The 60,579-nt window shown below is 35.8% G+C and overlaps 3 protein-coding genes and 1 pseudogene across 3 annotated transcripts in view; all 4 read left to right on the top strand.

Annotated features, from left to right (window-relative positions):
* The window catches only part of LOC141343716 (tripartite motif-containing protein 16-like), a 12,421-nt gene extending 5,406 nt beyond the window's left edge, over positions 1 to 7,015 (top strand). Inside the window, exons 2-7 of the mRNA XM_073848343.1 lie at positions 3,444 to 3,891; positions 4,085 to 4,184; positions 4,344 to 4,580; positions 4,695 to 4,854; positions 5,010 to 5,069; positions 6,058 to 7,015. Coding sequence (XP_073704444.1) covers positions 3,444 to 3,891; positions 4,085 to 4,184; positions 4,344 to 4,580; positions 4,695 to 4,854; positions 5,010 to 5,069; positions 6,058 to 6,638 — 1,586 coding nt within the window. The 3' untranslated portion in view covers positions 6,639 to 7,015. The remainder of the gene's footprint in view (positions 1 to 3,443; positions 3,892 to 4,084; positions 4,185 to 4,343; positions 4,581 to 4,694; positions 4,855 to 5,009; positions 5,070 to 6,057) is intronic.
* A 2,264-nt stretch (positions 7,016 to 9,279) lies between these two features.
* On the top strand, positions 9,280 to 17,731 carry LOC141344470 (E3 ubiquitin/ISG15 ligase TRIM25-like). Its single transcript, XM_073849363.1, has 12 exons — positions 9,280 to 9,914; positions 10,106 to 10,201; positions 10,347 to 10,580; positions 10,703 to 10,862; positions 11,020 to 11,079; positions 12,230 to 12,781; positions 14,564 to 14,589; positions 14,787 to 14,882; positions 15,086 to 15,319; positions 15,439 to 15,598; positions 15,750 to 15,806; positions 16,259 to 17,731. The coding sequence occupies exons 1-12, from the start codon at positions 9,324 to 9,326 to the stop codon at positions 16,801 to 16,803; spliced, it is 2,811 nt and encodes a 936-aa protein (XP_073705464.1). The 5' UTR covers positions 9,280 to 9,323; the 3' UTR covers positions 16,804 to 17,731.
* LOC141343715 (E3 ubiquitin/ISG15 ligase TRIM25-like) lies at positions 13,724 to 14,262 on the top strand (annotated as a pseudogene).
* A 637-nt stretch (positions 17,732 to 18,368) lies between the features above and the next one.
* basp1 (brain abundant, membrane attached signal protein 1) lies at positions 18,369 to 40,386 on the top strand. Its single transcript, XM_073848342.1, has 2 exons — positions 18,369 to 18,528; positions 38,197 to 40,386. The coding sequence occupies exon 2, from the start codon at positions 38,209 to 38,211 to the stop codon at positions 38,803 to 38,805; it is 597 nt and encodes a 198-aa protein (XP_073704443.1). The 5' UTR covers positions 18,369 to 18,528; positions 38,197 to 38,208; the 3' UTR covers positions 38,806 to 40,386.
* Positions 40,387 to 60,579: the final 20,193 nt, after the last annotated feature.

The following is a 60,579-nucleotide window of genomic DNA, read 5'->3' as shown; positions in this document are numbered from 1 at the left end:
CACTTTTCCGTTCTGTGAAAACTTTCACAGTTCAGTACGGGTCGGCTGACCCTTTTCTGGGCAAGTACATCACTATTCTGATCTGTGAAAACTTTCACAGTTAAGTACGGGTCAGCTGACCCGTACTGAACTGTGAAAGTTTTCACAGATCAGAATAGTGATGTTAGTGACCCAGGTAAGGGTCAGCTGACCCCTACTGAACTGTGAAAGTTTTCACAGATCAGAATAGTGATGTTAGTGACCTAGAAAAGGGTCAGCTGACCCGTACTGAACTGTGAAAGTTTTCACAAATCGGAATAGTGATGTTAGTTACCCAGAAAAGGTTTAGCTGACCCTTACTTACCTGTGAAAGTTTTTACAGATCATAATAGTGATGTTAGTGACCCAGAAACGGGTCAGCTCACACGAACTTACCTGTGAAAGTTTTCACAGATCAGAATAGTGATGTTAGTGACCTAGAAAAAGGGTCAGCTGACCCGTACTGAACTGTGAAAGTTTTCACAGATCAGAATAGTGATGTTAGTGACCCAGGTAAGGGTCAGCTGACCCGTACTGAACTGTAAAAGTTTTCACAGATCAGAATAGTGATGTACTTGACCCAGAAAAGGGTCAGCTGACCCGTACTGAACTGTGAAAGTTTTCACAGATCAGAATAGTGATGTACTTGACCCAGAGAAGGGTCAGCTGACCCATTCATAACTGTGAAAGTTTTCACAGATCAGAATAGTGATGTACTTGACCCAGAGAAGGGTCAGCTGACCCATTCATAACTGTGATAGTTTTCACAGATCAGAATAGTGATGTACTTGACCCAGAGAAGGGTCAGCTGACCCGTACTTAACTGTGAAAGTTTTCACAGATCAGAATAGGGATGTTAGTGACCCAGAAAAGGGTCAGCTGACCCGTACTGAACTGTGAAAGTTTTCACAGATCAGAATAGTGATGTACTTGACCCAGAGAAGGGTCAGCTGACCCGTACTTAACTGTGAAAGTTTTCACAGATCAGAATAGGGATGTTAGTGACCCAGAAAAGGGTCAGCTGACCCGTACTGAACTGTGAAAGTTTTCACAGATCAGAATAGTGATGTTAGTGACCCAGGTAAGGGTCAGCTGACCCCTACTGAACTGTGAAAGTTTTCACAGATCAGAATAGTGATGTTAGTGACCCAGGTAAGGGTCAGCTGACCCGTACTGAACTGTGAAAGTTTTCACAGATCAGAATAGTGATGTACTTGACCCAAAGAAGGGTCAGCTGACCCATTCATAACTTTGATAGTTTTCACAGATCAGAATAGTGATGTACTTGCCCAGAAAAGGATCAGCTGACCCGTACTGAACTGTGAAAGTTTTCACAGATCGGAATAGTGATGTTAGTGACCTAGAAAAGGGTCAGCTGACCCGTACTAAACTGTGAAAGTTTTCACAGATCAGAATAGTGATGTACTTGACCCAGAGAAGGGTCAGCTGACCCGTACTTAACTGTGAAAGTTTTCACAGATCAGAATAGGGATGTTAGTGACCCAGAAACGGGTCAGCTGACCTCTACTGAACTGTGAAAGTTTTCACAGATCAGAATTGTGATATACATGAATCAGGAAAGGGTTATCTGAACAGAACTGCACTGTCAAATTTATCACAATGCAGAGTAGTCAAGTTAAGGGTTCAGGGAAACCTTCAACTGCGAAATATCTTATATTCTATATTAATATTCTATATTAAAAATCAATATTCTTTTACAAATCAGAATTTGAAGCCCAGTAACCAGGGAAAGGTACAACAATCAAAACTTTGAAATAAAGTTTACAACTGTATAAGCTCATTACCTAATAATATAAACTTTTATTCACTGGAACAGCACTGTGTGACATTATAATAAAAGAAAGAGGGAGCAGAGCAAAAAGAAACACTGACACGTGATAAATTGCAATTGTGAACGTTTTCACAAATCGACTTTGACCTAAAAACAGTGTTTTTGTATTCGAGCAGTCTGCGTGTTTATTGGTAAAGGACGTTAAACATGAAGAGCGCCTATCTTTCACATTCCTTATAGCGGACTACAAAGGGGTTTACGGACAAGAACTTTGCTGTGAAAAAATTCACAGATCATGTTGGTTTAGTTGACACCGGTTTCAGTCTTCTAAGTGTCCAACTTTCGGAGCTATAAGAATTATAAAATGAAAAGTCGATTTGAAAAAAAATCCTGATTTCGTCCAAAAGAACACCGTCACCATAATTCACACATCATGGAGAACGAAATTCGGCATTATTTGCATGTTTATGACAGCGCACTGTGTTTTTACAGCCAAAAGAAATTTGAATATCAAACCGCAAACTATCTTTACTGCGTTATTCCAAGCGATTTATATACTTTCTTCTTTTTCTTGCGCTTTGCGCTGTGGGCTGTACCATTATTGCCGGGTGAGGGGGGGGGGGACTTAAGCCGACTACAGTACGTTCACCGCGTCCTCGTTCCAAGGAAGGACTTATTGTTACATTCTTTTTGTGTTCACGCTATATTTGGCGTTTATATTGTTGCTTAGAGAAAGTGTTGAAAACTGCCAATAAAAACCGAATATAAGCAAGCACCACCTATAGCCCCACACAACTTTATTCAATCTTATTCTTTTCTTGCTTTGTCTCAACTATGTCATAGTATAGCCTATAATAATCAGTTAAAACGTTATTATACCATCTGATACTGCTTACAGCCATATGATTGCGCTGCCGTGCAGTGCGGGCGCCCATATTGATGGAAACGCATGCACATATGTATGTGCATAAGAAGGTTTTTCTCAAGCAGATCCCGACTGTTTATTACTTGCACCGTTATATGCACAATATGCTATATTGAGGTTTATGGAGGTTTGGGTGTCTTGGAGCAGCAAGCGCTCGAGCGTGCGCATGCGTCTTCTTTTCAATGAATTACATTGGACATTTGTTTATGTTCTATCTATCTATCTATCTATCTATCTATCTATCTATCTATCTATCTATCAGCGATTTTATTTTTGCTTAGAGAAAGTGTTGAAAACCGCCAGTTAAAACACTAAACTGGCTCATTTGACAAAGCACATCACCCACCAATGCATTCTTTCTAAATATGTCATTAATAGATACAGAAATTAATATATATATATGGTAATATGGTAGGCTATATGGCAAACGTACTGTAGTCGGCTTAAGTCCCCCCCTCACCCGGCAATAATGGTACAGCCCACAGCTCAAAGCGCAAGAAAAAGAAGAAAGTATATAAATCGCTTGGAATTCATTTATTCATTTATCATTTAAAAAGTCACAGTTTAGCAAAAGTAAAGTTGAAAAAAAGAAGAGAAATTTTAAATAATCGATCCTTCATGTAACTGCAAAAATTGAAAAATGGGCGTTTGGTTTCATTTTTCTGTTTTTCCATTTTTTAATTGAAAATTGAAAATTGAATTGTGAAGCGTTACACGGACCCTACAGCTGCCCTCAGTGCAGACAGACCTTCACTCCAAGACCGGTTTTAGGTAAAAACACCATGCTGGCTGAAGTGGTGGAGAAACTCAAGAAGACAAAACTACAAGCTGCTCGTCCTGATCAATGTTACTCTGAACCTGGAGATGTGGAGTGTGACGTCTGTACTGGGAGAAAATACAAAGCTGTCAAGTCCTGTCTGGTGTGTCTGAACTCATATTGTCAAAGTCATTTTGAACGTCATGAGGAATTTCACCCAGGAAAGCGACATAAAATGATAAATGCCACTAGAAGACTTCAGGAGGTCATCTGCCCTCAACATGATAAACTGCTGGAGATTTTCTGTCGTACTGATGAGCAGTGTATATGTTATCTGTGTACAATGGATGAACACAAAAACCACGACACTGTATCCGCTGCAGCAGAGAGGACTGAGAGGTATGAACTCAGAAGTTCGACTTCATAATAAATGTATTTTCATAATTGAAAAACAGCGTCAAAAACATTTTAAAACAAAAACAATAAGGGTCAGATAATATCATTTTTTCCACATATTTGCTCTTTTAAAGCTGTTGCTTGTACTTCTCTCAAACAGAGACATGTAACGAGTTGTATATTGATTGTGTACTCTACAGAAACAGTTAAAGGAAACCCAGGGAAAATTCCAGAAAAGAATCCTGGAGAGAAAGAAGGAGCTTGAGGAGCTGAGAGAGGCTGTAGAGTCTCACAAGGTGAGTTTTGAGCAGAAGAACAACTGGCTGCTGAAGAGCTGGTTAAAAGCTCTTTCAGTCCCACTGAAGCCCACTGTGAGGAACAGGCTGTGTGAGGGAGCAGTAAGAGCTGAGTGAATGGACTGATTCTAATGCTTCTCTCTCTGTGTGTCCTAACAGCGCTCTGCACAGGCAGCAGTGAAGGACAGTGAGAGGATCTTTACTTGTTTGTTGATCCGCTCTATTGAGAGAAGTCGCTCTGAGGTGACACAGCTGATCAGAGATCAGGAAAAGGCTGCAGTGAGTCAAGCTGAAAGACGACTGAAGCAACTGGAACAGGAGGTTGAAGATCTGAAGAGTAGAGACTCTGAGCTGGAGCAGCTTTCACACACAGATGATCACATTCATTTTCTCCAGGTAACAGAGATCTGACAAACAAGAGAGTGGTCTTGAGGAGTTTGTTGTACAGAGTTTGTGTTTCGATCAAATCTTTCTTTGTTCTTAGCTGGTATTTCCTGTGTGTCTTTATAGAGTTTCCAGTCTCTCTCTGTTCCTCCTGGATCTACAGACGTACCCAACATAACTGTAATTTTTCGTCTCTCTTTTGATGATGTTGGTAAATCTGTGTCTCAAATGAGAGAAAAACTGGTGCATTTCAGCAGAGGGGAGATAGAAAAGATATCTGGTAGAGGTAAGCTTTAAATTTCCTGACATGTTTCATATGATGTCATGTAGAAAAATAGAAAATGGATATTAAAATAAATGTTTAAGATATAATTTCAATTTAATTTGTAATTATTTGATATTATGTTACAATATTGACAATAAAAATATTTGTTGCTTTAGTTAAAGGCATTAGGATCATCCCCTCTGATGAACCCAAGACCCATGAGGACTTCCTCCAATGTAAGTCTTTATAATCATACATGTACATAAAGAAAGAGACAGACTTTAGTTCTTATTACATTTCACCAGTCAGACTGAACTGTCCTGAACTCTACACAACACTCTTGATTAACGTTTACATTACATTTAGTCATTTAGCAGACGCTTTTATCTAAAGCAACTTATAAGTGAGGACAATAGAAGCAATCAAAATCAACAAAAGAGCAATAATATAAGGGTTAAGTCTCAGATAGTCTAACCAGTACATGTAGCAAGGTGTTTTTTGTAATAAATAAAAAGAAAGCAAGTAGATAGAATAGAAAAACAATAGAGAAGGCTAGTGTTGGAAATATTTTTTTTAAATAAATAAATGAAAAGTGGAGAGAATAGAAAAACAATAAAGAGTGCTAGTGTGAGAGGGTGAAATGAAGATGGAAGAGATCTAAAGTAAGTCTAATGTACTGAATTTAGGTAAAGGGGTGCAGAGCCAGTGGTTGTTTGGTAGGCAAATGTCAATGCCTTGATTTACATGAGACACATTTATACTGTTCATATTCAAAGATTCAACACTAAAACAATACCTGGTAATTAAGTACCACAAATTACTGTAGTTAATATTAACCAATAAAATATTCATAAATTAATATATTAAGCATTTTTGTCTATGATCGAGTTGCTTAAACATTTTTTAAACATTTACACACGACTAAAAAATAAATAAAAAATGTGATTTGACTTTTCAATTATACTATATTATATTATATTCACCTAACTATAATTAGTACTATAATTAGTCAACTCCAAACACACACAGACACATCAACATAATACAGTTATGGTGGTCATAACAACGAGGCAGATATTTTTTTGTTTTTTTGTAAAGTATCTAACATCACTGGTACTTTCCATGCATAAGTAAAAACCTCAATATAATAAATGTTTTTATGTTTTGATGATTGAAAGTCATGTTTTTCTTAATAGATACATATTATGTGTTTATCTTCATTAGATTCCTGTCAACTCACTTTGGATCCAAACACTGTGGAAAAAAACCTGGTATTGTCTGAAGGAAACAAAGTGATTGAATACACTGGTTATAAACAGCCGTATCCTGATCATCCAGACAGATTTGACTATTGGTCACAGGTGTTGTGTAGAGAGAGTGTGTGTGGACGCTGTTACTGGGAGGTTAAGTGGAGTGGTGAGGTGAGTATATCAGTGTCATATAAGAGCATCAGCAGGAAGGGACAGGGAAATGAGTGTAGATTTGGTTGTAATGATCAGTCCTGGAGTTTGTACTGCTCTGACTCCAGCTGTTCATTCTGGCACAGTAACATTCAAACTAAACTCCCTGTAGTCTCCAGCTCCTCTAGAATAGGAGTGTATGTGGATCACAGTGCAGGAACTCTGTCCTTCTACAGCGTCTCTGACACAATGACCCTCATTCACACAGTCCACACCACATTCACTCAGCCTCTCTGTGCTGGGTTTTGGGCTAGTTTATATTATGATGGTGATGTTGATGATGTTGATGTTATTGATGATGTTGATTTATGTTCAACCATTACACTTTGTTACTTAAAAATATAGATGGTACAAACATTCAGCAAATATTGTGAGAGATATTTTTTTATCTTTTCAAGAGATTATGTTTTGGATTTTGCCTCTTATTTTACTGTTTAACTTAAACATTAGCAACACAGTTTTTATCATTAGCATTCACTGGCTTTATTTACAAGTTACAATGATGCACATTATTTGTTATGCCTGACATTGCTTATAAATAGAAATCCACTACATTTTCTTCACCTCACCAAACTAAAGAACTGAATGTGATTTTTGTCATTATTAAGTGCTGACAGCTCTGTATCTATAAAGAGTGTTCCTACATGCAGTTCTAGCAGGTCACATTGAATGAACCACTAAATAAATAAATGCATGTAATAAACTAACTTGTGTTAAACCTATTCACTCTAGTGTGTTAACTGATGGAATCTACACCACATTCACTCAATGGAAATAAAACCAAAACATGATTTGTAACATTACTTTTATTTTTTTTATTTTTAGAAAATAACTGAATGGTAGACAAATGACCACTTGTCCAGTTTTGACTTGGTTTTACATCTCAGTGTTGACATTTAAAGGTCACATATTGTACACATTTTAGTTGTTGATGTCCTTAAGAATATATATTATATTTCGGTATAAGTGCCAAAATCCATCTCAATATATTTTTACAGATCCTTTCTTAGGAGCTCTGTCAAGAACAGGTCGATTTTGGCCCGTCTAATTAATATTCATGAGCCTCTCTTCCGATTGGCCTGTTGTTTTCTGAGTTATTGCACGGCCAGGCCAACCACAAGTAACTACGGTCATGTATGCTGCAGTGATTTAGTGATACCAAGCGGCAATCTCCCGCTCGAAACCAACACGGAAGTGACTTAAACTGGCTTCAAAAGGGTGTCAATCCCATTGACTCTCCATGTTAGAAATGCCCAACTTTATAGCAGAAAAAAATATGTTTACAACCTGGTACAAACCATTAAGCCTTAAAGTTCTGCATAATTAAGGGCGCGGCCACTTAAGTGACAGGTGGATTGCCGCTGCTGTCACCACTGTCGCGCTAGGCGGGCGTGGTTTCAGCAACTAGCTCCACCCACGTCCCACCTTATTGTCCATTTTCAATTATCACGCGTTGAGGTGATTCCAAGATGGCGATGGCTGACTCCCGCCCACTATGAGCTTCAAAAACGCTCTTAAGAAACCTATGGGTGACGTCACGGTCACTAGGTCCATATTTATTACAGTCTAGGTGATACTCAACAGGATGTTTTAGAATGGTAATAATGTTTTTTTTTTCTCCAAACAATGAATGCAGTAAGCAACGTAACTGTTGCTTTAGTAAAGCCCCTTTCACACTGTGCGCTGATTCCGGAAAATTTCGGGGACCTAGTAACATTGCTGGGCTCAGTCTCGGACGAGCGCTTTGTGAACAAAAGCCAGAACCAATGCCATACAGGCAGTGTTGTAGTGATGATGCACGTTATCGTGCGACTCTTCACGACGAAAAAAATATGTGAAAACTGGAATGAAGCAGCGATCAGGGAGTTTCTCACTATCAGGGCTGAAGCGCAGACTGTTCACCAGTTTAGTTTAAGTTTAGTAAAACGTACTATGCTGGGTTTTGGGCTAACAAATTTTTCACAGGACTAATCTTTTCTATTCAAAAGCGACACTCTGTGATCTAACAATATAGGTGATATAGACTTTCTACAAATAATACAGTGAGAGATATTCTCAAGATATCATTGACTTGTTTTGAATTTTGATATTTATTCTTATGTTTACTTCAAATATTATCAATATAGCATTAACTGATTTATTCACTGATTTTATTAATCACTTGCAATGGATGCTTATTATTTGTTATGTATGAAAGTGTCTTTTAAATGGAAATAAATGCATTTAAATGAACTGTGATAAATAACATTACACCCATTTGTGGCTGTCATAATCTTATTCGTTTGGTTTTAGCAATTTCCGGAAATCCCTTACATAAACAACTGACCTCTGATTATCATTATTAAAACAGAAGGAGTGCACATCATTTTTACTCAATGGAATTACAATTTAAAGATGATTTGTAACATTATTTTATGAAGTGAGAATGAGGATCTGTAAGGACAATCTTATTCTGTAAGCACTGGCCTACATCATACAAACCCTAAGCACTACAGAACCTTAAACACTCAACAACTTATTTGTATATCTATGTCAAACTGAGAGAAAATGAACACAAAGAACACTGAGCAACAGCTTTCTTGTAGCTGTAACAGCAGAGATGGCGCTATCAACACAAAGGCCCTGGGTTTGATTCGCAGGGAGTGAATGAACAGATATAATGTATGCATGAATGCAGTGCAAATCGGTTTTTGCTAAAGTGTATGCCAAATGCATAAACATAAATGTAACTCACACTTAACTTAGAAGGCTTCAGATATTTAATAATCCTGACGGAAAAGAAGAGGATGATCGTTACAATCAGCATAAACAACATTTTTATTTTAATACATATAAAATTACCGTATATCAATGTATCACTAACTGTTTATAGTGAGTTTCGTGTAAGACTGCCATCTAGTGGTCGTGTTCATTCTATGGCTCATTTGCACTTGCTTCAGAATCAGGAAGTGTTTCAGTTCAGAGAAATCGAAACTAAACTGCTGTCGAACTGTTGTGAATGTCTCTAGACCTGTGAGTGCGTTCAGTAAAATGGCAGAATCCAGTGTTTCTTTGGCTCAGGATCAGTTCAGCTGTTCAATCTGTCTGGATCTACTGAAGGATCCAGTGGCCATTCCCTGTGGACACAGTTACTGTATGAGCTGTATTACAGGATGCTGGGATCAGGAAGATCAGAAGGGAGTCTACAGCTGCCCTCAGTGCAGACAGACCTTCACTCCAAGACCGGTTTTAGGTAAAAACACCATGCTGGCTGAAGTGGTGGAGAAACTCAAGAAGACAAAACTACAAGCTGCTCGTCCTGATCAGTGTTACTCTGGATCTGGAGATGTGGAGTGTGACGTCTGTACTGGGAGAAAATATAAAGCTGTCAAGTCCTGTCTGACGTGTCTGAACTCATATTGTCAAAATCATTTTGAACGTCATGAGGAATTTCACCCAGGAAAGCGACATAAAATGATACATGCCACTAGAAGACTTCAGGAGGTCATCTGCCCTCTACATGACAAACTGCTGGAGATTTTCTGTCGCACTGATCGACAGTGTATATGTTACCTGTGCATGTTGGATGAACACAAAAACCACGACACTGTATCCGCTGCAGCAGAGAGGACTGAGATACAGGTATGACCTGAGAAGTTCGACTGCATAATAAATGTATTTTCATAATTGAATAACAGCATAAAAAAACATTTTAAAACAAAAACAATAAGGGTCAAATAATATAATTTTTCCACATATTTTTGAAGCTGTTGCTTGTAATTCTCTCAAACAGAGACATGTAACGAGTTGTATATTGATTGTGTACTCTACAGAAACAGTTGGAGGAAACCCAAGGAAAAACCTTGAAGAGAATCCTGGAGAGAAAGAAGGATCTTGAGGAGCTGAGAGAGGCTGTAGAGTCTCACAAGGTGAGTTTTGAGCAGAAGATCAACTGGCTGCTGAAGAGCTGGTTAAAAGCTATTTGAGTCCCACTGAAGCCCGCTGTGTGAGGGAGCAGTAAGAGCTGAGTGAATGAACTGATTCTAATGCTTCTCTCTCTGTGTGTCCTAACAGCGCTCTGCACAGACAGCAGTGGAGGACAGTGAGAGGATCTTTACTGAGCTGATCTCCTCTATTGAGAGAAGTCGCTCTGAGGTGATACAGCTGATCAGAGATCAGGAAAAGGCTGCAGTGAGTCAAGCTGAAGAACAACTGAAGCAACTGGAACAGGAGGTTGAAGATCTGAAGAGGAGAGACACTGAGCTGGAGCAGCTTTCACACACAGATGATCACATCCATTTCCTCCAGGTAACAGAGATCTGACAAACAGGACAGTGGTCTTGAGAAGTTTGTTGTACAGATTTTGTGTTTCTATCAAACATTTCTTTGTTCTTAGCTAGTGTTTCTCTTGTGTCTTTGTGTCTGTGTAGAGTTTCCAGTCTCTCTCTGTTCGTCCTGGATCTACAGATGTACCCAAAACCACTTTCATTTCTCGTTTCTCTTTTGATAATGTTGGTAAATCCGTGTCTCAAATGAGAGAAAAACTAGTGCATTTCAGCAGAGAGGAGATAGAAAAGATATCTGGTAGAGGTAAGCTTAAAATTTCCTGACGTTTCATATGATGTCATGTAGAAAAATAGAAAATGGGTTTTAAAATAAATGTTTTAGATCAAATTTCAATTTAATTTCTAATCATTTAATATTATGTTACAATATTGACAATGAAAATATTTGTTGCTTTACATAGTAAAAGGCATTAAGATCATCACCTCTGATGAACCCAAGACCCATGAGGACTTCCTCCAGTGTAAGTCTCTATAATATACATGTACATAAAGAAAGAGACAGACTTCAGTTCTTATTACATGTCATCAGTCAGACTGAATTGTCCTGAACTCCACACAACACTCTTGATTTACATTTTCATTACATTTTTGTAATTTAGCAGATACTTTTATCTAAAGCAACGTTTAAGTGAGGACAATAGAAGCAATCAAAATCAACAAAGGAGCAATAGTATAAGTGTTAAGTCCCAGTAGATAGCAATTAGATATAATAGAAAAAACAGGGCTAGTGTTAAAATGTTTTTTTTAAATAAATACAAAGAAAAGTGGAGAAAATAGAAAAAGTGTAAAGAACGGTAATGTAACAGGGTCATTTTTTAATAATAAATGAAAAGAAAACAAGTAGATAGAATAGAAAAAGAATAGAGAGTGCTAGTGTGAGAGGGTCAAATGAAGATGGAAGAGATGTGTTTTTAGCCATTTCTTGAAGATGGCTAAGGACTCAGTTGCTCGGATTGAATTGGGTAGGTAATTCCACCAGGAGGAAACAATTAAGATATAAGTCAGTGAAAGTGATTTTGTGCCTCTTTGGGATGCCACTGCAATGCACCATTCACTTGCAGAACACAAGCTTCTGGAGGGCACTTAAGTCTTAAGTAGTGAATTTCGGTAAAGGGGTGCAGAGCCAGTGGTTGTTTGGTAGGCAAATGTCAATGTCTTGATTTGCATGAGACACATTTATACTGTTCATATTTAAAGATTCAACACTAAACAATACCTGTTAATTAAGTACCACAAATTACTGTAGTTAATATTAACCAATAAAATATTCATAAATTAATATATTAAGTATTTTAACTCAACTGTGTATGATCAAGTTGCTATATCTCTAAACATTTAAATAGGACTAAAAAATAAATAGTAAATGTGAATTAGCTTTTAAAATATTCATATTCACCAAACTATAATTTGTACTGGTCAATTCCAAACACACACAGACAAGTTATGATGGTCATAAAAGCGAGGCAGATGTTGTTGTTTTTTTCGTAAAGTATCTAACATCACTGGTACTTTCCATACATAAGCAAAAATCTCAGTATAATACATTTTGTTGTGTTTTGATGATTGAAAGTCATTTATTTCTTGATGCAGATTGTGTTTTATCTTCATCAGATTCCCGTCAGCTCACTTTGGATCCGAATACAATGAATAAAAACCTGGTACTGTCTAAAAAGAACAGAGTGATTGAATACACTGATTATAAACAGCCGTATCCTGATCATCCAGACAGATTTGACTTTTGGTCACAGGTGTTGTGTAGAGAGAGTGTGTGTGGACGCTGTTACTGGGAGGTTAAGTGGAGTGGTGAGGTGAGTATATCAGTGTCATATAAGAGCATCAGCAGGAAGGGACAGGGAAATGAGTGTAGATTTGGTTGTAATGATCAGTCCTGGAGTTTGTACTGCTCTGACTCCAGCTGCTCATTCTGGCATAATAACAAACAGGCTAAACTCCCTAGAGTCTCCAGGTCCTCTAGAATAGGAGTGTATGTGGATCACAGTGCAGGAACTCTGTCCTTCTACAGCGTCTCTGACACAATGACCCTCATTCACAGAGTCCACACCACATTCACTCAGCCTCTCTATGCTGGGTTTAGGACTTGTTTATATTATGATGATTTTGAAATACATAGTTGTTGTTCAACAATGACACTATGTGACCTAAAAATATAGATTTTCTATATTCTATAGAAATTCTACAAATATTGTGAGCGATATATTCAAGGTAAAATTGTCATGTTTTGGATTTTGCCTCTTATTCTGGTGTTTACTTTAGCAACACAATTGTAGTCATTAGCCTTCCCTGGCTTTATTAACAAGTTAGCAATGATGTGTATTATTTGATATGCCTGACATTGTTTATAAATAGAAATCCATTGCATTTTCTTCACCTTACAAAGATAAAATACTGAATGGGATTTTTGTCATTATTTAGTGCTGACAGCTCTGTATCTTTAAATAGTGTTTCTTAATGCAATTCTAGTAGATCACATTCAGTGAACCACTAAATAAATTCATGTAATAAACTAACTTGTGTTATACTTATTCACTCTAGTGTGTTAAGTGATGGAATCGACACCACATTCACTCAATGGAAATAAAACCTAAATAGAAGATGAATTGTAACATTCTCATCATGAGAGGATGAGGATCAGTCTTATTCTGCAAACGCTTTATAAAACAGCAGTCATTTCAGATTATTGATTGAATGTTCAGTCTGTTATTCTAATAGCTGTCAACAAACAAATACAAGGAAAACAGAAAATAACCAAATGGTAAACAAATAACCACCTGTCCAGTTTTGACTTGTTTAAAACTGCCAGCACGGCGATAAAATTATTGAAATTCTGCCCTTCACCATAAAAACCCTGAAAGGCTTCAGATATTTAATAATCCTGTGGGAAAAGAAGAGGGTGAGCGTGACATCAACATAAACAACATATATTTATTTTAACATAGTATTAAATTAAATCAATGTATACTGTTGTAGTGAGTTTCTGTTTAAGACTGCCATCTACTGGTCGTGTTCATTATACGACGGGCACATTTGAACGCGTTTAATAACCAGGAAATGTTTCGATTCAGAGAAATCGAAACTAAACTGCTGTCGAACGGTTGTGAATGTCTGTCTACCTGTGAGTGTGTTCAGTAAAATGGCAGAATCCAGTGTTTCTTTGGCTCAGGATCAGTTCAGCTGTTCAATCTGTCTGGATCTACTGAAGGATCCAGTGGCCATTCCCTGTGGACACAGTTACTGTATGAGCTGTATTACAGGCTGCTGGGATCAGGATGATCAGAAGGGAGTCTACAGCTGCCCTCAGTGCAGACAGACCTTCACTCCAAGACCGGTTTTAGGTAAAAACACCATGCTGGCTGAAGTGGTGGAGAAACTCAAGAAGACAAAACTACAAGCTGCTCGCCCTGCTCAATGTTTCGATAAACCTGGAGATGTGGAGTGTGACGTCTGTACTGGGGACAAAAACAAAGCCATCAAGTCCTGTCTGGTGTGCCTGAACTCTTACTGTCAAAATCATCTTGAACAACATGAAAGTTTTTTCAAAAGTAAAAAAACACAAATTAATGGACGCCACTGGACGACTGCAGGAGATGATTTGCCCTCAACATGAGAAAATGCTGGAGATTTTCTGTCGCACTGATGAGCAGTGTATATGTTATCTGTGTATGTTGGATGAACACAAAAACCATGACACTGTATCAGCTGCTACGGTGCCCGCCAGGGGACACCTTCGGTTCACTTATGTTTGTCGTGGCCACGAGATATTAATTCGTGGGAACGTGATATTATGTCGTGGCCACGAGATATTAATTCGTGGGAACGTCATATTATGTCGTGGCCACGACATAATATTACGTTCCCACGAATTAATATCTCGTGGCCACGACAAACATAAGTGAACCGAAGGTGTCCCCTGGCGGGCACCGTAAGCTGCAGCAGAGAGGACTGAAAAACAGGTATGATCTCAGCAGTTGCGTGGCATAATAAAAATGTTTAATCCTATACCATCTACATAATTATAGAAAGATAATAAAAAAAAAAAAGAAAAAGAAAAGTTACATACTGGGATCTCACAATGATCTATTTTTTTCCTTGATGCAATGTATAATACAGTATTATTTATCAGATTCATGACTATTTGTTATTACTACAGAAACAATTGGGCGAGATGCAAAGACAATTCCAGCAGAAAAAAAAGGAGAGAGAGAAGGAGCTTGAGGAGCTGAGAGAGGCTGTAGAGTCTCACAAGGTGAGTTTTGACCAGAAGAAAAACTGGCTGCTGAAGAGCTGAAGAGTTTCAGACTCAGGATTCTCCTCCAGTCAGTCAGTGAGGAGCCAGTGCTGGAGCTCTTTCAGTCCCACTGAAGCCCACTGTGGGGAACAGGCTGTGTGAGGTATAAAGAGCTGAGTGAATGGACTGATTCTAATGCTTCTCTCTGTGTGTCCTAACAGCGCTCTGCACAGGCAGCAGTGAAGGACAGTGAGAGGATCTTTACTGAGCTGATCCGCTCCATTGAGAGAAGCCGCTCTGAGGTGACACAGCTGATCAGAGATCAGGAAAAGGCTGCAGTGAGTCAAGCTGAAGAACGACTGAAGCAACTGGAGCAGGAGATTGAAGATCTGAAGAGGAGAGACGCTGAGCTGGAGCAACTTTCATACACAGATGATCACATCCATTTTCTCCAGGTAACAGAGATCTGACAAACAACCAGTGATCTTTAGGAAGGAAAGAGCTTGTTGTACAGAGATTGTGTTTCTATCAAATGTTTCTGTGTCTTTAGCTGGTGTTTCTTTTGTATCTGTAGAGTTTCCAGTCTCTCTCTGTTCCTTCTGGATCTATAGACACACCCACAATCTTTGTCAGTTCTCGTCTCTATTTTGATGATGTTGGTAAATCTTTGTCTCAAATGAGAGAAAAACTAGAGCATTTCTGCAGAGAAGAGATAGAAGTGACATCTTGTAGAGGTAAGCTTTAAATTTGCTGACATGTATCATACAACAATGTCATGGTGAAAGAAAAGAAACGGATATTAAAATGAATGTTTTAGTTATAATTTAAATTCACAATTATTTTACTTTACTATGTTTACATTAAAACTTGTGTTGGTTTACACAGTAAAAAACAATAAGATCATCACCTCTGAACCTGAGACCCGTGAAGACTTCCTGCACTGTAAGTCTCTATAATCATACATGTAAAGGGACTTTAGTTCTTATTACATTTCATCAATTAGATTGGACTGTGCCGAACTCCATTCAGTAACACATTTAGCCTGTATATATTTAAATGATCACCACTAATATACAACATCTGTTAATTAAATATGATTGACTAAATCAAATCAGGAATAATCACTTACTGGGTTAGTTTAAATTCCTGATCTGGTCACTTCTGTCAATCACTTACTGCTGCTGGGTCCTGTTTTTTGCAGAGACATTTTACTGTAGATAAAATTAAACAAAAAATATTCAGAACTGAGTCTAAAATCGAGCTGCTAAGAGTACTAAAATAGATAGAAAATGTGAATTGCCTTATTAATTAGTTATAGAAGTTAACAAATTGTGTTGTGTTTTGATGATTGACAGTCACTTGTTGATAGACATATTATGTTTTATACTCATCAGATTCCCGTCGGCTCACTTTGGATCCAGATACAGTGAATAAAAAACTGATACTTTCTGAAGAAAACAGAGTGGTTGAATACAGTCTTGAAGAACAGCCGTATCCTGATCATCCAGACAGATTTGACTATTGGTCACAGGTGTTGTGTAGAGAGAGTGTGTGTGGACGCTGTTACTGGGAGGTTGAGTGGAGTACAGGGGTGTGTATATCATTGTCATATAAGAGCATCAGCAGGAAGGGACGGGGAAAGGAGTGTAGATTTGGATGCAATGATCAGTCCTGGTGTTTGTACTGCTCTGACTCTTGTTGCTCATTCTGGCATAATAACAAACAAACTAAACTCCCTGTAGTCTCCAGCTCCTCTAGAATAGGAGTGTATGTGGATCACAGTGCAGGAACTCTGTCCTTCTACAGCGTCTCTGACACAATGACCCTCATTCACAGAGTCCACACCACATTCACTCAGCCTCTCGATCCTGGGGTGTGTCTTAATGCATATTATAGAAGAAATGAACTATCTTGTTCAAAAGTGACATTCTGTAATTAACAATATAGTACAGAGATTTTTGATCATTATTTAGCGCTGACAGTGCTGTAACATAAGAGTGTATGTAAATGCAGTTTTAGCTGGTCACATTTAGTACACTACTAAAAAATAAAAAAAAACATGTAGGTTTTTTTAAAATTATGATTTTATTTAAAATGCATGTTATTTTTTTAACTCTTTATTTATTTATTTTTTTTATTAAACAATATTAGTTTATTGTACACTACCAATCACAAGTTTTTGAACAGTAAGATTTGAATGTTTTTCAAAAGAAGTCTCTTATGCTCTTAAGTCTACATTTATTTGATTCAAAGTAGAGCAAAACAACTCTTTTCTATTTGAATACATTTTAAAATGCAATTTATTCCTGTGATTAATATATATTTAGTATAAAATTTATACTGACTTTAAGCTTGTAAATGGTATAGTGTATTATGTTACAATTATTATTTTTTTTTTTTTCAGATAAATATTGATCTTTGGATCTTTCTATTTATCAAAGAATCCTGAAAAAAATACTCAACTGTTTTAAATATTATTAATAATAATATGTTTCTTAAACAGCAAATCAGCATATTAAAATGATTTCTAAAGGTTCATGTGACACTGACGACTGGAGTTATGGTGCAGAAAATTTAGCTTTGATCACAGGAGTATTTGTTAAAATAATTTCAAATAGAACACAGTTATTTTAAATAGTAAAAATATTGAAACATTTTACAGTTGTCACTGTACTTTGGATCAAATAAATACAGGCTCAGTGAGCAGAAAAGACTTCTTAAAAAAAAAACATTAAAAATCGTACTGTTCAAAAAATGTTTGACTGGTAGTGTAGATGTGAGGTTTATGTAATTGATTACATTTTACGTTCAAAATGAGTAATATTCTTTACTATTCTCCTGTATGTTTATTCTGTCAATAATGTAAAAGTTCAATAAACAGGAAAAATGCTCAATCTGAAATGCTGTTCTCATGTAAAATGTATTGCAAAATGTATTTTTATAGTTGATCAATTAAAATATGAACAAAACAACCATTTTCTACTTAAACATGTTACCTTTTCCATTTCTATTTCATATTAGGGTTTTTTAATAGACTGTATTTTTAATTATTATTTATTTATAGTTTTAGTATTTTCCACAACTATGTACTATTGGGGCATATTTTCAGTGTGTACACTGCATTATCAAACGAGGTCGCCAGAGGGCGCACAAGGACGACAAATATTTACTGAGCATTTTATTCTTCCATTCGCACGAGTGCGAACGTGAACATCTTATACCTTTATATTATCTTGTATAAGTTAATAATGAAACATTCCGAATTCCTCACGAATTGACCAGAAGTACAACTACCAGACAAAAAGGTCCACTACATTAAATATCTCCCTAAACCACTAATTAAAAAAAAAAACTTTCAACGTTTTCAACTTTTAGGCATTTTTTTTATTGACAAGTCATAAAACACAATCTTTTTTTCTTTGCTCGACTTGATCGCGGTGCGGCGCGCTGCCGTGTCTCGTCCTCAGTGGCTCGCAGCGCGACGCGCGCCCCCCGCCCCCCCAAACCGAATACGAGAGTGCGCGAGAAATGCAGCGCGAGACACACACCGAAGAGCCCCGATAAACCCCGCCGAATCCACGCGCACGGGAAAAAAGACACTGGGAGAAAAAAAAAAAACAGCAGACGCCTGAGAAAGGAGTGACAGGAAAGTCCACCGCCGACGGTAAGAGTCTTTTTACTCTATTTTAGTAGATTAAATAAACACTCTGCCTCACTTAGAAGAAGAATTTGTCTAGTTGGAGCGCCTCTGAGAAATAAGAGCAGCTCCCATTTGGAGAGACGGAGCGCACGGTTGTGAACTGGGGAAATGTCGAAATCAAGTGCACTTTCAGTCATTCAGCGAGTGAATGGAGTAATAATGTATCTGAGCTTATTTGATTTCTGAGATGCACATAAAGATTTCAATAAATCAGCCACGGAATTCCCGCGGATGAACTGAGTGGAGAGGAGAGGGGCGTGTTCTCAACAGACAAGAGCTGTCTCTGCGCGTTCATGCCGTCGCGTTCGCACTGTTTATTTTTATTTTTTATTCAAAAATTGAATGGAAATTGCTCATAAGATGAAATGGGGAGGTTTTAATGGATTTTAATGGATAAAGCGTGTTTTCTCAGCCACACATGTATGTTTATTATAGATTTTCAGAGAAGTCGTGTGAAATAGTAAAGGTTTTCAAAGTAAATGCTGATTTTTACTATTTACACAGACGGGGATTTATATCCACCGTCCTCTTTTGTCAGAGCTGGCACTCATTTTGCAGCGCTGTCTAACTGGTGCACACGCGTGCGCGCACACGCACCCACCCACCCACACACGCACGCACACACACACACACACACACACACACACACACACACACACACACACACAGATATTACGGAGCCGAAGCTTATAAATAATATACACATACATCCTTATAAGTAATTAATACTGTTTGTACACATTTTTTACTCTTTGTGATGCTACACAATTACTAAACAAAGAGACAGTTTCTTAACTCTGTCACTCACTAATGTAACATTAACAGGGTTTCGTTTTTTTCTCTCTTTAGGCTATCAACGCGCCTTTTATGGTAGTATTTTGCTTTTTTTTTTGGTTTATTTGTTATTTCAAGCTACAACCATAATTGCCCGATCCTTTGTCTCTGCAGAGCACATGCGCATTGCGCGTAGGGTGTGGATGGACAACTGATGCTTTTACCTCATATATTTCTCACATTGTCTGCTAATGTACTGTTTTTAATGCGCAGTTGTATTTATGATTGAAATATACATTTTCCGAAGCTGTGTTTGTCAATATCACGTTTGTGGAGGAGTCTATTTAACGTTTCACGTCGATGCCGCAGACAATGAGGCGGAAAAAAACTAGCGCACATTGAAATCACACAGTGCATAACGTCTCCGCCCAAATGTCGTCTTATTTTTTTTTTTACACTGGATATTATAGGACGGAGGTGAGTTTGAGAAGAGTGGCGGCCGGTGTGATGAGTGCAAGGCTTCATAATCCTCACGTTCACACGGACCAATAAACCGCTGTTTGAATGAGTCACCAAACTGAACTGAGCGCTGATTTAGCCTGAAAATGGAGGTATCCTTTGGCAAATTGTCAGAAGACCACCGAAAGAAATAGTTAGGTGTTACCTAAATTAAAACATATTGGCTAAAACATAATGGTTTCTACACTTTGGAAATAGCATCTCTCCTTCTCTTTGTGCAAGCTAGAGAGAGAGAGAGAGAGAGAGAGAGAGAGATGGAGATAAATATCAACATCAGGTCTAGTTTATTTGTCCAGTGCTTTTGTGTAATGCAGAAGAGCCTGAAGGCAACTCATGCAGGAGCCACTCACCCACCAAAAACATTATTAACCCCACATGAGTGAGTGGCAACATTTATGGATCTGCATCTTTGGTTGGTTCTGAGCACTCGTGAGTTGAATTAGCAGCAGTCTTAATTAAATATGTGTTTTAGATTGTGAGATTTTCTGTACTAGGTCACCCACGGAAACAAGAAGAGCAGTCAGGTGATTCATGTCAGTGCGAGACGCCCAGTTTCAAGCCCAGCTGGAGTTTTGTGTTGCAATAGCAGAGGAGAGAGCAGGAAGCAGTGAGAGTGAGAAAGACCTGTATTGTCTGTTGGGTAGTTCATGATTGCAGATGCGTGTAAACGGAATTTTTAAAGTCTGAATCATTGCACATTAGTCTAGTTTCAGCCAAAGAGCTGAGAAAGAATGGATTTTTATTTTGGAGTATATTTTGCATTTAGAGTAGAAGTAAACAGGCATATGATCAGTAAAAAAAATTTTTTTTGCATTATTAAGTGCTACTGTTATTCATAAATACAATATTTTGTATTATTTATAAATAAATATTATATGATAATATTAAATATTAAATATATAAATATTAAATTAATAAAGAATTACTACTATTAAGGCTAATACAATAATACTTTGTACTGTAACATAAAAATAACAATATAATAATACTAATAATTGTAAAATTATTTATTATTATTATTATTGATAATAATTCTATTAATAATAATGTGTTGTGTTGTTGTTATTATTAAATAAAATAATTTATTTTATTATTTTATAAAAATTAAAAAAGGAACATTACTTAATACAATAACACTTTGTACTGTAAAATAAAAAATATATATCAAAATAATTAAAAAAGTATGTATTGTATTATTATTATTAGTAGTAGTATTGATGATAATAATAATAAAATAATGTGTTATTGTAATTAATAAATACAACAATTTTATTTTATTTTATAAAAATTAAATCAATAAAGAAATACTAAGAATAATACAATATTTTATACTGTAAAATAAAATATAATAATATTAAAATAATAATAATAATAAATATTTATTATTATTATTATTATTATTGTTGATAATAATAATAACAATAACAATAATGTATTAATAATTATAAATGCAATAATTGTATTTGATTATTTTATTTAAAAAATAATTAATGAAGAATACTACTAAGAATAATACAATAATACTTTGTACTGTAAAATAAAAAATAATAGTAAAATAATTTAAAAATATTAGTATTATTGATAATAATACTACTAATAATATATTAATATTATTTTTTAAATTAAATCAATAAAGAATACTACTATTAAGAATAATACAATAATACTTCGTACGGTACTATAAAAATAATAATATTACAATAACAACAATAATAATAATTTGAAAAGCATTTATTATTATTATTGGTATTATCGATAATAATTGTAATAATAATAACACTAACAATAATGTATTATTATGTGTTATTGTCATTTATAAATGCAAACATTTTATTTTGTTAAAATTTACTCAGTAAAAATACTATTAGGAATAATAAATAATATTGTACTGTAAAATAAAAAATAATATTAAAATAATAATTTAAAAAGTCTGTATTATTAGTATTATTGATAATAATAATATTAATAATAACAATAATGTATTATTTATTATTGTCATTAATATATATATAATTTTATTTTATTATTTTATAAAATGTAATCAATCAATAAATATTATTAAGAAAAATACAATAATACATTGTCCTGTAAAATATTTTTTTTAATAATAATTTTTCAGTATTTATTATTATTATTATTAGTAGTAGTAGTAGTAATAATAGTTGATAATGATAATATTAATAATAACAATAATTATGTGTTACTGTCATTAATAAGTACAATAATTTTATTGTGTTATTTTGTTAAAATTAAATCAATAAATCTTCTATTAGGAATAATACAATAATACTTTGTATTGTAAAATATAAAATAATAATATTAAAATAATAGTTTAAGGTATTTTTTATTACTAGTAGTAGTATCGATAATAATAATGACAAAATATTTATAAATGCTTCTGATTCAAATTTGGGAAGATTCATTGTCGTATATTGCATTTTTAAACACGTTTTAAACAACCCAACCTTTCATAGATGGAATTTTTATAAAGCAGCATTTACCGTAAACTGAGCCGCTTGAGTTGCTCACGTGCAAATAAACACAGTGCCCTGAATTATTCTGAAACACGCAATAGCCAATTACTGGCCTGCTAGCAAGTTTCACAACATATAATTGCCAACAACTTGCTTGCCGGGTGTTAATTTTGGACCTTGGCTGAACAATGTAAATGTACTTGAAAACTCATGTGCATAATTCTTGTAAATATGGAAATGCATATTAAAATGCAAAAAAATACATCCCTGAGGAAAGTGGAAGAGAGAGACAGTAGAGTTAAGAGAAAAAACCAGGCTGCATTTGAACCTGGATCCCTTTGGGTCAGTAGCTCACAACATCCCAGCAATGATGCAAAACTCTCTAGCAACACCCTGGCAACCAAATATAGATGTTGCGATTAAGTGCTCTACCAAAATCAACATAGACTGCGAAGTACTTCTTTTTTGCTCTGAAATAATACTGAATACTCTAGTGCTTTCATCTGAATATTTAGATGATTGCGATCACAGTTTTAGTGTTTGTCTGAAGAAGAGCGAGATAGACATGAAAGGAGAGAGAGACAGGAAGGAGGCAGGCAGTGAGACAGGATGGCACTGACAGAGACAGGCAGCTCAGCCAAGCAGAGCTTTGAGTGTGTGTGTTTGTTTGAGGAAGATCATTGAAGGGGACAGATAACTCAGGAACATCTGAGATGGTCCCAAATTAGAGATGCATTCAAAATCACTGTTATTTTTGGACTTGTCACTTAACTTAAAAAAAAAAGAAAGAATTTCAAAGTCTAAGTACCCATTCTGTCACACCGTTGTTAACTACTTCAGATTAGTGGAGCTTTCTTTTATTATTTGATGTTTTCCTCAGGCAGCCTTAGTTGTGCTGGCAGAACTTGATAAGTTTTAGTGTCAGTCACTAGTCAGGTTCTGTCCCATCATGCTTTGCGGCCAGTGTGCACTGTGTGGAAACTGATTGGTCTCTTTATGTACAGCAGTAGAATATGAAGCCTGGGATTGTTTCACTTTTAAATTTTTCTTAAGCACATAGTAGGTTTCTGAATAATTATTAGGCATTTCAAATTGACGTTTTATGGCCACGTACACACTGCTTCGGTTCCGTAATTTGTGGGAGTGACAACTGGGTTCTACAACTGAATTGACTCCCATTTATGGTTCTGAACCGAACAACTAGTTGTTTATGATGTATTTTAATTAGTGCTGTCAAAATTAGCGTGTTAACACAGACGATTAATTTTTCCAGTTAACAACGTTAAAAATATTTACCGCAGTTAATGCAGGGGCACACAATGGCGTTGCAATGCAAATTGAGAAATTCAGCATTGATTCTGAGATTTTCCAAACACTTCTTTCTCAACTCGATTCTTAGTTTTGAACAGCAGACGACACTGCTTGCTTCAAAAAACAGCCGTGCTCTGCTTCTTTCCAAATCCGTACATGCACTTGAACCTAAAATAATAATTTATACGAAAACGTTGAAGCTAATTACAGGGGTGTTCACAGTGGGCTGTGTTTACATTAATCTTGCATCATAAAAGCATTCTGAGCCAAGGTGAAATTATATGACAAGTGCTCTTCAGCATTCTTCTTTGTAAGCGTTTAAGTTTACGGATAAAAACTAGATTAGAGTGCCATCTGCTGTTAAAATCTAAGCTCAGAATCGATTTCCGATGCATTCGGAAGATCTCAGAATCGATGCACGAATCCATTTATCGTCCCATCCCTAGTCATTATACTGTGCTCGTAGCACATGCTTTTCAATTGCATGCACACATACGGTGCATTTATCATTTCATCATGTATCATTTCATATTAAAGCATCAATGAAACTACAAGCATACTAGGGGTGCAACGGTTTAACTTACTCACGGTTTGGTTTGTATCACGGTTTTAGAGTCACGGTTTCGGTACGGTTCAGTATAGGGCTGGGCAATTTGGCTTAGAATCAAAATCTCGATTAATTGAACATTTTAACCCGATTACGATTAATGAACGATTATTTTATTTATTAATAAAATTATATTTAATTATATTTATATAATAATTATTTTTTTGCCCTCATAGTTCACTGACAAGTTTTGTACAGTAAATATGTTCACATATTACAAGCCAGAGATTTTTGGATGAAGGGTGCATTACTTGATTTTAAAATAATTGAAGGAAACACACTATCTACGATCTATGATTATTAATTGAACATCAGTGTTGAACAACTGAAATTAAAGCAAGCACTGCTTAAAACGAAAAGTCACATTTTTCTTAAATTAGTGAAAATAAATAACTTGCACTATTGGAAACAAAATAAATAATTTTGTTTTTCATATTAAAAGTAGAAAATAAGCAGTATCTCCTCTAAATAAAATTACCCTTGTATATCCTGTATAAATACTGTTTAAGCTCTCCATCGACATGTCGGCGGAATAACGGAACGGAGCGCTTCTGTTTTTTAAAGGGAAAGTAATTGAAATAATCTTTCTGGAAAAATTTTAACGATTATAGGTTCTGAATGTCGATTTCGATTATTTTTCGATTAATCGCCCAGCCCTAGTTCAGTATGTGCTATGTTTAGGGGAAAAAAATTAAAAAGTAAAGAAATAAGAATAATCTATATAACTACAATAAACAGCACAAATAAATACAACAGAGTAAAGATACAAATAAAATAACCAGTGATTTTTTTGTTATTTTTTAGGTAGGTCTAACATTAGTTTTTAGGTACAGAACCGGATTAAAATGATCAAATATAAAAAAGCATTGCATATTTTACAGTATAAATTGAAGCTTAATCTTTATTAAAGTTACAAAAAGCTATTCAATCAAGAGCAGTGAGTGATTTCCTTGTTGTTGCTGTTTGGTAAATATTAAGAAATTGCTGTCAATTTAAGAGAATGCACTGATCTAGTGCACTGATTCTGCTTCGGCAGAGCACACACAGATCTTCTCACTTCTCACTGCGTGCACGAGTTTGCGTCTTATGGCTCTTAAATGTTGAAACTGGCAAAGCGTAAATGAGTTTAGTTTAAGTCCAGATAGCAATGTGTGCTGTTCAGGTCTCACCTGCGCACGAGCTCTATCAGCACCCGAGAGATGACGGAATAAATGACTGCTCATATTCAGGCATACGTCACTCGCATTGAACAAGAATGGTTTGTCCATGTTTTTTATTTAATCGCTGTTGTTGTAACGTATTGGGAAGCCAGAATGTGCATAGATCAACAGAAACATGCATTAGCCAAACCCTGTTTGTTTTACGTGTTGTTATTTAAAACATACTACAGATGTGTTGTCAGATTCAAGTTGAACCGCTGTCCTGGTGCGTGCCGAACCGTGTGTGGAGAACGGTACAGTTTGATTTTTTTACTGAGAACCGTTGCACCCCTATGTGTCAGATCTGTGGCACATTCAGTAGCGGCAGCTCTTAAAGTAATAGCAGCCAAATAAGCTAATAACCCAGCTGCTGTGATGTCTGTTAATAAAAAAAACAAAAGAAAAAAGGAAATTAATAACTTTTGTAGCTTTAAAGATTAATCTATATTTAATTTAGAATTTAGTGTTTGATAACTTTATTTGATTTCTGTATATTTCCTACTTGCTGAAGGGCACAGGTAAATGATATATTTATGTAAAGATTATTTTAAATTAGAGCTGCAAAATGATTAGTCGCGATTAATCGTGATTAATTACATTTACATTTAAAAGAACAATTTCACAGAGACATCAGTAATATTGGGATCAGAGATACTCTCCTTCATTCATAAAAAAAAATAAAAAAATATACTGTCTTTTAGTTTCTAAATTTATTTGAAGACTGAATATGAAATTATTGCAATATAAAAGTATATTTAAAATCTTTGAAGTTAAAATCTTTGAAATTAAATGCATTTCAGAGTTGTGTTTTTTTCTGTATGTGCGGTGCACAGGGTTTTCACAGGTTTTGACTCATTAGTGTTGCCAGATCTTTACAGAAAAAAAACAACAACAAAGAACAAGCCCAAAATAAACTCCATCTAAATGTGTTGTCTTGGAAATAAGCCACATTCCAAAATATAGTGACTACAGTTAACTGTATCACTTTATGAATCAAGCCCAAACAAGGCCAAAGATGCTTAATAATACGTAGACATGGCAATCCTTCATAAGCACTGTTCAAAGCAGACTTCCAACATAACACAATGGACTGTGGTTAAGGTAAAATTACAATTTGTTGGAGTTGCAATGCTTTTACAGGTAGTTTGCTGCTTTTTCTACTTTTTTTAATTAATTATTATTATTTTTTTTTTTACAATTTGTAGCAGTTAGTTGAGAATTCTTGCGAATTGAAGTGATAGTTCACCCAAAAATGACAATTCGGTGTGAAAATGTTTCTGTGGAACACAAAAGAAGATTTTTTTTTTTTTATTCTGATATTAAGACAATTTGAAAAATGTTTTTGTTCATACAATGTAAGTCAATGGGGTCCAAAACAACATTGGTCCCCAATGACTTTCATTGTATGTATAAAAACAGTTGAAACATTATACAGAATATCTTAATATCAAGCCACAAGATGCAGGGTAACTTCATGTGTTTCTATGTTTTATTTCTATGTTTATGTGTTAGTTATCATCAGTTACCTATGGGTAAACAGCAGCTCAGATCCCTCGATTCTGATATTGTGTGTGTCATCATGGAAGCTCTCTCTGGGTTGCCATGATGATGACCTGAAGGAAGTGTAAGAATGAGCCAGAATGGCAGCTCTCCTATGGTTCCTACGGCAACAGCCAATCAAAGGCCAGACCCCCACTGACCCCACCTGTCTGTTACAGTCCCTTGGAGAGAGATACACAGAAAACACAGCATTAGTGCTGGATGAGAGCATTGAACAAAATCTGAGAATGACCAAAAGACATTCATAAACCTGTCAGACTCACAAAAATCAGAGAGTTCTAAATATAGTCTGGTATCAGTATATATTTACAGTATAGAACCTTGTGAAAGTACAGACAGGAGTGAGGGCATATTTTAAAAACACTGTGGTGTGTTCAGGACATCGACTATATAATCAAGGCCTGATGAACAATGCAGTCGCCTATTGTTTGGACAGCAAGTTTCCCAGAAGAATGATAACATTTAACACTGTGTGGATTTGTATGTGTCCATTTTTTTTTTTCTGGTGATATGTGGATTATGTTTAGGCTAAGCCTAAATCTCAGATATTTAAGACAACGTCATATGTCTTTTTTAACTTTATGAATTGTAAAGATTTAGATATGAAATCTTAAGTTAATGTTTAAAAAAAATCACCAGATATATGGGCAATAAATATGGGTGTGATTTTCTACGAGCATAATTTTGTCGCAATGTCTTTTTTTCTTATAGAAAATTCTAGGCAATATTTATTAATTTATTTTTTGCTATTTTTGAAATGTGTTCTATGAATAGATTTAATTGTTTTGCTCTTATGTCAAAGCTGGGCATTCAATTTTAAAATATTCAAATCAATCAGTCATAGAATATTATTACAAATTTTCAAAACTAGGACCATCTAAATAAAGTCTAATAATTTATTGCCTAGAAATTATTTAGACTATCCCTCAGTTGTGGTATCATTTTCAAAAGTCAGCATATCATCATATCAAAAATGAAGAAAGATCAACAAATATCAATTATGAACAGAGAATTTCTCTTTTTTTTTTCTGTAAAATTACACAAAAAGTATAAAAAAAATTCAAAAAATGTTATCAAACGCTATTTTATGGATATTATGGTTTCCGCCACTAAATAAAAAATAAAAAAGGTCATTGTTATCTCACAATTCTGACTATTTTTTTTCCGCAATTTGAGTTTATATCTCGCAATTCTTTTTTTTTCTCAGAATTGCGTCATATAAACTCACAATTCTGACTTTTTTTTCTCAGAACTGAGATATAAAGACAAGTTATAAAGTCAGAATCGCAGGATATAAACACATTTCTGACTCTTTTTTTTTCCCTCAGAACTGAGATATAAACAAACAAGTTATAAAGTCAGAATCGCAGGATATAAACACAATTCTGACTTTTTTCTCACAATTGCAACTTTGCATCTCGCAATTCTGAATTTTTTCTCACAATTGCGAGTTTATATCTTACAATTCTGAAAAGAAAAAACAGAATTATGAAAAAAAGTCGCAATAACCTTTTTTTTTTTTTTAATTCAGTGGCGGAAATAGGCTTCCATACAATATAAAATTTAAATGTAATTAAACTGACATCTGTTGTTTAAGAAAAATGACAGAATTCTGATATTGTTAGTTGACAAATTAAAAGTGGCAATAGTTATAGAAACATCCATAACTGTGCTGTGTGTTGAAGTGTGGAAATTCACATCTCATTTTATCAAGCATCTGTCAGTTACGCGATTTATGGATGTTTGTACTTGAAGGACGTGACACGATCAAAATTTCCACTATCCTGAAACACACATAGACACAAGGCTGCAACTCAGGGTGAGGCTCAGGGATTGTGTGTGTGTCTGTGTGTTACTATCTCAGACTGGCTCCAGCGAGGGTGTTTTTAGGAGCCATGACAGTCTTAAATAAACACACACACACAAAACTCAAAGTCAAAGTGCATTTTACCATCAGTGAGCCGCTAAACAGTCATCAGAATAATGTGGAGTCTGTACACTACTGAAGAAAGAATCTCAAGGTCTTTGTGTGTGCGAGCGTGTTTTGGTCTGCCAGTGGTGTTTATGTTCCCTCGCCGTTGTTTTCATTAGAGCAATTTCCATCCTGAGAGATGGCTGTGTGTGTGTGTAGGATGATGGATTTTACCAGGTCAAAGTTTTCACAGTTCTCAAGACACTGTCCAAATGAGTTAGTAAACCACCTCAGCGCTTCCAAATACTCTTGTTAAAACACACTCAAGGATTTTGGAGTGATCCAATGTCTCCTTCTCACTCTGTCTGTCCATTTTAAGTCTTTTTATCTTAGTACAGGTTGTTTTATTGCATCAGTGTTCATTTAAAATCTTCCCTCGCTCTACTGTTTATGTTCCTGAAGTAGATGTTTCTCAAAGTTAAAAGGACTGATACACACACACACACACACACACACACACACACACACACACACACACACACACACACACACACACACACGTTGGGTTTACATGTTTTATGGGGACATTCCATAGGCGTAATGGTTTTTATACTGTACAAAGCGTACTTTCTATCGCCCTACACCTACCCTACACCTAAACCTAGCCCTCACAGGAGATTGTGCATACTTTTACTTCCTCAAAAAAACTCATTGTGCATGATTTATAAGCCTGTTTCCTCATGGGGACCTGAGAAATGTCCCCACAAGGTCAAAATCTACTGGTATTCCTATCCTTGTGGGGACATTTGGTCCCCACAACGTGATGAATACCAGGTACACACACACACACACACACACACACACACACACACACACACACACACACACACACACACAAGGTCCTGATACTTTCTTCACATTTAACAAAATAACCCTAAAAATAATGACCTTGTAAAAACAATACAATATTCATAGTCAAGGCACATTCTTGTCATACTAGGTTTATCTTATATTGTAGACTCAATAAACTGGAAGCTTACTAGTTATTACAGTTAAAGGGGGGTTGAAACAGATGTTTGTCTGTTGCTTGTAAAGCAATTTGAACTTGGTAAAAGTGCTATATAAATTCAAATCAATCCAACTGCATTATCATTAACAGCTGGTTTCTTATAGGATTTTGGCAGCACATTTAGACAAGATACACATTTTTTTAGTTTTTTTATCTTGTTTGTTGGTAAGGTTTTAAAGTCAGTTTGTCTCGTATGCTCTCATGCATTTATTTGATGAATAATTAGTATAAAAAAACTATTTTGTGAAAATGTATTATGATTTGTAATAACTTTTAAAATATATATAAAAAAAACAATGTAATTTATTCCTTATGGTAAATATGAATTAAGTCTTTAGTGTCACATGTTACTGAAGTCATCATACTAATTTGCTGCTTAAGAAACATTTCTTATTATTATCAATGTGGAAAACATTTGTGCTCCGCAAAAGTTTAGTGCAACTCGTGAGACTTTTTTTTAAAGATTGATGAATATAAAGTTTTGAAATTTAAAACTAGAGTTGTCATAAACATGATTTTTTTTTTTGATTATTCTGATGATCGGATAATTATATTATTTTATATATATATATATATATATATATATATATATATAGTGATAAAAATAGACCAAAGTGAACAATAACTTTTTAAAAGTACTTAAAATACATATGTGACCCTGGACCACAAAACCAGTCGTAAGTGTCAATTTTATGAAACTGAGATTTATCCATAATCTGAATGCTAATGGTTTTGGTTTGTTAGGTTTTGGTTTGTTAGGTTTTGGTTAGGTTTTGGTGGTCCAGGTCATATATAAGAAATGATGCAATAATGTCAGTTCAAATAAAGAATCAAAAGCAAGTAATAAGCATATGGTTTTACTGAACAAATCTGTTAAAATGCATAATGTATTATAAAACAATAGAGCTAAAGTACATTATGCATTATAACAAATGCCTGCAGAGGGCGCCAACGGCCTGACAAATGTTTTTACACTTCACAGTGTGATCTAATCCTTATTAATAATGACTAAACAATATTTAATACAAATGTCCACTTAATCTTTAATATTTGGCCATTTCTTTACAACAGAAATGCTACAGCCACTGGAATTTCTTGAATATGTGGACATCAAAACTAGAGCTGCACAATATCTTGCATGTAATATTCAATGCGCTTGTCAGTAAAACCGGTTCTAGTCAGTAGTATATCTCCATCACCTGTGTGCGTTCAGATAGAGCAGCGCTTACTGCACAGAACCCTAATTCACAGACAAGCACGTATTACGGCTCTGTGGAGCGCTGCCCTATCTGATGGGTTCTAGCCTTTTATTTTGAAATTGCAATGACGATGAAGGTGTATTTTCTCCTGTTTCCACAGGTTTATAAATGATTTACCTTACAAATCAGATGAGTGTTATAATAAACACAAACAGAGATAGAATTTGAGACACTCAACAAATGTAAATGATAACAGTTTGTGTGGGGCAGCATTTACTGTGAACAAAGCAGCTCTGAGATGCACATACTTGTATTTAAAGTGCATATATTAAACATGCATTGCATTGTGCATATTTAATTGAATTGCAGCGTTTGTGAATTATGATTTTTAAATAGGTTTAATATATCATGCAGACTTGAAAAACGGTCTAGTAATGTGTTTTATAGATTCTTGCCGGTGGAATATGCCACTTTCGGTACTTTGTTGGTTACTCAACACGGGAAAAATGCAATCAAGGATATTTTAAAATCTAACACTCTAATTGGATCGAGAAATTGTGACAGCCCTATTTAAAATATGTATTGTTTTCAAATTTATGATTTGATTGAAATGGAAATTTATATTAAAATATGTTTTTAACAAAACAGTTTTAATTGCCACTTTTGATCAATATGTGTCCTTGCTGAATAAAAATATCAGTTTATTTATAAAAAATATTTACTGACCATAAACCTTTGAACGGCAGAGTATTAGCAGATCACATTTTTTTAGGATCATTACAGAGCAGTTTATTCACAAAGCTCAGCGCTATTTGCCTGGCACAGTTAGCGTCACTATTAAACATAATTTTTATAGGTGATTTCTGTCTACATTTTCTACTGATAATAGCAGCAATGGTTTACCAAATAATACAGACGAGTGCTTTAACAAGGCACCTAGATGGGCGATGTGGTCAAACACATTTTAAAAGTGTCAAATGAAGTGTTTGGATAAAGTATGGCAGACTGTAGTAGTCTGCCTTATCCTCCCCAACCTAGCATTTAGAAGTGACCTGTAAGATGGGGATTTACAGCCTGCGTATGTGTTCATCACCAATTTTGTGAGGGATTTCACACTGTTACCTAATTTGCACAATACTTTTAGTAAATTATGCACCGAAAGAATGCAAATAAACTGCTTTTAGCAGGCACAACTCATGTTTCCTATTCAGATTTTAATTCCACAGTGTGCAGTTAATGGTTCTCTGATAGTTAATAAGAGTCTAAACTATGTTCGCTGATCAGGAAGAATCTGGAAAGAAGTAGTGCTCACTGGACACACCGTTATGGCCTAAAAAAACAATTTGTGCGTGTGTGTGTGTGTGTGGGAAGGTTAGAAGTTAAACAAAACAATAATTACCTTACATGAAATATATCTCGCTTTTTGTCAACAGTCACATTGTCTGTCATCCTAAAAGCACATCCACCATTTGGCTCTTAACTCATGCTTTGTGTTAACAGGAATGATCGATAAAACAAACACAATCACAATAATCATTGTATGACTCATAACCACATATTGACTGTTCAAATCATCTAGACCCATCAAAAGAAAAACAGGCGCTTCTGGTTTCTCTGTCTGCTTAGTGTTCTGGAGTTATTCATTAGCCTGAGCTGCTGTTTACGTAGAGGCCTGAGCCCTGGCCAACAATGTGCTAGTGTGAGTGTTTTGTTTGAGTACATCTCTAGGGTTATGAGCTTGTGTGTGTGTGTGTGTGTGTATGTGTGTATTTGAGCTTGGAGGACAGATCTAAAGTTATGAGTGTGTGTGTGTGTGTGTTATAAACTTTGACCTGTTACATTCTCCTCTCCTTCCACTTGAGTCCAGTCTCACTAAAACATCTCAGAGTTGTGGCTTCACACTGCCTCCTGTTGACCTGGAGGTAAAACAACAGTGTCTGTATTTAACATACAAGCACATATGAGTGCACTTGCAAGAGGCAGAAGGATATAAACCATTAGGGCAAATGAGAATATGCACTATTAAAGGGATTAGTTTACTTCCAGAACAAAAATTTACAGATAATTGACCCACCCCCTTTTCATCCAAGATGTTCATGTCTATTTATACACTTTTTTAACCAGAAATGCTCATCTTGTCTAGCTCTGCGATGTGCATGCGTACTCTGTGCAGTCCGGTTCAATACATTTAGGGTATGTCGAAAAACTCCTATGTAATTTTCTCCTCCAACTTCAAAATCATCCTACATCTCTGTCTACATCTTTTTTTTGGAAAAAGGGTGTTTGATCTTCTTTGCATGTTCACTTTGTAAACACTTGGTTGGTACTTCTGCAGCTATGTAGGACAATTTTGAAGTTGGAGAAGAAAATGAGACAAGACGAGCATTTGTGGTTAAAAAGTGTATAAATATGAATTAATTTAAGAAAATGACAGATCATTTCACTAGATAAGACCCTTATTCCTCAGCTGGGATCATGTAGAGCCCTTTGAAGCTACACTGAAACTGCAATTTGGACCTTCAACCCGTTGACCACCATTGAATATGGAGAAAATTACTGAAATGTTTTACTCAACAAACATTATTTCTTTACGACTGAAAAAAGAAATTCTTTAACTTCTTGTACTCATTCATGTTTATTTTATCCTATGTTCACATATATTTAGGGTCCATAATATTTAGATCAGCAAGTTTCTTCCATACAAACAAGTGTTCGGCCAGTACAAATAGCCAATAAAATGATTCAAATACTGACTGAGAGGCATCTAATACAAATATCACGGAAAAAAGTAATATGTGAGTGAATATGTGATATCTTAATAAGGTGATATACATGTTTTCATGTCTAAGGTAGTTTATTGTATTGAATGTGAAATTCTATGAATGTGTGTTTGCTCCCAGAATGCATTGCTGTTGTTACAGCACAGTGATTGGGTCAGATTTTCTGCTCCAGTTCTCAACCCCCCCTCCTCTGCCTCGAGCTCAGTGTGTGTGTGTGTGTGTGTTGGAGTTTGAGTTACATAAGCAATTTGGGATTCAAAGCTACACGTTTATATGGCAATACAGCTATAACTATATATAGTGACTTACAGTGACTACAAATGACCAAAAAAAACAAATAACTGAGCTAATAAATGTTATTTTATCTATTTTTTTTTTCAATTACATGTGCTCAGTGCTCATTGCTCTTAAAACTATGCAAACTGACGTCTGTCTGATGTATGCAACACATTGTGTGCAAAAATGTTTCAAATATATAATATAAAGTGCAGATATAACCAATACAATCTAATATGCAATAAAACAAACAAGAGTTTCTAACAAAAAGCAGAAAATGCAGAGCATTTTAAATTACCTAAACACATCATGTTACTAAGAAATCACTGCTTTACATGTAGTAACAAACTCATTGTGATTAATTTTAAATCTAAAGGTAATGACAAAAAATTAATAAATCTGATAAATTAATCGTGATTAATAATGCCTAACATTAAAGTATTTAACAACAGTATATTTTTAATATTTGTTAAATATTTTTTATGACTGAAGGTGAGTATCTCTGATACCAGTATTACTGATGTCTCTATGAAGGTGTTCCATTTTCCCTACTATTTAACCATTGACTGTAGCCATTCAACATTACAGTATAACTGAGAGCTATTTCTTAAAGCTACAAAGTTATTTATTTCCTCTTTTTTCGTTTGTTCTTTGATTAATAGACATTATAGCAGCTGGGTTATTAGCTTATTTGGCTGCTATTACTTAAGAGCTGCCACTGCTGAACATGACGGATCTGACACGCATGCTCGTAGTTTCATTCGAGCTTTAATATGAAATGATACAGGCTACAGCGTGCGCCGCCGCATTTGTGCATGCAATTAAAGTGCGCATGCTACGAGCACAGTATCAGGCTGACAGGACAGATAAATTTGTTTTTACTGACATATGGTCTGAAAAAATCTCATATGGCCACAGTTGACTATTGTTCTACTGAAGCTCCTTATCACCTGTACCTTTGAAGGCCTGCCTGCCGTTGAAGTGAAGTTAGAGTGCACGTCTGAAATGTCTCTCATTTGATGTGGTCGTAAAGACATTCTGCAACTAAATAAACACAATTTTAAAATATTTCTTTGCAGTGCACTGTTTGATCTCAAGAGTAAAATGTATTTAATCAATACAATGTTAGAGCACTAGTGACCAGTGAACACTCTCCACCATGCAGCTCTGCCCTGGGCCCTAGCCTCTACAATGGAGCTCTGTCGTGGGGCCTAGCCTCCACAGTAGAGTTCTGTCATAGGGCCTAGCCAATACAGCTTCATCTGAAGGTGCAATCTTACTGATACATTGATTGTCAGTGCTTAGTCTTCCACTCAGCTAAACTCTGTCTGCATTGCTTTGTTCTGGAGCAGTGCACCAAAAGTGCAGTTCATCCTTTAATTTCTAATTTGGCAATGGGGCTTTTGAATACTACTTGTACACACTGCATAGACAGTTTACAAGCCACACCGGGATTGAATTTACTACCAATCAGCAGGTTTCATACAGTCAGTGAATTTCAAGCCCCCTGTACAGATGAGACAGCTCACAGACGCGCACACACTGCAGCGTATTGTTTAACGCTGAAACAGCGTGCTGCTGTCTGCTTGACTCAGTGGAGACGGGACAGATAGTGTCTATTGTTCTCTTCCACACTGCAAGGGAAGATTTTCCATGTTTCCATTGTCATATGTGTCATATGTTGGCTTCACATGATTACTGCTCTCCTTCTGTCTGGAGAGTAACTGAATGTGTGTGTGCAAGTGTGTCATTACACAGATGGTTGTTGAGCTCAGGAACGCTAAAGCAGCCAACAGGGAGATTGGAGTGAGAGAGAGAGAGAGCGAGGATGTGTTTCGCACAACTCCTTATTCGGAATGGGTCACGTGAGCACCCGGTTGCCTTGGTAACTGTGGTTCTGAATTGCAGGTAGTAAGGCTCAGAGATGCTGTCCTCTAAAATCGCCTCCATCTATCTAGATAACTATCAGCGCTAGAGTCTGATTACTGATTAATGATCTAGTTTTGAGGCATGATATGATAGAACCTTGACAGACAGTCTCAGAGATTTGAGTTTAGCCCGCTGAGCTTTTATTAGCACTCTGTTTCAGGATTGAAGCGCATATACTAAAATAAACCCAGAGGAGAACATACAAAGTATATTCATCCTTTTTTTTCTTTCTCTCATTATGCCACCTTGCACAGACCTATTTGCAGAGTATTTTTTTAGTACCTGTTAAAAGCGTGAATTACATTTTTCTTCCCAGTTTGTCATTCTGATTATGCAAGACATGTAGCGTTTGACATGCTACACTTGAATTTCCACAAATAATCCCAGAGGAAAATTTTATTGCTCAGCGGTTGCTCTTTGCTCACGGCTCAGGAAGCAATAGAGGAACCTTTTTTAAATCTTTGTCTTTGATGTTTCTCCTAAAATGTCTGTGGAATTAAAAACAGAAACAAATTAGATAGCTGTTGACATAGTATAAAATAACATAGTGGGGCTGGGTGAAAAATATTGATTTCTTACTTTTTTACGAAATGACATTGATTCTTAAATCCCAAGAATTGATTAGTCTAGCCTGTTTTCAGTTAATGAACGGAATATTGTAGCACAGCCTCCCATCCTTAAAAATGGCAATAAGCTTTGTGCTTTGTTACAGTTGATATGAAACATAGTCTCAGATTTCAAATTCTGTCCATTTTACCCATTTTACAACAGTATTCAAACAATAAATACCATTTTGGCGCTGTTTAATGTAGAGTAACTGATCGATGTAGTTCTCAGTTTAAGACATTGGTCTCAAACTCAATTCTTGGAGGGCCACAGTTTTGCTCCAACCCTAATCAAAGGAACTGAGTTTGAGACCACTGGTTTAAGAGAAACGGCAGCACGAAGCACACATGAACTAATCATATTCTCAGATTTAACTAGTTACAGCATGAAAAAAACATGAACGAACATCCAAAGGTATGTTTTAAAAAAAAGTGCAACTTCCCAAAATCCATGTCGTGTCTTATGTAATCGCTCAATCAGCATTTAAACCACAAAAAAGACGTCAATTTAACAGCTTGTAAACAATAGGTAACGTAACGTCTCATTTACCTTAGAAAAAAGCATTTTTGCTGATAATACACTCATCAGTCAGTTAGAAAAATGAACTGTAGAAAGAAGCATTTTGCTAAATATATGCACTATATAACATATTTATTGCAATTTTTTTTACTGTTCTTCAGTGTTTAATTTCTGTTTGAATAAATACATCACATTTTTATGACATCCACCATTTAAATGTTTATATTTCAAAAAAAGAATTTTAGTAGAAATATAATTATGTAATTGTCACTTTATTATTATAGGGTCATTTAAGCGTTTGTATAAACATTTTACCTTAATTTTAACCTTCAATGTTATAGTGATATAATACAAACTCACTCTCATGTATATTTTATCGCATAAGTTGAGAGATTTTTTTTTATAATAGAATCTTAATTTTTCATAGTATACATTGGGTCTTTATGCAAGAAACTATATAGATGCCTTGTACATTTTAAGAATGGGCGTCCCTAAAACTGATAATTTTTGGTGGTCTGTGGTATAAAAAAGAATGAAAACCTTTGGTGTAGCATCATATAGTTCAGTCTTAAATATTTTATAATAGCTAGAGAATTTGGAAAGGATTAGATGGAAAATGCTCTTATTACAATCTCATCTGGTACGTGTATATTGGCAAATCTGAACACAGTCTCACAGAGACATTGTTGAGATCTGAAACTCTAGAGGAGATTTGTGAGTTTTCTAGGGTCCATTTTTTAAAAACATTTAGTCACACTGCTGTCTGAGAAACAACAGAAGTAGCTGAAACATTTCATTTATGATTTTAGAGTTAAAATGAAAGATGAAATGGACCCTTCAAGAACTCATTCTGAGTCATTGCACTCAATGTTGATTGTCCTGTTCCTCTCTTTCACAGGCCAGAGGTAAAATGGGAGGGAAGCTGAGCAAAAAGAAGAAGGGATACAATGTGAACGACGAGAAGGCGAAAGAGAAGGACGCAAAGACGGAGGGAGCGTCGGCGGAGGAGGGCGAAGCTCCCAAGGAAAACAAGGAGGACGCTCCTGCCGCCACCGAAACAACCAATGACACTGCGGCGGCCACCAAAGAAGCCACTCCCACCACTGAAAGCAATTCCACCGCACCCAAGGAGGAGGAGAAAAGCGCTGCCCCTGCGAAGAAGGAAGAACCTGCGGCGAACGCTAATGCTCCTAAAGCTTCTGACGCCAAGGCCAGCGAGGCTTCCAAAGCAGAACCTGCCAAGAGTCCAGATGCCCCTCCTGCCAAAGCGGAGGAAAAATCCGCCCCCTCCGCAGCTCCGGCCAATGAAAAAGAGGCTGCGAAAGAGCCCGCCCCCGCCGCTAAAGATCCCGCCCCTCCTGTAGCCACAGCGACGGAGAGCAAGCCCGACGCTGAGTCTAAAAAGACTGAGGCTCCGCCCGCAAAAGAATCCGCCCCCGCAGAGCCAATCACCACGGAGAGCAGCCCCGCCCCCAATAAGGAGCAAGCAGTCGCTGTGCAGGATTAACAGAAGGAACAGTGAACGCCAAGATGAAAATGAGATCAAATCTAAATAATAAAACTAGCCCGCCCATTTTAAATTATATCAGTAATTATAATATGAATAATGATAATAGTAACAATAACAATAATGATTTTAACAGGCTGGACTTTGATCATTGTGTTGGTGATGGACATGATCATGGTGAATAAGACTGGCAGTTATGACGATATTATCTTTAATATCCAATTGAACTTTGATACAAACCACCAGCCCCCAACTCTCTCTCTCTCTTCTATCTCCTCTCTACTCTTTCTTTCTACCTCCATTCAATGAGAGGTGGAATCAAAACATGGAATCTATTCATTGCCACCCTCCGAATCTCACTTCCCTCCATTTGAGTGTGATGGCAGTGGGTGGGGTTAATATATTTGTGTGTATGTGTGTGTGTATGCGTGAGTGACAGTAGTAGTAATAGTAGTAGTCCAGCCTCCCGATACATATTTCATATTTCCTGTTTGCTGCTTTCTAGTTAGTGATTGGCATTGTGTCTTTGCTTATCCCCAACTTTCCTACTTTATTTGTTTCTCTCTCTCTCTTTTTCTCACATATCAGTGGAAATCAGTGTATTGCACAATGCATCAAACACACACATACACACATGCACAGTATTGAATGTTAACAGTATTAGCGTTGTTAAAGGAACAGTTCACCCAAAAATGAATGCAAAAAGAAAGAAATTTAGCCGAGCAAGTTCATTTCTGTGCATGAAAGTGAATGGGGACTATATCTGTCAAGCAAGATTTTGACTTGGAATATAGTGCACAAGCCGTATGGACTAATTTTGTGAAGCTTTTATGGTGCTATTTTGTCCTGAGCTAGACAGCCTTTGGTCCCCATCCACTTTTGCTGTATAGGAAAGAGCAGCGTGAACATTCTTCAAAATATTTCCTTTTGTGTTACACGTAAGAACGTCAAACAGGTTTGACAATTTTAAGGTAATTTTAAGGTGAACCGTCCCTTTAATTGGATGTTTAAATTAAAGTGTGTACATGTGTGAAGGGAATCGAGGGTATGAAGTGAGTGTGTGTATGAAGCTGCATGCATTTTCTGCATGTGTATTTGTGTGTGTGTGTGTGTGTGTGTGTGTGTTAACGGAGTTCTGGTCTTTCTGTACTTTGAAAGCAGCAGATGTCATGATGTCACAGAGACAGAGAGAGAGAGCCCAGACCTCCAAACTCACCAAGCAGGACACACTTCACACACACCGATCTCTCAATATGCTGACAGAACAATGTGAGCGTTGTGTGTATCTGTATGTGTGAGGCTGTGTGTGTGTTTTTGCATGTCAGTGGTTGGCCCTATTGTTGTGTATTTTTGGTTGCTGTGGAGATAATGTTGCTACAGGTGATTTTTCATTTGAATTAACACACACGCTCTCTCTCTCTCACTCTCTTTCTCTCTGTTTCGTTCTCTATCATTCCTTTTCATTCCAAAATTCCCTGGTAAAAAAAAAAAAAAATACAAATAAAATGGAAGAACTGAGATATATGTACTTGTATACATGGAGCAACATTAATAAAATGAAAGAAACAGATTGAAAATCAACTCACACGACTTGATTTTTGTGTTTTTGTAAACTCGCAGCTTCAGTGTTTTTCACCCTAACACATTTTTTAATGCTCATGACAGTTCAAACAAATCAAATCAAAAAAGGCCGGTCTAATTTTACCTGCAACAAATCCTAACTGTTATGTAAGCTGTCTTTACGCTGCAATAGAGGCACAGAAGACACATCTGAAGTAGGATTTAAACCAAAAGCGGTGCGTTTACACACTTTTCAACGTGGCACAGGGGAAGAAGAAATGTATTTGCACAGGACCGTGGGAAGAAATGTTGATTCAAAAGAGACATGCTAATGTTCTTTTACAGCTAACCACTAAATCTGACACTGTACAAGCTACTAATAATTCAACTACAATCACCCTTTTGCAAGCTATTGGGAAGGACTGGAATCTAATATTCTACATAAAATATAAATATATATCATTTGTTTCAATAATTCATACTTTAAACATGAATTTAAAGTCCCCATGAAATTAAAATTGAACTTTTTTGGCTTTTAGTACAAATATGTTAGCCTTAAGGTTATCCATAAGTAGTGTTCCCCAAAGCATTTAGAAGACATAAGCATTCAAAACTTAGTCTCTAACTTCTGCCAATATGGATCAATGGTTTTGATGACATCACCTTGCACTTCAGCTTCTCATCAAACTTTTTGTCCAATCAATTGCTCTCTAGAATCCGAAGCGTCCAGCCCCATACACTATAAATGCATGCTGAAGCTGCAGCTGAAATTGGTCACTTGTTTACAGAATTAGTTTTTATTCTGTATGGTAAATGGCATGTAGTACACTATATAGGGTATAGTGTAAAAATGCTTTCCATCGGGGTGAATTAAGTCTGGTTTTGCACATGAATTACTGCAGCGTGCATACAGTCTGCTCTGGTTCAGAGACACGATAGCATGGAGTGAATCATATGCTTGAGTCGGCGCAGATCACAAAATGTATCACACCCATTTGAATTCTACCACGAATGCTATATTTTGGAGCGATATGGATGAGATTGTGGCTGTCATATGCTATCAAATGCAGCCTTACTGAGCTCATTGACTCGTGATATAAACAAAACTCTATTGGCTATTAAAAAAAGGGGGCAGGACTACTTGATATGTCTCGCCCTGTCTTCCTGTTTCAGTTGAAATTACGTCAACACATAGAATAACACTACGTGTTTCAAAGCACTTCAGTATGTCTCTAATAATAAATGCAATATCTGCAGCATTAAACAATTGGCATGAATGCACCTAGTCAGCACATTTTTGGTAGGCTGTATACACGACACTGTTTTCAACAACAACAAAAAAAAAAACGTTTTGGAAGCCTAAAAAAATATATGAGTATATAACTGAGTTTCAAAGTGCAAATTTTTGAAAACGATACCATTGTCGTCGGTGTGTAAACTACAAATACATGAATTGGCAAAAATGGTGATGTAATGTGTATTGTATGTTCAGTCAATACATATGTGCATGCACAAAAACAGGCATGTGTGCAGGCGTGTTGTGTTTCTTTACAAAGTGGCATCGCCAACTACTGGCCTGGCGTGTGCATAATGCAGCGTTTTTAGTTATTTTCGAGGATCCGTGTAATTGCGTCGAAAGACTCAAAGTACCCAACTCAAGTGCTTACAAAACACAATTACCAAGTTACTTTCTTATCTATTTACTTGCATATCAAAATATATCCCTATGAAAACATTTTTTCAAATGTCTTTAAAGGGATAGTTTCCTCAAAAATGAAAATTCTGTCATTATTACTCACCCTCATGTCGTTCCAAACCCGTAAAACATTTTTTTATCTTCAGAACACAAATTAATAATTTTTGATGAAATCCTTCTGACCTTGCATGCAACTGAAACATATTATGGCCCAGAAAAGTAGTAAGGACATGGTTAAAATAGTCCATGTGAAATCAGTGGTGCAGAATACTTTTTGTGCACAAAGAAAACAAAAATAATGACTTTATTCAACAATTTCTTCTCTTCTATGTTAAGTTCCTTGCACACTGAGTTTGAAATTTCCGTATGCATTTTTTCGTATTCGTCATTCTAACAGAAACCTTGCACACTGAGTTCCATGTGTATTAATAAATATAAAAAAAAAAAAATAGTACTAAAAATTGGCAAAACAATACAAAATGGAATCTTCAGGCAGTGAGGACGATTTTGTTGTCCATTCTCTTCTTAAAAAGAGAAAATGAAAGGACATATTGGGTCCATCCAATTATAAGATATAGAGAGGAATGAGAGAAATTTTGTGTGCACCTCCTAATTAAGGAGCTGCAGAGTTATCCTGGGCAATTCAAAGTTTACTTCAGGATGTCAGTAAACTTTGATGCTTTGGTAGCGTTACTGGAGCCACATATTAGAAGACCACTAATTTCTGTAAGCTCAGTCTTCAACGCGCATTCACAAGAGTACCACAACGCATCTGTGTGGTGCTGCTGGCACAGGAGCCAGTGTTCTGAAGTAGAACATCCATCTCTTTTAGTTTGTGGTCTGTATATTCTGGTTCAAATTACAAGTCATCCCCTCTGTTGAAATCTTCAGACATGTTTATGAAGACAGCGTGTTTTTTCATTTGCTTGTAAACAAGCCGCAGCACATGGGATCTACGTCAGGATGCCAGTTCCTGCGTCAGCAACACCACACGAATGCGTTGTGTACTTTCATGAACGTGCATAGAAGACTGACACAGAAGAGAAGAAATTGTTGAATAAAGTCATTATTCAACAATTCACAAAAAGTATTCTTGTAGCTTCATAACATTACAGTTAAATCATCGGTGTCCTTACTACCTTTCTGGGCCTTAAACATGGTACACTCCTAAAAATAAAGGTGCTTTAAAAGAACCATCTCTCTCTTACCTTTTTATAAACTGAAGAACCTTCTTTCGCCACCAAGAACATTCTGCAAAACAGAAAGGATCTTCAGATGTTAAAGGTTCATTATGGAACCATTTAGACAAAAAGGTTCTTCAATGGCATCGTGAAGCACCTTTATTTTTGTTGCTGTCTGTGCAGATTTCATCAAAAATATCTTAATTTTTGTTCCGAAGATGAACAAAGGTTTTACGGGTTTCGAATGACATGAGGGTGAGAAATTAATTACAGAATGTTCATTTTTGGGTGAACTATCCCTTTAAGACAGTGTAAAAGTGCCACCCGCCATCTGAGCTGCATGAGACAAACCTTGATTGAGCTCCGTAAATTACAGAAATTCTGTGAAACAGGCTCATGAAATCCAGCGAAAATAATAGCTTTCTAAATAACCGAGGAGCTCATCACTCTGCCACACTTAATTTTGCCTGGCTGATGTTATCTTTAGCACTTGTAGAATCAAAAATATTGTTCTTCATAAAATGGTGAGGTGATATTTTTGTTTTATCACAGTTTAATCATAATGAATTCTCCTGATGGACACTTGTGGCATTTATTATTAGATTATCCATTATTAGTTTGCTACATTATTAGTTTATCCATACCCGTCTTGGATGGTTTTGATTAAAAAACATAAACAGTATATTAGCCACATTTTTAGAAGATTTTATAATACTATCTCAAAATAAATTTGAGGGTATTTGTTTAAATATTTCAGGGTTTCTCTCCTTTTATCTCTCTCTTTCTCTCTGTGTTTCTCTTGTCTCTGGGTTGACTGGGTTCATGTATGACTGCCTTTGGGCCTTAGTAACGGTCGCCAAGCTTCTGATCCCATAGCAACCGGTCACTTGGTTTTGTAAGGCAGAAGGAGAGGACACACACACACACACACACACACACACACACTCTTAACACACATATCAAACCAAATGTAACACTCCTACAGCTCTGACGGATGCACTGACTATGGCCTACACAGTTCTCTATCCGTTCCCTACAGTTTAAAGAATAATCAGTTCTGCAAATCCAACCTAAATGTTTCCACAGCTTTGTTTCTAAAACCAGATTAAAGTTCCAGTGGCCATCTATCAGAGAAAATATAGATAGATCAGAACCGATCAGAAAGAAAGCTTATATTTTTAACACTTCCACACATACATACATGAATGAAACAAGCGCCAACATCAACATTAACACCTGATTGGATATGGAGGTAACCATGGATACGGGTCTTGCCTAGCAACAAGCTCGAATGCATACGTTGTAAACCCCGCCTACCTAAAGAAAGCCGCAAGAACGCACATACCTGCACAGGCGCACACACATACCTGCACATGCTCACACACACAGTCTCTCATTTGTCACTTTCCACCCACCTCTTGTTTTTTCTTCCTGTTTACGCCCCCATGCTCCCCCCAGCCCGAATCAGCAGGGTCCCTGGAGGGAAAATTGCCGCCTGTCATTGGCTGACTGCATCTCCATGGTGACGCAGCTGCAGCTGTGCTCGTGCAAGTGACAGAGAAACACAGTGTGTGTAAATCACGTTACAGCCTATAATGGTGTCAGATAAATTGAGATGAGAGTTTACTCCAGTCACCTGTGCAGGTGTGTTTAGTTACGCTAAAAATAGACCGCAGCATATATTATGCCAAATCTACAGCATGTCAGCTGGGCTGGATCCTAAAGAAAATGTTTCAGTTTGTTTAGAGTTTGCCGTTTCATACCTTAGGAGACTTAAGGTGTTAAAAGAAAACATATTTAAGATAAGTTCTTGTGGTGTTTTGTGATTATCTTTTTCTTAAAAAAAAAAAAAAAAAATTATATATATATATATATATATATATATATATATATATATATAGGTTACAATTAAGGACTTACAATGAAGAGCCGAACAGTGTAAATCTATTAATATTTAGGCAAAACAACAAAAATGTACACATATTTATTCTTTATTCAAAAGTTTACACCCCTGGCTCTTAATGCATCCTATTTCCTCCTAAATCATCAGTGAGCATTTGAATGTTTTGTAATAGTTGCATATGAGTCCCTCAGTTGTCCTAAGTGTGAAAAGATGAATCTCAAAATCATACCGTCACTGTTGGAAAGGGTTCAACTATGCAAAAATGCTGAAAAACCTGAATTTGTGGGACCTGAAGGATTTTTCTGAAGAACAGCAGTTTAACTGTTCAGGACAAACAAGGGACTCATGAACCACTATTACAAAAAAAAAAAAAAAAAACAGCTGTGGATCATTCGGGTAACAACACAGTATTAGAGTAGTAGAATCAAGTGTATGTAAACTTTTGAACCGGGTAATTTTTATAAATTCAACTATTATTTTCTCTTGTGGACTATTTGTAAACGTCTTTTATGTGAAATATCTTTTTCAGGTCATTCCTAAATAAAAAAAAATAACATGCACTTTGCATGATCTGCCTTATTTTGGTAAAATAATTAACCACTAGAGAACTGCCTGATATATAACTTCTATAGGAAATGGAAGAAGATGGAAGTTGTCTTGTGTGTTCAAATGAGGCAGGCCAAGTTCACACATTAATAAGTTGCTATAGCCAGGGGTGTAGAAACGATTTCTAAAAATGTTGGGAATGCATTTAGTCATGGATCTTTGGGCACAAAATCCTTATTTTGCTTATTATGTAGACACAACCAATTACCAAGCAATGCTTAATTTTGTTCAGTCTGTGGAGTAAGAAGTTTGCATTAGCAATTAAAAAAAAAACACTTAAGCAAAACATGGTCAGGTCAAAGTTTTTAAATTTTTGGTCCCAATTTTTTATCAGTTTTACTGGAAGTCCACTGTATGAAGAATTTTTGGGTATAATACATCACAGTTTACTAACTTACATAAATGAACTAGAGTGTCCTGCACCCACTAAAATATAAAAAATGATATTTGGTGTCTGAATAAGCATTGATTGACTGTACATCTAGTGCATTATATTTTCAATCATTCATTGCTATGGTCGAGGAGCACATCATTAATATTGTTAAGGTGGAAAAATCCCAAAACTGGAGGGATTTGGAATCTTTTATTAACAATTTTGATAATTATTATTAACATGAGTTTATGATTTTATTTTATCATTTTTTTATTTTTCAAATTAATATTATGTATATCTGTAGTCTCATAGCTCTCAAATATCATTAAGCTTTCACATATTCAAGATTCAGACTTTTATAGTGATTTTTTGTCTGCAGTCTACAAAATTTCCAATCAATTTTCACGTTTTGTGAAAGAGCCCCTGACTCTTAATGCATTCTGTTTCAAAGTTACTGAATAATTTTTGGTCTCAAAATTTAATCAATTTTACTAGAAGTCCACTGTGTGAAGAATTTTTTGGGTATAATACATCACAGTTTACTTTATTTTGCAATCGTCATTTACATAAATGAACTATAGTGTCCTGCACGCACTAAAATATAACAAATGATATCTGGTGTCTGAATAATCTTTGGTTGATCTAGTGCATTATATTTTAAAACATTCAAAGCCATAAATTAGCTATGTGCGAGGAACACATCATTAATTTGAAAATATGGAAAAATACCAAAACGTCAATGGATTTGGAATCTCTTATTAATTATTTTGATATTAATTATTAACATGATTTTATCATATTTTTTATTATTTAAATTAATATTATGTACCATATTTTTTGTATATCTGTGGATTTTTCCTTTTTTTTTTTGGAAAATCTGTCTCATAACTCTCAAATATAATTAGGCTTTCACATATTTAAGATTCTAATCTTTTTTATTTTTATAGTGTTTTTTTGTCTGCAGTCTACAAAATGCATCCTGTTTTAAAGTGTCTGAATAATTTTTGGTCTCAAATTTTAATCAATTTTACTAGAAGTCCACTGTATGAAGAATTTTGCGGTATAATGCATCACAGTTTACTTTATTTTGCTATCCTCACTTACATAAATGAACTATAGTGTCCTACATCCACTACTAAAAAAATATCAAAAATGATATCTGGTGTCTGAATAATTTTTAGGTGACTGTACATCTAGTGCATTATATTTTCAATCATTCAAAGCTATACATTAGCTATATGTGAGGAACACATCATTAATATTGTTAAGGTGGAAAAATACCAAAACGTCAATTGATTTGGAATCTCTTATTATTTTGATATTTATTATTAACATGATTTTATGATTTTATTTGATCATATTTTTATATTTTTTAAATTAATATTATGTACCATATTTTATTATATCTGTAGATTTTTTCTATCTTTTTGCTTTGAAAATTAATAAATAGTTCCAAATTTTTTTTTTTTTAAATCTGTCTCATAGCTCTCAAATATCATTAAGCTTTCACATATTCAATCTTCAAACTGTTACTTTTATAGTAATGCTTGTCTGCAGTCCACAAATTTCACAAAAATTTCACATTTTATAATTTTGGAAGGGCACGGTTTTAGTAGACGATGACAGAATTTAATTATTATTTGCTATTACATTATTACTATTTGACTTACTATTAAAAAGAAAGTTTAAGCAAGAGTTTGTCTCAGCCATGAACCACAATCTGCTACTTGCTTGCAGGTGACTTTAAAATACAATGATCATCTCCTGCTAACCAGCAGGACAGTTATGATGAACACCTCATCTACATTAAACATATCCTGTCTTCACCTCCATTTAAATATTCATAAGGTTTCATGAATGATGCAGTACCTGAGCGGTGATCCAGGCTGCTGAGAGGCTGATGGGACCTCAGCTCCTCCCTCCTCCTATCACAGGAAACATGATAACTGATTCTGAATTTGTGATTAAGAATGCCATAAAGAATGATCAATATGGACTGCCATCTGCTGGAATACACACACATCCACAACAGCTGCACAATGGTGGGGGAAGGGGCTCTCAATGTTGTTGCCAAGCAACAGCAGATACACCAATCTCAGGATTGTGACTGTATGGGAGCAACAAGAAAGAGTTAAAAATACAATGGATATTTCCGTGTAAAACTGCCTTCAAGATTGTTTTAATTATGCTGTCCACTTTATTTTTTTCCTGTAAGAGACGCTTGTAAATATGATGTGCGAGCAGTACCGCCGCTCCCTATACGCAGAGTACGCAGTCTGCGTAGGGCACCAACTCCCAGGGGGGCATCATCCCAGCTGCTCCAAAAAAAAAAAAAAAAATCGTTTCTATATATTATAATAATAAATTAATATTAATAATATACATATACAAATAAACAAAAATATAAACTTATATATTGCATTTTACGGTGAACGCAGATTGGGCTATAAGCACACGTGATGACGCGCAGCATCTGCGCAGCGACGCGCCCTCACATCTGTTTACGGCAGCCTATTTGGCCAAAAATGATAATAATAACTGATGAACAATATGCCTGGTCCTGGAAAAAGATATCCACAGACCGGCGCCGAGAAACGAAAGAAAAAAAGGCCAAAATGAAGCCCGTGCATCACTTTCAGGTAGCCTATCCTGTGAAACTTTATTTTATTCTGTCTACGTTAATAGCTAATGTGTTTTAATGTCGGTAATACTTTCACGACTAACGCATCTTTCTTAATATGAATACAAGCAGATCTAAGTAAACACAGAGGCAATTATGATTATTGATTAATAATGATGTCATTAAATAACAGTGTTAAAATACATAATCTAATACAAAATTAACAGTTTACATTACAATTTTAATAGAAATGCCTGAAAAGGGCACCAAAGGCCTGGTAAATGCAGTTGTTACACTAACATGATGATCGAATTCCTTGTTTAATTCCTTGACCAAACATTTAATTAAAATATAATTTCCTCAACAAAAAATATGTGGACATCATAACCCTTGTCTGCTTTATTGTCAAAACTGCCACATGTACCGTGCATACAAGAGTTTTGAAGTTTCGTTTCTCTCACACCCTTGGTGCAAACAGGTAAAAATATTTAAAAAAAATACAGACAAATACAAATATTATATATTCTATAAAACACAATTTAAGAGCATGGATATGATACAAAGATAGATAAAAAGGCAGATAACCATGGTTTTATCATAGTAAAACTGCTAATTTTCCCTTTGTATGATTCTGAGACTATTAAATCAATCAGACAACTGTATTAATAAAATCATAGCCATTGGAGGTAACTCTTTGTTGTTGATAAAACTGTTTTATTACACCGATCTTGCTATTCGCTTTTTATTTACCTTTTTGTCCAAAAATAACTGTTTATTTAAAAGTGCGCTCAGTAATTCTTCAGTTTTATTTAAAGTGTAATTTTAGTTTGTATTTTTGCTGTAGAGCTACAATTGTAATTTATAAATTATACAATTTATTTATGTATTTACTTTTATTTGAATAAAGTTCTATTTTGGCCCCTATAGTAGGTGTTTTTTTATTATTTTATTTTTACTTCCGTAATATTTGGGGGAGGGGGCACAAAAGTAAATTTCTGCTTAGGGCACCCATTTGGCCAGCAGCGGCCCTGTGTGCGAGGCTTACGGTCTCAGCCACTTCCAGCTATTTTTAGCTGTACGAAACTGCTTGATATTGCAAACTGGTGTCTTACCAAAATATTTTAATGTATTAGCTTAACTATGAACACATGTGGTTTAGTGCAAACAGTTTAACGTTTACTTCACTTTGTTATTCTTCTCGCTATTTCTCACAGCGTCTAATGAACCGGAAACTTCGCACATTCAACAAACAGCTTAGCCTACTTCAAAAAATAAGCCTACTTAATAAAAATAAGGTGGATAATTGTCAGGCAAATAAAGGAACTTACTCTATGAAATGTGAATAAAACATTATTTTAACCAAAAATAAACCTTCTCTCAGAAATAATCAATAAATGAATAATGAAAATGTGACAACTAGCCTCAGCTACTCCCCGTATACATTGTAAATTCCCTTATTAAACTTAAAATATTGACGCTGAAACATTCTTGACGGACACGTTGTGTCAACTAACCGTGTGTGAGCATCCAATGCTGAGGAAAAATCTGCAAACTGTTCACAGATGGCTTGTCAAGTAACAAACACATCATCATTCCACACACACACACACACACACACACACACACACACACACACACACACACACACACACACACACACACACACACTCAACACACACTACAGTGCCACAGCTGAGGTCGTATTTGTGCCAATTTTCAGGCGTTTTAACTCTTTGATCTTTGAACGATAATTTCATCCTCTCTTCTCTCTCTCTCTATTTCCCATTCTCACAAACACACTTTGTCACTCAACATCAAAGCTTTGCGCTGTTCACCATGGCAACTGCCTCCATTCAATTGTATTCGTCTTAAATAAAACAGCGCTGAGAATCACGGCATCCCTGATTGGCTGTCAAGAGTGTGACAGGAATGATGTGATTATTAGCCCCGCCCACCCGTCAAAAATACAGTCGGAAGAAGCATGTCCGACTGACAAGATGAGGAGATCTGTTTCCATGGAGACAACACCTACGTAGGAAGAGTGGAAGGAAGGAAAATGAGAGAGAGAAAAAACTGTTGAAACACTGCATCAATAATTAAAACGGTAAATAATACATTCTAATTTACTATTTAATTAAAAAAATCTTTACTACTATTAAGAGAGAAATTCTTCTACACCTCTAATTCACTCACTGTATTTCTTTAGTCATTTGATCGGTAGTGCAGAAACAACTAATATTGAGTCAACATCGCCCTCTACCGGACAGACCTGCACTGTCACCTTTATATGTGTGTGAATGATGTGTATATACAATCTAAATGTTTTACATTTATTGAAATTAAAGACTACATTTTAAAAAATTAATATAGCTTAATAATTTAATTAACATAAGGCTATTTTTGTGGGCCTCGTTTAAAGAAGCAGTTTAAAAATCTGCCAGCTTTGATTAACATTTAGCAAACCTTCATTGCCAATCTTCGTCGTTCTTGATGTTTGTATTGAAGCATAAGAATATTCACTCAATGCAACTTAATTCTTTATCTGTATCTGTAATAAGGTATACAATCCAGCTTGTTTTCGTTTTCTAAACATTTAAACATATGTGACCCTGGACCACAAAACCAGTCATAAGGGTCAATTCTTTTAAATTAAGATTTATACATCATCTGAAAGCTGAAAAGCGTTCCATTGATGTTTGATAGGACAATGTTTGGGCGAGTTACAACTATTGGAAAATCTGGAATCTGTGAGTGCAAAAAAAAAAAAAAAAAAAAAAAATCTAAATGTTCGGGAAAATCGCCTTTAAAGTTGTCCAAATTAAGTTCCTAGCAATGCATAATACTAATCAAAAGTTTTGATACATTGACGGTAGGAAATTTAAAAAGAAAGGTTTTGAACAACTCACAACATTGTTGTCGCAGCCGTCGGAGATCGACACACTTCTTGACTGGCAAGACGGCTGTGAGCGGAAACTCAAACAGTGAAAGTGAGTTGTTCAAAAACTTTCTTTTTACTAAACTCTGTGTACACAAACAATGTTCTCAATGCTCGAGTTCATGTGTAGAGACAGGCGATACTTCGAGCAAAGTTTCATGGTGTGTCGAGCCTTCTTAGTGTTGTAAAAATATCGATTTTGATGCGCTCAAAATTATGCCCCTAGTACTCCCATTCACCTGCCATTGACAACAAAACGAAATCACGGTCAATCTCAAAAACGGCTCTTTTGTCGTAATTATGCTTTTAGATATAAGTTTGTCTCGTTTACAGTAAAAAAAAAAAAAAAAAAACAGCCCAGGTTGCATTTTGGCAATAGTTATCCTTTAACATACCTTAACTCGGCAGCAGTTCCTTCGTGCAAAATTGCAACTTTCCTAACATAGTCAAAACAATAATAGTGCATTCTCCAGTATTTTAACAAGTGTTCACATTATGGCCGGTTTTAAAACGTGACTTGACCGTAATATAAAAAATAAGCAAAATTTTAGCAGCCTAACCATTTAATGTCCGTATCACGCCACGCCACGGAAAAAAAATGTGTTACTACCTAGCCAAATTTGAATGATTAAAAAGCGCTATAACGCTGGGGGCGTGTCCTCTGTCGGTGCTGACATCACGCCCACTCGCGAGAACGCTGCCGCCTCTTTTAACGGTGCGTTCACACTACAGCGTTAAATATGCGCTCAGTGCCGCTGGCAACGCTACAACGCCACTGCTTTGGGGTGTGTCAAATTTAGGGCAGAGCACGCCTCTGAAAAACAATGTTCACACCCTGTTTACGTTCCATTGTCTTCTTTTAACGGCGGTTCGCAAACTAAACTGTAGCGTATACTAACAACATGCAAAGTACATTTACTTCTGCGTGACTTTTTCAATAATATGTAATTTCAGCTCAGTAATCTTGAGATTTGCATAAAGTTGAGGAATGCCCAACCTTTTGACGCTCTCAGCTGCTCTCAACACTTTCTCCGCGCCGCTTCCAATCCCAAAATGCACCACGCTATGGCAAGCCAAGAGGGTCAGAATTACGCCATAGCTGAATCGCGTTTACATACAAACGCCGTTAAATACGGCGTTTTAAACAGCATTGGCGCCGCAAAATACGCTGTTGTGACTATAAACGCCGTAAAAAACGCGCGAAAATACGTCAATGACGCCGTATTTTACGGCGTTTTAGTGTGCAAGAAAAGCGCCGCTTTTTACGCCGTTCATTTTGCCATTTAACGCCGTAAAAAACGCCGTTTTGGTTGCGCAGAGCGCGCGTCACTTACGCCGCTTTGCTTATAGTATAGTATAGTCACACCCATTGATTTCCACAGCCAGTAATATTGAACGGTTCTCATCCAATCAATGATGAACAGAACCAGACCAGACCAATTCAGCACAGATCGTTTGTGGTAATCCAATTTGCATTAGTTATTTGCCATTAAATAAGATGAAAAATCCAGTTTGCTTTAAAATGAACAAAAGAAGCTTAATTTTGAGCTGCAATCGAACATTAAATGATTGCACTTGCCAGCTTACAGAGAATACTGTATGAAGGTAAAACAGAGGCAACACTCGAGAGCTTGTTGATTTGAACGTGAAAGCTTGTCATTATAATATTCGTATTTGTAAGTTGAAATTTGAACTCGCAGCTCTGATGTGAGAAGCTGAATATGCGATTTGCACACACAGACAATGATCAAAACACCCGTGTTTTGAATGTGAATAGCTACAACTGTGTAAAATGACATCCAACAAAATGACAGACACAAATGTGTACGACATATCTGCATATTGCAGAGTAATATCGCTGTACCAAGAACCGCTGAGAAGGAGTTGTGACATGCTTTGATCTCGTGCCACACGGTCATGTAGTTCATGGAGCTCTCAATAATTCCAAAAACTCCGTGCTGTGAACATATTTGAATAAGATTAATCAGGACAGACGTTTGGCTGTGTTTGCAGCAATTTCTAGAAATTATTAACACATAATGTGCATTGATTTTGGTTCTAAATAAAATGCGCCATATTTTGGATGGCCATTTAAAAAATATTTTTTTTTTTTAATATGCCTATTATTCCAGTGCAAAGAGGCAAATTGGAGGCATTTAGTGGCGAGAAAGAAAATACTCATATGTAATGCCATGTTTTCACCACTAGATGCCCTAATGGCTTTTTAATGAATTCTTTAGCTCTAGTTGCTCAAAACAGTATTGCCGGTCATGACTGCTTCTATTTTTAATACTTTGCTTTATGATGTACATTTAGGCATTATCAAGCACTCGATTTTTATACGTTTTTTTAATTTTTGCATTTAAAAAGGTTCATTAATGACATCCCATGTTATTTTATGATAGTCATATAAGCACAAGTGAATAGACAAGCAAATAAGGAAAGACAAGCAAATAAGGAATTTAACCCAATAAAGAAGTTTAAAATATATATATATATATATATATATATATATATATATATATATATATATATATATATATAATAAAAACAACAGAGTTATATGACAACTTTGGTACAGCATATGCTACTGAGTTGGTTCATTTGTGGTGAGCGGCGCTCTACGAAAGTTCACGGAAAGGACAACGAGATGCCAGAAATAAATGTAAACACTGTTTTGTTGTCTTGTTTTGTTCTGAAAACCATTTAAAATAGTATAGGCTATTTATTGTGTTTAATGATTGTACATTATAAACAATAGGCGGAGCGTGTGTAAGGCTATAGGGAAGGTTTAGCCTTCCCCTGGCCACCGGGACCTGGGGCCAAAAAATGCACCTAAATTGGACATAGGCCCTACTCCCCTGCACAAACAAATTCAATATATTGCGTCTGTTGCTAATAAAATGAAAATGAATAGAAAGCAATTGCGGCATTACATTAAGATCTGCACCGTAATTCTTTTTAGGCGTTTTTACAGTGTTGCGTATAACAGTGTTTTTCAACCTTTTTGAGCCAAGGTACATTTTTAACTGAAAAAAATCACAAGGCACACCAACAATCGAAACTGTAAAAAAATGTAACTCTGTAGCCTATATTAACAATATACAGCCATTGTTATTGATGTGTCTTGAACAGGAATCAAATAAACACAAAGAAAAAAGTATTTTATGATCTTTCATATTCAGGGCTCGAAATGAACTTTTTTACTTGGTAGCACTCAAAAAGTAAGGAGCACCAAAAAAATTTTAGGAGCACCCACTGAATATTAAGGAGCACCGCAACTGCCAATTGAGCAGATCAGCCAGCACTCATCCTGGCATTTCTTTTTAGTAATGCAACAAACTTAATTCTTCATGGCTGATTCTGATTGCTGATGCTTTACAAGCAAATGGGCTGACTCTAGATTCTAAAAGGCTTTTTTAAAAATATTTATTTTAAACCTTAAGCAAGGGACAAGAATATATTAAAATATGAGTACATGAACAAGATGTTTATTTTCTTTTTTATAGGTAGAGCCATTTAAATTAGAGGCAACCACTGCATTTTTAAACAATCTATGGTAGAAATAACAAAAAATAAACTACACAATTCTTTCTTAATCCTATTAAGTGCAAACAATAAAAGCAGCCATAATCAAGGTAGGCTACTCTCTCAATTTCAAAGTGCAAATAGAGACCAAATTTTTCAAGCATGATACAGAGCTATTGACAAATACACAACCTATGAACCTATTATAACCCACATATACTAATAACAGCCTAGATATATGTAGCCTAATTTGCGTACATTGGGGAGTCGCTCTCTAAACCCGATGTATCAAAATTGCCTTTGATTGCGCGTGCGTGTTTTGCTTTCGGTTTCGTTTTGACGATAGCACGAAACTCTCGGCGGTGCCGAGCATGCAAAAACGCATTAATTTAACAAAAGAATTTGAAAGTGGGGGACCACAAACGGGAATTCGAAAAGTCTGATGTGAATGTATGCCTTGTACATTATAGCCTATACTGAGGAGGCGCCAGAATTGCATCTGACAGAATGTGCACGATACTATATTTCTTCATAAGCATATTGTGAAGAGATTTTAATGGTCCACAGTCAAAAATCACAATCAAGTCACATTGCAATGCAGTTTGTGCAAATCCGAAACGGAGGTTGAGAGAGAGAGAGAGAGAGAGAGAGAGAGAGAGAGAGAGAGAGAGAGAGAGAGAGAGAGAGAGAGAGAGAGAGAAACATTTGGAGCAAAAAAACGTTCGGTTTCAGCGGAGCAGAGCGCAGTGTCAGTGACGGAGTGATTTACGGCTAATATCTCAAATCTGAATTTAAGATAAGAATTTAAAGATTAGCCTACGTTTAATTGGTTATGTAATATTGGAGAGAGAACGGCGAGGCTGACACTGCATCAGCTCACAGCAGTCTGTGCAATAGTTAGACTAGCGAAAGTTTTGTAAAGAAATGAAAACAAGTCGCACCACAACAATTTCTCGCACTCGCACAAATGCTCCCAAATATATTTAGAGGTCGCGAAGATTAAATTTTGGGAGCATTTGCGACCAAAATGGTCGCAATTTCGAGCCCTGATATTCCTTCTTCTGTCAAATAAAAAGTGCAATTAACAATATATAGTCATTCTTATCAAAGTGTCTTGAATAGGAATCAAACAAACACAATGAAAACATTCTTTTTTGATCTTTCATATTTCTACCTACTCAATGTGAAACCTGGGCCTGTTTTAGGTGAAATTGAATAATTTCCCACGGCACACCTGACGATCTCTCACGGCACACTAGTGTACCGCGGCACAGTGGTTGAAAAACACTGGTGTATAAGAACCAATCACACACGATTTTAGGAATGCGTTCAAATGAGTCTTATCAGTTTTGTTGAGTGCGCGCAACTCTTGATTTAAAAAAAATCATAAACAACAAAGCTCAGACGCACCTACAATCAGGGTTCGAAATTAACACCCGCCAACCCGCCAAATGCGGGTTAAAAATCATTTTGGCGGGTATTGATGAAAACTTACCAGCCAGTTTGGCCGGTGATGCTTGAGCCAATCATGCAAATCATATCAGAGACGCTCTGGGTCGTTTGTCCCCCTGTACAAAACATTATTGTTCAGTGCGAGTGCCGCATGCTGTAATATGAGCAGTCATTATTCCGTCGTCTCCCGGGTGCTGATAGCGCTCGTGTGCAGGTGATACCTGAACTGCACACATTGCTATCTGGATTTAAACTAAACTCATTTAAGCTTTGCCAGTTTCAGCTTAAGAGCCATAAGACGCAAACACGCGCGCGCAGTGAGAAATGAGAAGATCTGTGTGTGCGCTCATCCAAAGCGCGCAAACCCGCGCCTCAGAACGCGCGCAAATATTACTCCCGCAGAAATGTTATTTCGTCCTGCTCCCGCCCACCACATTTATGTTTTGCCCCACTCCCGCTCGCAAAAACCTACATACAAGTCTCTACTTCATCTCGTGGCTGCATGAAACAAACCCTCGACCGCGCCAATGTAAAGGTACGATCAGAGTAATTGTACTAACGAACTCGCACGTAATGTATGGCAATCTTGTCGGAGTCTAGGCACGCATAAGTCCGCTATTAATTCACAAACTATTCATGCTTTCGGGTCTCTGATCCATAGTAGCCTACTTTTGCGTAAAATTTTAAAGTATTCTTGTAGTTGTCAAAATTATTGTCCTGTGAGTGTTTTATAATGAATGCTTAAATGCTTAAAAAATACTCTGAAGTTGTAAAGAATCTCTGAATTAAAGAATATAGGTGATTTAAATCTGTATATATGTTAAAAAGTTAGAACTGAGCAGAGGGTTTTCTTTTAAATTCAAAAGTATAGTTTTAATTTTAAGTTTGTTTGAGGTTTTTTATAACATGCATTAGAATAATAAAAAGGCAAAACAAATGTTTTGGTTAATGAAAAAGGTTTAAAAATAAACACCTTTAGAGGAAATGTCAGGCATAGGGGGGCCTTTGTATAATTGACCCGAGAAGGAGGTGGGCCCCGCAATAGTTGGTTCTAGTTAGATTATTCGTATGTCTTTACTTTTTTTTTTTTTTTTAACCGTTGCACCCCTAATTTTCACCATGTAAAAATTTGTCTAATGGAAATTCTGATTGGCTGGTAACTTCAGAAAGTTACCAGCCACTTTGGCTGGTGATCAAAAAAGTTAATTTCGAACCCTGCCTACAATGTAGCTAAGTAAGAGATTCATTACACAGGGAATACATCGAAATCATGGTTTACATTTAAGATACAAGAACATTTAAGATATAAGATAACATGTATATTGAAAAGTTCTTTAAAAGCATCTGGATGCAATAAAGTAATTTTTAAAGGTGTTATTAAAGCATTTGCGGTATGGATTAAAATACTAATAGGCTAATAAATAATTTGCATATGGACAAAATTGCGTTGCAGCAAATCCTCTAAATTTTAAGATATTTAGAACAGAGAAACATAAAAATCAGAAAATATAAACAGCTACAATAATTAAAGTTTTAATATACCTTATGCCAGTATAATTTGTAATTATAATTATAATTTTATAGTACATTCTATAACATTTTAATTTGAATAGAATTATAAAATAAATATAATCGGGCCTGTTTTAGGCTTTTCCTTATTTTTATATTTTAGACATTTATCAATAATGGAGATGAAGAAAAAAATTACTCTCCATCTCTTCTTTGGACGTGCCTTTATATAGAAATATCTTTACATCTTTACAGATTACATAATGAACGTTTCTATTTTCGATTTGAATTATTTCGTTTTAGAGTGGTAATTTAAAGCTTTCTTTGTTCATTGTGAAGCGATGCTGTTCAAGAACAGACGGCAGAAAGCGCATTCTGTTTTCCTTTATTTTATAAACGCACGACGAGTTGTTTTTAGGCTATTGTGAGTGCACAAAAAAAAGACCCGTTACAGGTCAGAATGATGTATTACTCCTACCTTTATGAGTAAAAATGAAGAAATGTTTTTTTGATTGTTTTCACACACACACAAAAAGTGATTGCACTGGTGCCTCCATTTCAAGCTGCTTCATCTGCCTTCAAGTCTCCACACAAACGATTGGATATTCATCCAACAGCGCGCATTTATCAAGGTTAAACGTTTAAAGTAACATGTGTGATATGCTTGAACTGTTTTATACATAGATTTTAATTTAGGCAAGTCCTTATGCTTTGAGAAAGCTAAACTGATCAAATATAGATGATCGCTCACTGCCGCTGGCCGCTTATCATCATTACTTTAAAAACATTTAACGTACAATATACGAACAAAAATGCTTCAAACGTTTTGCTAAATTAACTTAATAAAAAACCTAAACGAAATATAATCACTTTTCCATTTTTAAACCGAACTAATTTAATAGCGGAATGCTTGCTTTTGATAGATTCTACCTATTCTACCATTTTGTTGAGTTTAAGCCGTCATCATTTGGCCTTCGCAAAAAAAAAAAAAAAAAAAAAACTGCGTACCCTTGGAAGAAATCCTGTATGTGCCTATTTTATATATATTTTTTTGTTTGTTTGTTTTTTTTTTTTTTTGGTGAGTGAGATTTGCAAAGTTAGTTATAATGTAGTATTCTGAATAGGCCTATCGCTGTTTGAATAACTTGAAATGAAACGTTAAAATAACCAATTTCTAATGTTTTTATTAATTTGTAATCACATTAAATACAATTCAGTCCCATTAAAATTTATTTTATTGGCCTACGTGACACCTGCGTCTGTTTTCTTTCCTAAAAAGAGGAGTTTATGAGTTAGCCTTACCCTGGAGCTGGTTCACCCTCCGCCTATGATTATAACACTTTGCTTTATTTACCAGTGTTATTTATGAATGTATTAATGCGGTTTGTGCTTATTTGAGTTTAACCTAAACTACAACAGGGCCGTGCAGAGACCTTTAAAGGGGCAGGTGCTCAAAGTATAAAAAGGGCATCTGAAACAAGGCATTAAAGAGCCCCTAGGGTCCATCACCTCATTGTAGGCATCCAGTTACTTATGTAACAAGTAACAATGTCATTAATAAGACAAATTATGCATTATTTGAAGTTTAAATTGCGTTTCAGGACTCAAACAACAGAATCAGTAATATTTTTTTCACTTTGTATTGTATTGTATTGTACAATTTGTATTGTATTGTAAGATTGTAGACAACAGGCTTTACTGCAGAGTATAAAAATAAAACAAACATATTAAGGAAGGAATTTTATTTCACTATTTAAAATATTTTAAACATCAATTTAAGGCAAATGTTGACCCTTTTTAAGAGCCGCAGAAGTAAAATGAACAGTATGAGTAGGATTTGACAATGTACGGTAGAATATTAAGGCATAAAATGGCATGATTTATAATTCAGATACAGGTTCACACAAAACAAAACAAAATATCTTATTCACTGGAATTTTAGCCTTTATACCATTAAAAGGGATAAATCGAGTTTATCATTTATTATATTTATTTAAAACAGAAATATTACTGTCTTATTTGTTTAGATTTTTAGAAGGCATTAACTTCTTTCACATTTACAACTCTGTGTGTGCTGCAAAACAACGTAGGTCGATAATTGCAATAATTTGACCATAAAGAGCTGAACAAATGTGGAAAAGAAGTCATTCTCTGTCACAAGGGGGCGCTTTAAGAGCGCTGAAATATTAAGGTTTCCCTAGTAACGGCTGTATACAAATCAGCATTAACGCTGTCTATTAAATGACAACATGTTTCTGAAGACAGTCGGTTCCCTTCAGATACATTCATATAAAGACATCAGTGCAGCGATTGACTTTGAAACCTACAGCATGCATTTATTCAATGACATCATTGCCTTTTGAAGTTTCCGTCCCCAAATGTACGACCTCCTAAATTATAATTAAGTATTT

This window comes from Garra rufa, chromosome 10, assembly GCF_049309525.1.
Source record: "Garra rufa chromosome 10, GarRuf1.0, whole genome shotgun sequence".
Taxonomy (NCBI): Eukaryota; Metazoa; Chordata; class Actinopteri; order Cypriniformes; family Cyprinidae; genus Garra; species Garra rufa.
The sequence above is the reverse complement of the archived record's forward strand: the minus strand, read 5'-3'. Positions and strand labels throughout refer to the sequence as shown.

Excerpts from the sequence above, each read along its gene's own strand:
- LOC141344470 (XM_073849363.1), top strand. The coding sequence starts at position 9,324 with ATGGCAGAATCCAGTGTTTCTTTGGCTCAGGATCAGTTCAGCTGTTCA. Across the intron at positions 14,590-14,786 it reads CAGAGAGGACTGAAAAACAG|AAACAATTGGGCGAGATGCA; the intron begins GTATGATCTCAG and ends TTATTACTACAG. Across the intron at positions 14,883-15,085 it reads AGGCTGTAGAGTCTCACAAG|CGCTCTGCACAGGCAGCAGT; the intron begins GTGAGTTTTGAC and ends GTGTCCTAACAG.
- basp1 (XM_073848342.1), top strand. The coding sequence starts at position 38,209 with ATGGGAGGGAAGCTGAGCAAAAAGAAGAAGGGATACAATGTGAACGAC.